We start from the raw sequence: 71234 nt of genomic DNA, 5'->3' as shown, positions 1-71234 counted from the left end.
AAAACCATTTCCAGATGAAAGATCTGGGAGAGGCACAAAGAATTCTAGGCATCCGTATCTATCGAGATAGATCACGACGGATGTTATCTCTCAGTCAGGAGTCTTACATAGACAAAGTCCTAGAGAGATTCAGCATGACTAACTCCAAGAAGGGGTTCCTTCCTATGTCTCCAGGGGTGCATTTGAGCAAGTCTCAGGCACCAAAGACACCGGAAGAGAAAGAGCGCATGACACGGATTCCTTATGCTTCGGCTATAGGATCAATCATGTATGCCATGATATGCACACGTCCAGACGTGGCATATGCATTGAGTATGACAAGTCGATTCCAACAAAGAACCAGGTGAACCACATTGGTTGGCTGTCAAGAACATTCTTAAGTACCTACAGAGGACTAAAGATTGGGCATTGACTTATGGAGGTGAACAAAAGCTATGCGAACCTGATTCTGTGAGATGCTAGCTTCCAAACGGATCGAGATGACTCGAAATCTCGGTCTGGATTCGTTTTTACTCTTAATGGCGCTATGATCACCGGAAGAGTTCGAAACAAATCATATTACAAAGCAGATTCTACGACCGAGTCCGAGTACTATGCCGCGTCTGAAGCTACAAAGGAAGCGATATGGATGCGTCAATTCTTACATGGACTATCCGTAGTGCCTAGTTCGAATGACCCGATCACCATCTATTGCGACAATAGTGGTGCCATCTTCCAAGCTAAGGAGCCAAAGTCTAGCAACAAGTCTAGACATGTACAACGGAAAGCTCATCTAATCCGGGATTACGTGGAGCAAAAGACAGTAGTGATAGAAAAGATTGCTACAGATGATAACATAGCAGATCCTCTCACTAAAGCATTACGACAAGATAAGCATGAAGGGCATGTTAATTCCATGGGAATTAAACGTGTTCCTAAGTTGTAGTACTCTTTTATGGATCAGATTCATCCTCTCTTGTACTCTATACGACATCATCGTTTTGATATTTTATATATATATTTTGTTTTTCATGTGGAATTGTACGACAATTTTGAACACCACAAAGTGAACTGAACAAACATCATATCTTTTTAGTCCTTAATTGCCCACATGAGCTGATAACTCTGGCAATTATTTTGTGACGTTGGTTGATGGTGGGTTCAACGAGCCATAAGTCAACCGGTTGACTGACCAATCACAGAGGCGATTTATACGGATATTTCGTAGGACACTATTGTGACATCGACGTGAGTCCTAAATGTTTTATAACATTCCGTGCCTTGGTCGTGGATAGGACCTCCATAGTGATCCTAAGAGTCGATTCTTTTGACTATCGACTGTCTCTTGAGACTACGGCGGATTTTGGGTGACTTTGGTTTCTTTCTCACGGTCATCCATCCGTAATGGGGGCCAAGTAGATTTTTTCTGGGTCATTTCATGCTTTGCTTAGATCGGAAGGAGTTCGAGTTGAAGGAAATATTCACCTTTATCGTGTACTCGATATTTCTCGGGGCCACTCGAGGAGTCAGAATCGAAATGCATGGCCATGCTCGGATACGGATTCGTTTTATCAGTTAAGTTACTCTCTAGTCGGGGAAACCACTCTAGATACAGATCGATTGTAAAATACGACCTTTGCGGATCCAGATCTGCAAATTGTTTTACATTGAGTGGGAGAAATTTTAAATGAATATGAGAATCGGTTATCGCACATACACTTGTACGGACAAGTGGGAGTTTGTTGGAGCTTGTGTCCTCCAGTTAGTGCGGATAACGTCATTGCACATGCACTTGTACGGACAAGTGGGAGCTTGTTGGGGTTGGTGTCCTTAACAGTTAGTGCAAGGACTTATAAACCTCTAAAAGGATCAAAGGGCATACTTTTGGTATTATTATCAGTTGATCCACGTTTATCAATAACGGTTGGCTTGCTAGATAAGTTTGACGTTATTGTCATACGGATGGCGGTGATCAATCGTCCCTAAAAGTCACACCTATAGGATACGTTCGAGAGATGTGACGGTATGAAAATACTGTCATGTAGATGCCAATTTTGACTAACCAGTTAGTCCGAGTTATTTGACTAGTAATTAGTCAAATATGTGATGTTGAGATATTATATTTAATACGGATTAAATATCATGGGCTAAGGCGAATTAACCAGTTAATTCGTAAAATTAAATATAAGCGATTTATATTTAATTAATGTATATTGAATTTAATTATACAATATTGTCTTTGTCGGACACGTATTAATAATTCAACTAATCCGTATTATTAGTTGATGCTTTAATATCCGATAACCGATGACGATTTATAATTACCGCGTCATATACATTTTAGCGAAATTTGTCAGACCACGAGTTTAATAAGGAGGAAGTGGACAAGCCCACTCCCCCTGTTAAAGCTCTCGGCCGAACAGAACAAAAGGAGAGGCTCCCTCTCCTTTTGACCTAGACAATTCATTTTACAGAAAACTAGGGTTTCGAAGAGCATTCTTCTCTGAAGAAACCGAGATCTCACATCTCGAAAAACCTCACATCAGTTCTCCCAATATTGCAAGGCAATCGGAGAACACCATCTAGCACAAGGGCATATCTCGGACAAGGTCTTGGGTGCAACAATTAGGAGGGAATCTGGTTTGATTTCTGTTCTTTACGCCGTGCATCAAAGGACCCGAGGTTGATTTCTATAAATTAATCATTTCATTATGTCTTTCGTTTTATGACTATAAATTGCATGTTTAAATTTACGTTATAGTCCTGCAATTAAAGGGTAGTATACGGATATTAACCCTCAGAGAGAAGAGAGGGCATCCATGCAAATTATGAACAAGTACGGAGAGAGGGGGTCACCTTGGCGGATGCCTCTAGAGGGTGAAAAAGAGAGAGAAGGGGAGCCATTTATGAGAACTTGGGTGGAAGTAGAAGTAACTCAATTCATGATAAGGTCAATCGTGTCATTATCAATTTGGCACTTAATGAGACACTTGTGAATAAAACTCCACTCCATAATGTCGAAGGCCTTTTCCAGATCCAGTTTAATAGAAAATCAGCCAGATTCAGATTTGGACAATTTCATGGAGTGAGGGATCTCAAAGCAATGATAAAGTTAGTGTCAGTGCCTCTTTCAGGCATGGAGCTCCCCTGAAAAGGGGAGACGATGGAATGCATAAAAGGTTTAAGTCTGTTCACAATTATCTTAGTAACAACCTTGTACGTGGTGTTGCACAAGCTTATTGGTCTAAAGTGGCGAATGCTTTGTGGGTGAGGAATTTTTGGAATGAGGGAGATGAAGTTTCTATTTGTTCCTGAACAAATAATTTTGTTCACAAAAATGTCTATGATGAAGCAGATAAGATCTCCTTTAATGATGAGGTCCCAACAACTATTAAAGAAGCCAACATGGAAGCCATCCGGTCCCGAGCTTTACGGGAGCCCAGGGAAAAAAAGGCTTCTTTAATCTCCATGGGAGTGGGCAAAGAGAATGGGAAGAGGGGATTAACAATCTTAGGGGTAGTGAGAGGGGTGATGGGCAGGTTAGTGGTGAAGAGAAGAGTGAAGTAAGTGACAATATGGTTATGAAGGTCAGAGGTGGAAGAGATAGTGGCCCATACGTCAGACTGAAGGGAGACGATCCTATTCTGACTCCGGCAATGAATGACATATTTATGAAAGAAAGAAGTGTTCATATCACCATTAGCCATCCAGTCACAACGGGATCGGTCTCTCCAAAACAGTTGTTCTTGCTCAAGGATATGGTCAAGGTCAGATGTAAGGACATTATTAAGATCAATGAGGAAGGTAGAGGACGGGTAACGACAAAGGCTCTTTTAAACTCCATTAAGGCGAGCGAGCAGCCTGGTTTGTTTCTTTAGAAGTTTCCTAGAGTGTGTTTTCCCCATTCAGATAACTCTTTGCTAAGAGTGTCAATTTTATTATTAAGGCTACCAAGAGTCGCAGTCCAAACGTGAGACGTGAGAGGGAGGAAAGTGGGTTCCATTAACCAGTATGACTCAAATTTGAAGGGTTTAGGAACTTTGTTACAAAAGAGTTGGGTTTTGAGGAGGATAGGATAATGGTCAGAGGAGAGGCGAGGGAGGTGGACGAGGTGGGAGCTAGGGTAGGTGTCGAGCCATGCTTGATTAACCTAGGCGCGGTCAAGTATTTTGAGAATAGGAAAAATTTTCCTACGATTGGTCCAAGTGTACTTGGATCCAGAAAACCCAAGGTCACATAGGGAACAACTATCCATAGTCTCTTTGTATAAATTTGTTCTATGGAGCTTAACCGGGTTCCCCCCAAAATTTTCACTATTACAAACAACTTCATTAAAATCGCCAATGCACAGCCAGGGGAGGTTAATGATTCCAGCAATATCAGTGAGGTCATTCCACAACAATTTTCGAAATTTGAACTTAGTGCTAGCACATATGGCAGAAAGAAAGTAATTAAAGTTGTTCTCTTTTACCTCGACCATCACATTAAGTGATTGAGCAGTTTTGATGATGGTAGTGACTCCCACATCCGTTGACTTCCACAGTAGAATGATTCCACCAGAGAAGCCAATAGGATCAAGTATCTCAAAGGAATCGAAAGGCAACCCTTTTACAATAGATAAAGTATTCGAATTTGCAACCCGGGTTTCCGTAAGAATAACGATACTAGGTTGATGGGTACGGACTAGTTGAAGAAAGTGCCTATTAAAAGAAGGCCTTGCAATGCCTTGACAATTCCAACATAAGATTGTCATACCTTCATGAATGAGTAAACTTTCTTCCTACTCCTTTCGAGCAACTGGGGAATCTGCTTCCGTCACTAAGTCGATCATCCACTCTTGATTTTTGCTGTACACGTATCTTTCGGCTGGTTGGATTTCCACCGTGGCTAGGCGGTGTGGGAAATAATCTGTATACTTCCCTTATTATTAAGGATTATAACGAATATAATGATGACGATCACTAGTCATAAAATTAAAATACATAAACAAAATATAGGATTCAGAAATAACCTTCGGTCCTAGCAAATACGGCCTAAGAACAATATCAAAGTAGATATTCGCCTATCAGTTGCACCAAGACGATTTGAGATATGCCCTATTGATAATGCTAGAATCGATCTAAAATTTTCTGTAAAATTTAGTTGTTTTGTGTTTTTCTTCTGATGAGAGAGGAGGCTAGGTCAAAAAGAATTAGGGTAGAATAATGATCTCCCTTTTTCTTCTTATGGTGACCGAAAAATGGGAGTGAATTAGGGAAATATAATCTTCCCTAATTCGGCCCATATAACCGAAATAAGGAGTGTAATCTCCTTATTTTTGGTCTTTCCAAAAATGTATAAAATGTGTTAAATTGTCATCTAGTGAGGATCGAACCCATGACTTCTTGGTTTGTGTACCTTCACTATTACCACTATGACACATTCATCTTGTTGATATTAAATATAACTGATTACATTTAATTACGAATTAACAGATTAATTCGTCCAAGCTAACATTACATACATTTAATTAAATATAACTTATTATATTCAATTTACTGAATCGACAGTTAATTAAATCTCTCAACTAATATTATTTAATCTTCATTAAATAATTGTCTCATCAACACATTGACTAACTGTTTAGTCATATAAGGCATCAATGCGATTATATTTCTATAACCACATTTCTCAAACACATCCTATAGGTGTGACCTTTAGGGACCAGTTGATCACCGCCATCTGTATGATAATAACGTCAAACTTTCTAGCAAGCCAACCGTTATTAGGTAAACGTTAATCAACTGATTAAATATACGAAGTATATCCTTGTGAACCTGTAAGAGATTTACAAATGTTATCACACTAATTTGTGGAGGACACAAGCTCCAACAAACTCCCACTTGTCCTCACAAGTGTATGTGCGATAACCGATTCTCATATCCTAAAATTTCTCCCACTCAATGTAAAACAATTTGCAAATCCGTATTCACAAAGGTCGTATTTTACAAGTGTTCAATATCAAGAGTGGTTTCCCCGACTAAAGAGTAACTTAACTGATAAACGAATCAACATTCGAGCATGGCCATGCATTTCGATTAAACTCCTCGAGTGGCCCCGAGAAATAACTATACCGATAAGGGTTGGATATTTTCCTCAACTCGAATCCTGCAGATGTAAGCACGAGATGAAATGACCCGAAAAAAATCTACTTAGCCTCCGATTCACGGAGACGTGAGAAAGAAACCAAAGTCACCCAAAACTGCCTTAATCTCAAGAGACAGTCGATAGTCAAAAGAATCGACTCTAGGAACACAATGGATGTCCTATCCACGACCTGGCACCGAATGTTATTAAACATTTAGGACTCCATTACGTTGTCACAAAAAGTTGTCCTACGAGGTATCGTCATAATCTCGCATCTGTGATCGATCAGTCAACCGTTTGACTTATGGCTCGTTGAACCCACCATCAATCGACTGCACAATATAATAGCCGGAGTTATCAGCTCACATTGGCGATTACGGACCAAAACAAATATAATGTAATTTAGTTCACTTTGTGGCGTTCAATGTTGTCAGTACAATCCACATGAAAAACAAAATATTATATATAAAACGATGAAGTTATAAATAGTATATGAAAAAGATAATGTATCAAATCCATAATCAAGTATTACAACTCAGGAACACGTTTAATTCCCATGGAATTAACGTGCCCTACATGCTTATCATAATTCAACGATTCAAGAGTAGAATCGCTACAACACTCTTTGGAACTCTTCCGCTTTACCGCACACCATTAAGAGTGAAGACGAACCCGGACTGAGATTTTGAATCATCTCGATCCGTTTGGAAGCTAGCATCTGCGTAACCGATTGTGCATAGCTTAGTATCGCCTCCATAAGTCAATACCCAATCCTTAGTCCTCCGTAGGTACTTGAGGATGTTTTTGACATCTATCCAGTATGTTTCACCTGGAGTATTTTGGTATCGACTCGTCATACTCAATGCATATGCCACGTCTGGACGTGTGCATATCATGGCATACATGATCGATCCTATTGCAGATGCATAATGAACACGACTCATTCGCTCAATCCCTTCAGGCGTCGTGGGTGACTGAGACTTGCTCAACTGCATCCCAGTAGTCATTGGAAGGTTCTCCTTCTTGGAGTTGGTCATGCTGAACTTCTCAAGAATCTTATCCAAATAAGACTCCTGACTAAGTGATAACGTCCGTCGTGATCTATCTCGGTAGATACGGATTCCCAAAATGCGTTGTGCCTCACCCAGATCTTTCATCTGGAAGTGGTTCTTCAACCATTCTTTAACCGAAGATAGGAGAGGAATGTCATTCCCAATCAAGAGTATGTCATCGACATACAATATCAAGAATACAATCTTGCTCCCACTCGACTTGATATATAAGCATGGTTCTTCGACCGATCGAGTGAAACCATACTCTTTTATCACCTGGTCGAAACGATGATTCCAACTCCGGGAAACTTGCTTAAGTCCATAAATGGAACGCTTAAGCTTGCATAATTTCTTAGGATGCTCAGGATCTATGAAACCTTCGGGTTGCACCATGTACAACTCTTCCTCCAAATAACCATTTAAGAAGGCGGTTTTCATATCCATTTGCCAAATCTCATAATCATGAAATGCGGCAATCGCTAAGATTATCCGAATGGAACGTAGCATGACTACAGGTGCAAAAATCTCATCATAATGCAATCCGTGCACTTGAGTGAAACCTTTTCCCACAAGTCGTGCCTTATAGGTATCTGGTTGCGTCTACAGAACGCTTTATTTTGTAAAGCCACTTGCACTGTAGAGGTTTTACCTTATTAGGTAAATCAACTAGATCCTATACGTCATTCTCATACATGGAGTCCATCTCGGATTGCATGGCTTCGAGCCATAGCTTTGAGTCGGAACAGGTCATAGCACCTTTATAGGTAACGGGTTTATTACTCTCTAGGAGTAAAACGTCATTCTCCTCGACCATACCAATGTATCTGTCCGGAGGATGAGAGACTCTACCCGACCTCCTAGGTTCCTCAGGAATATTAACCGTATCATCAGTTGGAGGAACAACTTCCTCCATCTGTTCCTCGGTTGTTGGTTCTGGAATCTCTGACAGCTCGAAGGTTCTATTACTCGTCTTGTTCTCGAGAAATTCTTTCTCTAAGAACGTCGCACTAGCCGCAAAAAAACTCGATGTTCGGTAGTCGAATAGAATTAATAACCAAATGTTCCTTTTGGATAACCTATAAAGTATGTCTTGACCGATCGCGGGCCGAGCTTATCCTCGTGTCTCCACTTGACATAAGCCTCGCAACCCCAAACCCGAATAAAGGACAAGTTAGGTACCGTTCCCTTCCACATTTCATATGGAGTCTTGTCGTGACTTTAGACGGACTTCGGTTAAGTATAAGAGCAAAACAAAGAGCAAAACCCCATAATGAATCAGGCACTACCGTGTGACTCATCATGGATCGTACCATATCAAGTAAGGTTCGATTTCTTCGTTCGGACACACCATTCAATTGAGGTGTTCCAGGTGGAGTTAACTGCAAAACGATTCCACAGTCCTTCAGGTGTTGATCAAACTCATTTGAAAGATATTCGCCACCCCGATCTGAACGGAGTGCTTTAATATTTCTACCCAGTTGGTTCTGTACCCTGTTCTGGTATTCCTTGAATTTCTCAAAGGACTCACTTTTATGCTTCATTAAGTAGACATATCCGTATCTACTTAAATCGTCCGTGAAAATGATAAAATATCTATAGCCATCTCTAGCGGTAATTGACATAGGTCCACAAACATCAGTATGTATGAGTCCTAATAGGTCACTAGCGCGCATTCCTACACCTTTGAAGGAAATTCGAGTCATCTTGCCAATGAGACATGATTCACACGTGCCATATGTAGAAAATTCGAATGCGGGAATAGTCCCATTATCGACGAGTTTCTTTACACGTTTCTCATTTATGTGTCCCATTCTACAATGCCATAGATAGGTTTGATCTTTGTCACGAACCTTTAATTTCTTATTATTCACGTGTAATACTTCCGTGGTTTGATCTAAGATGTAAATTCCATTCATGGAAACTGCTTTGCCATAAATCATTTCATAAAAAGAAAATACAGCTATTATCCTTTATTGAAAATGCAAAACCGTCTATATCAAGTACGGAAATAGAAATACAGTCCTTAGATAAACTGGGTACATAGTAACAGTTATAAAAATAACTCAAAACCACTAGGGAGTTGGATTACGTATGTTCCCTTCGAGACTGCAGCAACTCGTGCTCCATTCCCGACTCGCAGGTCCACATCACCTTTTTCGAGAGGTATGATGTTCTTTAGGCCCTGCAAATGATTACACAGATGAGAACCACAACCAGTATCAAGTACCCAAGTTCCGAAACTTGCATGGTTAATCTCAATCATATGAATATAAGATGACAAACCAACAGGAACGACGCGGCCTGCTTTGATGTCCTCACGGTAGACGGGACAGTTCCTCCTCCAATGTCCAGTCTTGTGACAATGGTGGCACTCTATGTCACCGCCCTTGCTCTTTGCCTTGCCCTGTGAGCCACTAGTCTCACCAGGCGCACTCTTACCGTTTCCTGGCTTCTTAAACTTTGGCTTACCTACAGCTAGGTCGCCATAAGCCTTGCCCTTACCTTTACCTTTGTTGTAAATCGTGAGAACATCCTGCTTCATGCTCCCACTTAATTTCATATCCTTCTCGGTCTGTAAGAGAAGGGAGTGTAGCTCATGAGGACTCTTTTTCAAGTCATTCATGTAATAGTTCACCCTGAAAAGGGCAAAACCATCGTGAAGAGAATGAAGCATTCGGTCAATGACAATGCTCTCACTGATTTTACAATTCAGTGCCTCCAGCTTCTCGACATTCTCAATCATGTGAAGAATGTGTGGGCTAACCGGTTGGCCCTTCTGGAGTTTCGCATCAAAGAAGCGACAACTATGCTCATATATAACGATTCTCGGTGCTTTTGAGAACTCGTTAGTGAGCGTAGTGAAAATCTTGTTTGCACTTTGGGCAATGAAGCGTCTCTGCAAATTGGTTTCCATTGCAAAGATGAGTAAGTTCTTTATAGCACCCGCTTCCATAACGAAATCACTATAAGCGAGTGTCTCGTTGACTCCTGCATTGGGGCCTGGGTTGACCGGTATTGGCTCAGTTAAGTACTTGAGCTTACCGTCAAAGAATGGCGCATTCCGTAGTGCCCCACCCATCCGCAAAGTTGGACCCATCATTTTTCGTGACGTGTGAACCGATTCATCCGGTCCATGAATACTTTCAACCAGGACGCGCGATCAAGTGTGGCACTAGGCATTGGGATTGCGTTATTTGCGGCCATTTCGTTGTGACAAAGATTATGAAAAATAATCGTGTTCTACATCATGAGAAGAAGAATAAAAATAATAAGCATGTGCATCGTTTATATTTTTAAGTCTAATGAACTACTGTCATAACGCGAAGACTCAAAACATTTATACAATTGACCTCCCTCAAGAATTATATAAATGATCCCAAGACTCAATTCTCTGTAAATTGATAAGCTAACCTTTTAGCTAATTCTACCGTTAGAATTCTTGGTCGATAAATTTCTGTAAATTCTATCTTTAGTCCATCATAATCACGAGAAACTCTTCGGACTATGATGTTGAGGTAAACTAAGTCAACACAACTACTTACCCAACGTAGAAGGGGTCATATTATGCCTGCCGACGAAGAAGGGATTCATAGTTGTTTGCCCTTATAAAGACTAATCTCAATTTCCATTTTAGAGGAAGATCCCATCAACTTTATTTTAATTCATTTTAAGTGAACTAATATCTAGCATGCAAGAATGAATAAACTAAGGTGATGGCTTAAAGACTGTGACATCTGTATGTCCATGAAAACTAACATACAACCTATATGAGTCAATTTTCATGCATTTTAGTAGTAGGTGGTTTGGTTTTAGGCGGAATATGATGCATAAACTATCATGTGAATGAAAAGCAATAAGAATGAAAACGTAAAAACAGTAAAAGTCCTAGTGTGGCCTATCCTATCAAAATGAACAATAAATACAAGTTTGGAATCCATCCTTGGACCCGAGAAGCTTGTCTTGATGTTCCATCTTGATCCATGTAGCGGGAGTGAGCTCCAATCTCCATCTTTAGTCTTCTTTTGAAAAATACAATAAATAAAATTTACATAATAAACCTATTTATTACATTCTAATTTCAGAACCCAAAAACTAAAGAAAAATAAAGGAGATTCGAGATCTCATAATTACATTAAAAAATTATGTTTCCTTCATTACGAAAACATAATTTGACTAAGGCCACACTAAGTATTACAACTGATTGCAAAAATACGTAAATTAAATTCATTCAATCGATTCATTCAACAAAATTAAAAGCATCAACTAAAAAAAAATTAAACATACATGACACAATTCCTTAATTATGTTGATTAATTTATCCAAACCACCTATTTAAATCAAATTAAGTGACAATTCCTCAATTAATCACATTAATTTCAATCTTAATCCATATTAAACTTGTAATATGAATTCAATCCGTCAAAATTTTAAACTGCTTTAAAATAATTCGGTATCTTTTAATTGTGAACCATTTCACAATAACTAATTGGCCAAAATCAAAACAAAAACAAAATCCTTTTTTTATTTGGTCTCGGCATAAACAAAGAAAAACAAAACAAGCATGTTTCTTATTTTATACACGGTTTTATTTGTAAAAAAACCGAAACAAATTTTTTTTTTTTTTTTTTTTTAAAATTTTGTCCTCTGTGAACAGTAGCACGTGAACAGTAACAACAAATTTTTTTTTTTTTTTCGGATGCTTTTCCAAAACGGCATAAACAAAACAACCGCAAAAAAACTTTAACCGGTTTTTCCAAAAAAAAACAGCAGTTTTTTTTTTAATACTGTTCATCCGTGAACAGTACAGAAACAGCAAAAAAAAAATTCACGGTTTTTAAATTAGGACCCTAATGCCTTTTTAATTTCAACTTAATCTGCATTAAATCAAACATGACGATTCCATTTATGTTTTAACTTAATCTGCATCAAATCAAACATCTACCAATTCTTCATATGATAATTTTAACTGATTAAAACAACATTATGAAAAATAAAAATGGAAATCTCGCATCAAAAAGAACAAACACCGGCTGCAAACATTTTTTTTTTCAATCAGCATTAACAAAAAAAAAACAGCCGTGCCCTAATTTTTTTTTTTTCCGGAAACCCTAAAAGTTTACATACAATTTTTATGAAAATCATCAAAATTAAAATTCGTGGCCTTTGCTCTGATATCACTTGTGGGAAATAATCTGTATACTTCCCTTATTATTAAGGATTATAACGAATATAATGATGACGATCACTAGTCATAAAATTAAAATACATAAACAAAATATAGGATTCAGAAATAACCTTCGGTCCTAGCAAATCCGGCCTAAGAACAATATCAAAGTAGATATTCGCCTATCAGTTGCACCCAAGACGATTTGAGATATGCCCTATTGATAATGCTAGAATCGATCTAAGATTTTCTGTAAAATTTAGTTGTTTTGTGTTTTTCTTCTGATGAGAGAGGAGGCTAGGTCAAAAAGAATTAGGGTAGAATAATGATCTCCCTTTTTCTTCTTATGGTGACCGAAAAATGGGAGTGAATTAGGGAAATATAATCTTCCCTAATTCGACTCCATTAAGGCGAGCGAGCAGCCTGGTTTGTTTCTTTAGAAGTTTCCTAGAGTGTGTTTTCCCCATTCAGATAACTCTTTGCTAAGAGTGTCAAGTTTATTATTAAGGCTACCAAGAGTCGCAGTCCAAACGTGAGACGTGAGAGGGAGGAAAGTGGGTTCCATTAACCAGTATGACTCAAATTTGAAGGGTTTAGGAACTTTGTTACAAAAGAGTTGGGTTTTGAGGAGGATAGGATAATGGTCAGAGGAGAGGCGAGGGAGGTGGACGAGGTGGGAGCTAGGGTAGGTGTCGAGCCATGCTTGATTAACCTAGGCGCGGTCAAGTATTTCGAGAATAGGAAAAATTTTCCTACGATTGGTCCAAGTGTACTTAGATCCAGAAAACCCAAGGTCACATAGGGAACAACTATCCATAGTCTCTTTGTATAAATTTGTTCTATGAAGCTTAACCGTGTTCCCCCCAAAATTTTCACTATTACAAACAACTTCATTAAAATCGCCAATGCACAGCCAGGGGAGGTTAATGCTTCCAGCAATATCAGTGAGGTCATTCCACAACAATTTTCGAAATTTGAACTTAGTGCTAGCACATATGGCAGAAAGAAAGTAATTAAAGTTGTTCTTCTTTACCTCGACCATCACATTAAGTGATTGAGCAGTTTTGATGATGGTAGTGACTCCCACATCCGTTGACTTCCACAGTAGAATGATTCCACCGGAGAAGCCAATAGGATCAAGTATCTCAAAGGAATCGAAAGGCAACCCTTTTACAATAGATAAAGTATTCGAATTTGCAACCCGGGTTTCCGTAAGAATAACGATACTAGGTTGATGGGTACGGACTAGTTGAAGAAAATGCCTATTAAAAGAAGGCCTTGTAATGCCTCGACAATTCCAACATAAGATTATCATACCTTCATGAATGAGGAAACTTTCTTCCTACTCCTTTCGAGCAACTGGGGAATCTGCTTCCGTCACTAAGTCGATCATCCACTCTTGATTTTTGCTGTACACGTATCTTTCGGCCGGTTGGATTTCCACCGTGGCTAGGCGGTAGCTGGACTAAACCATGTCTGTCCAGGTTGCCCGCAGGTCTAATTGTGGCAGTTGCTAAAACACTTTAGGAACTAACAATATAACACATAAAATTGATTACGATGTACCAATCTAATGACATAAGGTTAGCAGTAAGTAGAGATGACAGTTGTCCAGGACTCTACCCCAACCCGTTGGGTTTTACCCTAATAGACTTGGTACGGATCTTCTTATTTTAGACCCTTTTGGGTATGGGACTATGCATAAAAAATATGGTATGGGTATGGATCGGAGATCTGACCGATACCCATACCCTTGGACTCCTAAAAAAATTACACATATATATTTAGCTTAATCTTTTCAGTTAAAGAATTAATTTGTACTTAAGTTAATCTACATTATTTTTTTCTATCAATCATGTTTCCCTCCTTCAAGATCCATCTTTGTCATCATCTTGGTTGACGTTGGCATTTATAATCAGCATCATGAGTGGTTTTAAATTACGTGTATGGTGTTTTGATATATTGTGAACTAGGTTTGTGACCCGTGAGATTCACGGGTTTATCTGTTTTAGTTTTGTTTCTTTTATCGTATTGTTTATATTTGTCTGAGCAATTAGTTGATCCATTTAAAAAATATAGTCTTGAAATACATAAAAGTTAGTTGGTTAATGCCTTATTTCTTTGACAATTTTGGTTTATTTTCAAAACTATATAATGTATTTTAGTTGTTATTTTGATTTATACTAAAAACACGTGGTTTTAAAAAAAGTTCCTTTCATTGAGTTCCATTCATGACACCATGTACAAAAAATTAAATGCTTAAGGTTGCTTTTTGATTAGATTGTATAAATTTTGTACTAAATTTTCTATGTAAAAGTTTGAACGTCGCTTTGTCTTCCGGCAAATAAAGTTAGTAAGTAAAGACGAAAGTGCAAATTAATGCATAATGTTGAATTATTTCTCTTTTTTTTTCCTTCTTTTTTTGAGAATAATAAATTTCACAATGTAGGAAGCTTAAAACATATAGAATTATAAGGTTTTTTTATCTTCTCAATATTTTAATTCTCATAAATCATATAGTAGCATAGTTATGAACCTTAATAAATGCTAGTCTTACTATATCATCTATAACAATTTGTCAAAAATTCTAAATTTTATATTTTTGCATAAATGATATAATGAGTTAAATAATAGACAACTACAAATCTCATTGCAATCTCTTATGTGGTATAAGACATATGTATTAGATAATATGACATGTACGCATAAATATTAGATAATAATTTACATTTAGCCATTATCTATGTCAACAAAATTTTTTTGTCCAACTTGTTAATAAGATTGAGATCCTCGCAACTCCAAGTTCATTCTATGAGAGCTATTTTTCAAAGGAAAAATTATGAATAAAAAAAGAAACACATACCCAAATAAAAACATACATTTGAAAGTTTCAAAATACTAAATTTTATTTATGAACGAAAAACAATTAGTCATTCACATTCATGTAGTCAATTTTGTAGTTAGTTTATAACTTAGTATTGAGTGGAATGTAGGGAATATTTGTTTAAGCAATTCTAGTCTTTCTCTTCTTCAAATAGTCTTCTTTCTCCAATGAACTATCCCTAAAAAAATATCCACTGAGGGATTAATAAAAAACAAAATGGTGGAATTTCATTTATGTAATATTAACCTTATCGTTATTAATTTAAGTTTTCCCTTAAATAATGTAAGAAATAGGATATTGAATCATAAAGATGTAAGTATATTTACCTATGAATAACACAACTCCACAAATCTTGATAGCTCCCAAATGAGAACAAAACAAGATATATGTGAAGGTTTAAAATGTGAAGATTACTTCATAACCAATGGAACTTAAAAATAATAAATAAATTATTAATTTAAAATCTTAGTACACTTATCTTGATGTTGATACAATGATAAAAAAGATTATTGACACATATATATAATTCTTTTGGCGATGGGGTAAAAAAATATTCGCTTCAATTTCGGCTCACAAATGTTGCCTTCTATCAAACATTTATAGCCAAATGAGGATGCGTTTTATGACTTTTGGGTTTTTTTATTATTACTAAATTTAATATATTCAGAAATATTTATTAATGTTTTATGATTTTGAGCATTGATTTTCATTATTAGCAAATTTAATATAAACATAAATAAAGAGTAATGAGAAATGAAATATAAAAGGTTCACTTTTTTTTTTCTTTTTTTTTTTTTTTTTTTTTTTTTTTTTTTTTTACAAAATGCACATTGCATGAGAATTGTTTAGGGAGTTATCTTACGAACTAAAAAATAGTAGATATTTTGTCTTCCCTTTTATTTATAATTCATATTTATAGATTTACAAATGTATTCAATTTAATGAAATTGAGCAAGTTTATTGCAATAATATTTAAGAAGGAGTTGCACATATAAATAATATAAAATTAGAGTGATTTAAATTTTTATTTTTCGTTTAACCAATTTTAGTTTTAAAAATTAAAATGTCAATGTTTAATGTTAAGTATGTTATTATTTGCCCTTAATATTTACAAATTCTTTATTATTTCATAAACGGCGTAAAATTAGAATAAACGTTGAAAGTTAAAATTTAGTATGAATTTTGATTTTTATTTGTTTTCTAGTTTATATAGAAATTAAAAAGGTCAAAATTTAATGTTTGTTACACTAATTTATTTTTTTATGTAAATATTTTTTAATTTGTGTATCGTTTTAAGTGAATCATTATACGAACATAAATTATCATCTTAATTAAACACGTCATATTATATGGAGGATTGGTGACGTGGAATTTTGGTAATGCAAGGTGGCATTAAGTAATGCGAAGTCACATTGTCTACGTGGCTTTTAAGGTTTACCCTTTTAATAATATTTATAGATAGATGTAAACGTGAAAGATTTTATTGTTTTCCTTTCTTGTTACACTTTCAATAAACTTCATTATATTTTAAACTAAATCGTACATATTAAGTTAAATGCACGGTAAATTAAGCGAGATCAAACCCATGGGTAAACCTAGACCCTACCCAGACTCTTTAGTGTCGGGTATTGGTCTATCATGAAAATACTGGTATGGGTATGGGTCTTGTAGGACCATATTCATCGCCGTCCCTAGCAGTAAGTCTCTCTTAAGACGACACTATCTGTCTTAAATTTAAATAGACGATTGCATAGCACTTGTGTAAATAAGAATGCATAGATAAAAGCAATATATTTAAATTATATAAGTGGTGTGCATGGGTGGAACTAGGGCCTGGCTATCTACTTGGGCCTTAGCCCAAGATGATTTGGATAAATAAAATTCTATGTATAAACAATTGTAGCAAATGTGGGATGGTTTAAAGTGCAACCCCAATGTCAGCTATTTATGTTTTTTTTTTCAATTAACAGCCCATTGCTATTCATCTCTCTCCTTTTTTTTTTGTTATTTTGCTTTCGGATTTAATATGTCTTCTAAAGTCTAACTCTATTATTTATTAACTAAAATCTGAGTATTCTTATTTATTTTCTTCTCACGACCTTTATTACTGCTTATAAGGTTTTTCATAAAGACATTTTTCCGAGAGTTATATGCAAATTTTATAAATTAATTTTTTTTTACAACAATAAAATTTGGAATAATATGGAAATGATGACCTAACTCCTAAATTGGAATTGAGTGTGAATCGCTCAAATATAAGGTCTCTTTAAGTTGCATACTAAAAAGACTTTTCTTTTACGAACTTTTTGGATTAATTTTTAGTTGAAAGATCAAGGAGACAAGGACCATATGATGAACCTATTAAAAAAATTATCAAATTGTTATATCTTTAAATTTAGGCCTAGATACATTTAGTTTTTGGTTTCACCACTGGTGATGTGATATTTAATCCGTTTTAAGCTTAAGACGGATAATGTCCGTTTTAAATGAGAATATTGTAAGGGTATTTATTTAGTAAGTGGAATATGCCCCTTTAAATAGAGGGTAGATACTAAGCAAATCAGGTATTCAGAATCTACATCATTACAATTTTCTAGACTACTCATTCTATACAAAATTATGGTTTGGTTAGGAATACAACAAATTTGCGTAGCTCTGAGTGTTATTTACGTACTTTTCACATGCTACGTTAAAAGAAGAAAAATGGTTTGGATTTGGTCAGTAGCCACTGATTCAACACCATGGATTCTAATTAACATTAATCGGTTTCATGATGTTGCTATAGACCTTATGCAACGCAAAAATGGCACCTACACCAGTCCGGGTTCATGGTTCGGGTCCACCGACTATGTTGCGACAGTGAACCCGATAAACATCCACTATGTGACTACTACCAATTTCCAAAATTATCCAAAAGGGGATGAATATCGCAAGATATTTGAAGTCATGGGTTATACCCTATTCAATAGTGATGACGAGGAATGGAAGCAACATCGACGATTGGTTCACACGTCGATGAAGAGTCAAAAGTTCCAAAATTATTCAATTGAGACGGCCTATGCAAAGCTGGACCAAACGCTTGTCCGTTACTAAAGCATGCGTCCGAACACAACGACCGTGTGTTGGACATGCAAGATGTGTTTCAACGATTTGCCTTAGACGTTGTGTGCATGTCTGTGACGGGTCATGATCCAGAGTCTCTTGCTATTAATTCGCCAAACGTGCCTTTCTTGGGCGCGTTGACTGATTTCGAAGGAGGCATCGTTTACCGCATTGCCTTTCCTGAGTTGTTATGGAAGTTACAGTTGCTACTAGGAGTTGGGCCCGAGAATAAATTGAACCACGCTCGTAAGGTCATTAACAGTTATATTTCCAACATCGTGTCCAAGAAACGACACGAGGTGCTAACCATGTAAGGTGGTAACACCCTCATGGATGATGATAATGATGACAATGATCAAAGTGTTGATTTCTTGACAATACTGATGCAAGTTGTCATGAAAGACGGTTTCACACAAATTACTGATATTAACGACAAAGTTTTTTTCCATGACACAACCTTACAACAGCTTATTGCAGGTCGAGATACTAGCAGCTCAGCTTTGACTTGGTTCATTTGGCTAATGGTGACCCACCCGGAGGTCGAACAAAAAATAAGGAATGAAATTAACGTTAAAACTCCGGGTGCAAAAATCAAAGAATGGAGTGTCTTTAACCATGACGAGACCAGCAACCTGCACTACTAGGAAATATAGATAAGAAATCACTAATAAGTAACCATATAAGTTTCTAAATGGTCTCTTAGATTAAAATTACCATGCTTTACAGAAAAATGGTTTCTTAAATATGGTTGGCCCACTAAAATAAAATAACAAAGTAACCATCTTCCTCAAAAATGGTTTCTTATGTATGGTTGGCCCACTATTTTCATTTTTTACTTTTTTTTTAAAATAAAAATAAAAATAAAACTAATATTTATATCTATTCTACTACTCTGTAAAACACTAAACCCAAATACCCAATCCACCACCAATTCAACTCACCCTCTCGTTCTCTTCAAGTCCCTAGCACCTTCTACCCTAAAACCCCAATTCTTAACACCTGCGACCCGCTAAACCACTATTTCTTGTCGCCAAACTACCATTTGGCATCGCCAAACCACCACCGCCTCTCCTTTTTACCGTTCGTCCGCTCTACTTGTCAATTATTGCGGGTTTTTAATAAGGCGAGTTTCCTCTTTTTTTCGATTTATGTTCTTGTTATCCCTTAATTGATGGAATGCAGTATGATTTTACAGGAAGTGATAGTATCACACTATTACTTGTGTTACGGTTTATATTTGATTGAGAATTTTTGGTAGAATATGAATGAATTTTTGGTAGAATATGAATGAATTAGGGTTATTTGTTAGTTCGTTAATCCAGAACCAACAAGGAGAACTTTGATCCAAATATAAGCAGAATGGTAATTGTTTAATTGTTGATTGTTGTATATTTTTTGTTGGGATTTTCTGTACGGTACCCCCGTATTATTTTAGTTTCTACATAGTACCCTCTATTTTTTCAAAATCTATAAGGTACCCCCGTGTTATTTAAAGTTCTACATGATGTCCTTAATCATAATTTTCGTCAACTTTTCTGTCAATTAGTCATTTTTCCGTCAAACTTGTTTACTTAATCCACAATTAGCGCCATGTTCATCCACACACATATTTATTAACCCAATTAATGATCCGTTTATTCTTCACCCACTATATTTTTCACCACCATGCCATCATCTGCTCATGATTTTCTTTCTCCTTTTGCTACCCACTTTTCTGCAACTTTTATTTTCTTATTTTAACAATATTTTTGGTAGTTTAGAAGAGAATTGAAGGTAGTGGTATTGGTGCAAAAAAACGAGCATATCAGTGTGTGGTTATTTTGATTAAGTAAAGAATAAATATGGATATTATTGATTAAATGGTGTTAATGGTGAAAATGGTGGGAGGTAGAAGAAGGATTAAGAATATTAGTTATTAGTTATGGCGAGGTGATTGAGGAAGAAGGTGGATTAAACATTAAATAAGGCCATAAGGGTATAAGAGTCATTCATCTATCTAATTAGAAAATTTAACAAATAACTTAACGGTTTTCAAAGTTCAAGGTCACGGTTGGATTTGCTTGTTGAATTTAGGGGGTATCATGTAGAACTTTAAAAATCGAAGGGTACCATATAGAATTTGTAAAAATTGGAGGATACTATATAGAAAAACCCTTTTTTGTTTGTTTAGTTAATGATGGTTCTTTGACAAATTAGCGATTATTAATTGCCTTCGTCCCAGATAATTGATTACCTTTGCTTTCTAAGCAAATGTAACCATTTCAACTTATGTATTGTTTGTATTCCTGTTACACTAGGACTCGCCAATTTCTACAAGAACCTCTCATGGACAATCCTTTGATTCAAGTACAAGCTCATCAAATCAGCGCGCCTCCTTGGAAAAGGATGTAAGTTTTCATGTTTCTTTTATTCGGGAATGTGAAAATAGGACGGGGATAGGAATCGACCCTTCTCAGACTATATATGCTTCTATATATCTGCTCTGGCATTTATCTTATGTCTAATGCAAATTTTTTTGCAGAACAGATACAACTCCTTCAAATGCGGCTTCAGCAGGAAAAATCAATGTGAACGATGCTTGAGAAAGCAATTGTTCGAACTTCTAGTACATTATCACCTGGTCATAGGCATTTCGCTTCTCAGGTAACTCGTAATCTTTGACTGTTAGTATTCTGGATATTCTGATAGTTGTTAAAAATGTTTATTAGTTAAGGAGTAGGGCAATAGGGCAATATGGTTTATTAAAAATGTTGCAGTATGAACTTAATTGTACCTGTAGTCTAGAAAATATGCTGCATTCTTGCCTCTGCCGACTCATGCAGTAGGCTTGTGAGGGAAATCCATTCTTAGTGTGATTTGCTTATCTAGTATTTCAGCTTCATATGGTTTATTAGTTAAGGAGTAGGGCAATATGGTTTATTAAATTTTCCGCTTTTGATTTCTGAAATAGTACTTGGTTGATGCAAAATCTGACTCGGTTTTTATTTTCATCTGGAAAAACCACCATTGTGTGCTTCTCACATTTCTAAGGCTGTATATTGATTGGTAAATATGTCGTCCAAGGTTCGACTTTATTGCAGAATGAATTCCAGATAACATACTTCTTATGGATTTGGGTAATGAATTTACTTGCTTACTTCTTAAAGATAACTAATTACAGTACTTATCACGGATCATTCGAACAGAAGGATTTAACATACAAGTGTATGTGTATTTTTGCAGTTTGAATTTGGAAGTGAGTCCTGCTTCCATGATAAACCAGTGATTGCTCTTCTTAAAATTGTCATGGGGTAAGTCCTCAGCAAAATTTACTCGACGAAGGTGCTCGTCTGCTCGAGTATTTCATGTTGATAAGTCCTCGCGCGGTCATATCTAACCATTAAAACTAGTAACTGAAATATGGAATTGCAGGTTAGGTGCCATGGTTCTGTGCAGTTATAGCATTCTTCCACTATATGCTCTTGTTACCCAGGTATGAACGTTGCACCGACTGCATCTATTGATTTCTTTGCATCTTATATAAACATACGAGCACCATTTATTTCAGTCGATAAGCCCCAGTGTCAAAATCTTCTTCACATAATGGCTTATAATAAAGTGTTCAAGTGTTATACTCATGTTCGAGGGTTGAGTAACATAGACGGTAGTTCCTTGTGGAAGTTGATCATCTATATATATTCAGTGTTGCATTATGTTTCGTTAGCAGTTGATTTGAAACCGTTATTTTTGGGTAGAAGCAAATGTCAGTTTCAGTTTCTTACGTTAGATTGATTTGTGCTAAACAGCTAGGTACAATGTGAGGTCCTTTGGTATCAAGCGTAATGAAAAGATCGTCTGCTACGTGACTGTAAGGGGCGAGAAGGCTATGCAGCTCCTTGAAAGTGGTTCGAAGGTCAAGGAGTATGAGCTACTTAGAAGGAACTTTAGTGACACTGGCTGCTTTGGTTTTCGTTTCCGAAGTATGAGTTAGATTTTCTTATTATTGTAATTTTTTGGTAAATTAGTCATATTTTTTTTGTATTAATGACACAAAATATTGCTTGCTTTAAAGTGATTGTAAAAACGAATACAATTTTTATTATAATATATGTGTTTTTTTTAAATCAGCTTTGTTATGTGTGCCATGTTCAACGAAAGACGAGTATACAGCTATACGGCCAGTCAACTCATTATGGCTCCATAAATAACAATGACTATGCAAGCAGCTAAACCAAAAAAAAAGAATAAAAAAATTAAAGAAACCATACTTCTCTAATCCTTGGTTTGAGGAAAGAAACCATCTATATTTGTTGTTTGGTTTGTAATTGTGAGATAAGAAATCATTTTTTTCACTTTAATGGTCTCTTTTTCAGTGGGTAAAGAAACCATTTATCAAGAAAAGATGATCTCTAACTTTTTTTCAAAGAAACCATTTTTTTTTTGCATGGTCTCTTACCCTAAGAGACCTTTGACCTTGAGACCATCTCTATGTTGGTCTCTTAGGTCTATTTCCAATGGTCTCTTTGCCATTTATTCTAGTAGTGCTGGTTTACATCCACGAGGCCTTAATCGAGTCCATGAGGCTATACCCGCCGGTTCCATTCCAATACAAGTCATCCCGCCAACCCGATACTCTACCTAGCGGGCACCAGGTACACCCCAAGACGAAAATATTGATTCCATTATACGCGATGGCGAGAATGAAGTCGATATGGGGACAGAATTGCTCCGAGTTCAATCCGGAAAGATGGATTTCCGATCGAGGTACGATTAAGCATGAGCCATCAAGCAAGTACTTTATTTTCTATGCGGGTCCAAGAAGTTGCTTAGGGAAAGATTCGGCTATGACCCAAATGAAAATGGTTGCAGCCACATTGGTCCATAATTTCCGGTTCGAGCTTGTTAAAGGTCAGATAATTGAACCGGATGTGTCCATGATTTTGCACGTGAAGCATGGATTGAAGGTCAAAGTTCATAGTAGATGGGCATGACGCTAAGAATGTAGAGAAACGTCGAAGTTACGTTTATCAAAAATCGAGTAATAAATAACGTCACGTTATTCTTGTACGTCCGTCCGTCCGTGCACTACTTCTAAGGTTCCTTAAGACTTAAGTAGGCACTTGACTACTTGAGAGGATAATAATGAAAAGACGTTATCAACTATCCTTGAGTTTTAATTATTTTTATAGCTATTCTCCTACTTGTGTTTTGAAAATCTCATATGCATACGATCAAAATATATATAATATGGTTTGTGTTGAATTTATTACTTTTTTTATTTATTAGTTACTGCAAAATTTGAAGTTTTATGTAATGTTTCTATTACGAAGTCCAAACAAGCACACCAAGCCCACACTCTTGATCCTCTTTCAACGGACTGATTTCAAAACTATCAGTCCACTTGATATGCTTCCAACGGCACTCCACTGATCAATCACACACACAAGGCAAATATATCTCTTTGCCTATTATAGTTTATTTGTTGAATATTTATTCCATGTTTATAGTTGTCCCCTAATCATATAAATAGCATAGCTTTGTAATCATACAGTCAAGATAATCAATCAATAATATATCATTCCTGAGATTACACACTTCTAATATGGTATCAGCCAGTTTTGATTCCTTTTAATCTTCATCTTCTTCGTTTTTCCCCTGTTTTTTTCCGATCTCGAACTCGATAAATTATGACGAACTCCGAAAACACTCAAGTCATTGATCCTACCCCGAAACCCCCACCCTATACCTATGTTCCTGTCGAAAATCCCAGTACCAATATCACTCAAATTGCCTTCAATGGAGCCAATTTCGACGAATGGTCTCGTGGACTCACCCTTGCTCTTCTCGCCAAGGGAAATCCGACGGTACCATTCCAAAACCTGCTACTAATGCTGCTGATTTTGAATCATGGCGATCTCAAAATTCTCTTGTTACCGCGTGGATCTATAATTCCCTCGACTCCACCATTCGAAGAACAATTTCATATCGTTCCGAAGCAAAACTGATGTGGGTCGACATCCGCAACCGTTTCTGCCAGAATAACGATGCACGCATTTTTCGATTGCAAGCAGAATTGGTCTCGTGTCGACAGGGCCCAACGGAAACTCTTACCAATTACAATGGTCGTCTCACGAAACTATGAGACGATATTCAAGAAGCCAATCCTATTCCGCCTTGCACATGTAACCCGTGCACATGTATTCTGGTGAGTCTTCTCGACACTCGACGTGACAAGCAGCGCGTTCGTGATTTTCTTATGGGCTTAGATGACCGTTATGATAATGCTCGTTCTCAGTTACTCGGTATTTCTCCTTTACCTGCTCTTGATTTTGCTTATAATAGACTCCTTCAAGAGGAGGGAATGCGTAATTTTTCTGCTCATAAGATCGAACCCAAACCCGATACAATAGCTTTTGCTACCCGAACCACCAATAACTCTCGGCCTGCCGGAGGGGGAGGGGACCATTCTCGCCCCATCGACCCTACCAGGCCCTACTGTATTTCCTGTCGATGGTCAGGTCACCTATACCCTGTCTGTTATCGTGTTACGGACGAGTTTCCCGAGTGGTGGGGAGACTGTCCTAGAGATCGTATTTATATTAATGGAGCCGATATGAGTCGTACTGTCGTTCCTGATATTCAAGGCCGAACCAACTATGACCGTAAGAAAAAGGGTCACAGTACTACTCCCCGAGCCCATCTTGTCACAACGCAACAGCCGCAACAACCGTCTGCAAACGGGGCTGCCAGTAGCGGGAACACGGCTCAGGCGAACTTACTGACCGCACCACCGCCATCTATTCCAGACCCTGGTCAGTCTTCTCAATTTGATCGGATTGATTTTAATACCCTTACTCCGGCCCAACTCGATGAAGTTCACAAACTGTGGCAAGCTCGCCAGCCCGGACCATCTTCAACGACTCGTCTAAGCGGTAAACCCTTATCTTTCTCTTGGATCATTAACACAGGAGCATCCTGTCACATGTCGGGTTGTCTATCTCATTTTAAAAATATTCGATCAATAAGTCCATTATCCGTTGGACTTCCGAATGGCGAACTAAGCCATGCCACGCAATGTGGCGACGTACATTTATCGGCCAAATTAGTTTTACGCAATGTTTTATATTTGGAAAAATTAGATTGCAATCTCATTTCCGCCTCCTCTATTTTACCTAACTCATCATTAACCATCCAATTTTCTCATCTTTCGTGTTTTATTCAGGACCGTTTTTCGAAGATGATGATTGGTGCGGGTGAACAAGTCGAGGGGCTATATTATTTGACGGAAGTTCCTGACCCCAAAGCTCATGTGTTTACTACTGCTGTCCCTGACACAAACGAACTCTGGCATCGGAGGTTGGGGCATCCCTCCTCAACTATTTCTCGTTTTTTACCTTTTTCAAAAACATTAAATCCTCTTTCCATAGAAAAAACTGTGATATTTGCTTCCGAGCTAAGCAAACTCGGGAACCGTTTCCTTTAAGTTTGAATAATGCTGACACTATTTTTGATTTAATTCATGTTGATTTATGGGATCCATACTCCGAACACGCATCATGTGGGTCACAATATTTTTTAACTATTGTCGACGATTTTTCACGCTCCACATGGGTCTATTTACTTCGTCGGAGAAGTGACACATGAACGACTATTAATTTTTTTTGCTCGACGACAATTTAATAAGAAAATAAAAACATTACGAAGCGACAACGGGAACGAATTTACTAGCTTTCATAATTTTTTTCTCGAAAATGGCATACTTTTTCAACACTCTAATATCGATACTCCTCAACAAAACGCCCGAGTCGAAAGAAAACACCGTCATATTTTAAATGTCGCTCGCGCTCTTTTATTTCAAGCTAATTTACCAATAAATTTTTTGGGGGACAACATTCTTACCGCCGTTTACCTAATTAATCGTACCCCAAGCACTATTCATCACGGGAAAACTCCGTATGAAATCGTTTTTAACAAACCTCCTCTGATGGGCCATATTCGCACATTTGGCTCTGCTACGCGAAACAAGTTAATTGTTCACGAGACAAATTTGCCTCACGAAGCAGCAAATGCATTTTTATTGGGTATCCTCTTGGAAAGAAGGGGTGGCGGGTTTACGACCTTGAAACAGGCACACCTTTTGCTCCAGAGATGTTAAATTTATCGAGCATGACTTCCCTTACAAATCACAAACCAATCACAACATACCACACACAACCCCACCGTTCTTTGACGAAGACACCCCTCTGATCTCCATACCTATTCACCACGACATGAACCCCTCATCTTCGGCTTCTGTCGACACTCCATCCACCGAAACACCAACGACCTCCACCATAAACACCACACCCGCCGGCACACCCAATGAGCCAACCGAACCCCCTCTCCCCTCAGATTCCCCTAACCCAAGCCCACCTAGCCCACCACCCATGGGTAAAGGGCAGCGTATAAAAATTCCGAATTCCCGTCATAAGGATTTCGTTAAAACAACGAAACGCCCCTCGACACAAGTTCTCACCACCTCGACATCATCTTCAGGTACACAATACCCAATTTCCCACTTTATTGCTTACGATAAATTTTCTCCTAACTATAAATGTTTTCTGTCGGACGTGACTAAAACCCACAAGCCTAGTACGTTTAATGAAGCAATGCAGGCACAACAGTGGTGGGATGCAGTGAAGAGCGAAATTGACGCCCTCGAAAGAAATGCCACTTGGACCCTCGAAGACCTGCCACCTAACAAAAAGGCTATCGAGTCCAAATGGGTATATAAGATTAAATACCACGCAGATGGTACAATTGAGCGCTACAAGGCTCGATTGGTGGTCATGGGAAATCGTCAAGTCGAAGGAGTTGATTATAATGAGACCTTTGCTCCGACTGTTAAAATGGTGACAGTTCGCTCCCTCCTTGCAATCGCAGCTGCCAAACGTTGGGACATCCATCAAATGGATGTCCACAACGCCTTTCTCCATGGCGACCTTCATGAAGAAGTATACATGAAACCTCCACCTAGGTTCTCCTCCACGACAAATGGTAAGGTTTGCAGGTTAAGAAAATCTCTATATGGTCTTCGTTAGGCCCCGCGCTATTGGTATGCCAAACTCGCTTCCGCTCTTAAATCCTATGGCTTCCAACAATGCCCCTACGACCATTCTCTTTTTTCATTTACTTAAGACACAACCGAGATTCATGTTTTAGTATATGTCGACGACCTAGTCATTTGTGGAAACACCGCATCCAAAATTGAACATTATAAAACATATTTAAGCCATTGTTTTCACATGAAAGACCTTGGCCCACTAAAATACTTTCTGAGGCTCGAAATAGCCCGAAACACCACCGACCTCTTTATTTTACAAACGAAATACACTCTTAACATTTTGAACGAAACCGGGCTTCTAAGCTCCAAGCCCACGACCATTCCGATGGAACCCAATCACCGTCTTGGAGTATCCACCTCACCCGTCATAACGGACCCCCAGCCATACCGTCGCTTAGTCGGTCGACTTGTCTACCTCACAATTACTCGACCCGAACTAATTTACTCCATTCATACTCTTGCTCAATTTATGAATGCTCCACGGCTTGACCATTGGCAAGCCGCTTTACAAGTTGTTCGATATCTTAAAAATAGCCCAGGTCAAGGCTTACTCTTCAAGACAACGGATGCCCTATGCTTACACGCGTATTGTGACGCGGACTACGCCAGCTGCCCTACAACACGCCGTTCGCTCTCCGCTTACATCGTTTTCCTAGGTGGCTCACCAATTTCATGGAAAACCAAGAACCAAAACACGGTTTCCAAATCGTCCGTCGAATCCGAGTACAAAGCTATTGTCTACACGGTTTGCGAATTAAAGTGGCTCAAAGGCCTACTACACTTTCTCGAGATCAAACATGATAAGCCGATTGAGCTCTAATGCGAGAGTCAATCCGCACTCCATATTGACCGCAACCCGGTCTTTCATGAACGAACTAAACATATTGAGGTTGATTGTCACTTTATCCGGGACGAGATTACAAATGGGACCATTCGACCAAGCTACGTTCACACTAAAAGTCAATTAGCTGACATCTTTACCAAGGCACTTGGTCGGATACCCTTTGATGACCTTCTCTCCAAGCAGGGCGTTTCGACCCTGCACGCACCAGCTTGAGGAGGGGTATTACGAAGCCCAACTAAGCACACCAAGCCCACACTCTTGATCCTCTTCCAACGGACTGATTTCCAAAATATCAGTCCACTTGATATGCTTCCAACGGCACTCCACTGATCAATCACACACACAAGGCAAATATATCTCTTTGCCTATTATAGTTTATTTGTTGAATATTTATTCCATGTTTATAGTTGTCCCCTAATCATATAAATAGCATAGCATTATAATTATACAGTCAAGATAATCAATAATATATCATTCCTGAGATTACACACTTCTAATAGTTTCATTTATGTCATTAGAATTTTTATACAAGAGTAACTATCGATTGCACCCCCGCTTAATCCACTTTTTTAAAATTACTCCCACGTTAATTTTAATTTTAATTTTTTTAAATTACACCCAAATTAATAGCTCAGGCTATATTTTCCACCCAAAGCTATTTTCAGGTGAAAAATGACCAGTTTGCCCCTGCGTGTATAAGTCTCAGTTTTACTTTGACTCTTCATTTACTTGCCCTATTTACTTGCACAATTTCACTGTTTAACCTAATTTCTCCCATAAAAATTCCCCCAAATACTGCCCCTAAAAATTCACCCAAATTTTGTCTTAATGTAAAATAAAAATATTCCCCCTTACATATATTTTACAAATGGTATAATTTTAATGAATGGGAGGGAGTTATGTTTATGCTCGTTGATGATTGATGGTTTCATAGGATATTAGAATTGATAAACATGATCGTATAATGAATACTATGGCATCAGTTGAGCCACACGAGTTACTAAAATGGAAGGGGTGAGGTCGCTAAGTATGGGTGTGGTGATTGCCCGACACTGGCCGAGAAGTATGACGGGACGGGTGAACCGACTCAGCTATTGGAGTGGTTAAGGGAGTTGAAAAGCTGTTTCAAAAAAAAATAAACTGCCCTGATAGGATGAAGGTAGCTTAAGCTGCAAATTGTTTAGGAGGATGAGCTAATCAATGGTGGTATAATAAGTAGCAAAAATAATTGTGTTACCTTGAGGATGAGGAACACAATGAAGAAAATTAAATTGGGGAATGAATGAGAAAGAAGGATAAAGAAGGGAATGAATGAGGGAGAAGGATGAACACATATATATGCTTTGTAAAGGAAAGAAGGGTAAAATCGTCATAATAAACAAAAAAATTTGAAATTTGACGGAAATTTGGTCTGAATCTGGTACTGGGGGCAAAATATAGCCTAAGCTATTAATTTGGGTGTAATTTTAAAAAAAAAAAATTGACGTGGGAGTAATTTTAAAAAAGTTGATTAATTGATAATTTACTCTTTATAAAAGGCTTTTGAAGATTGAATAAATTAATGTGAATTGAAGAAATTTGGGTGGATGATGGAGTTTGATTTTTTTTTTCTTTTTTTTTTTTTTACTTTTATCCGTTATATGAAAGTACTATATATATAAAGAAGCGGCTTTTCTGAGAAGGAATTCGGGTGGATGATGGGTTACTATATATTAAACAAATTTTCACTTTAGATGGAAACTATCCGTGTAAAGCTGTAGACGGATAGGGTCCCTCTCGCAAAATGAGAGTCGATAGTGCAAGTGGATGGGAAATGAATACCCCCACTTGCCCTCCCACTTTGCATTTTATGAGAGGGACACTATCTGTCAACAGCTTTAGACGGATAGCGTCTGTCTACAATGAGACGGATTATTTGTATTATTGTATTTCCATATTATAGGCTCCTTGTAAACTATAAATACGTTGTAATTCTTTGCTAATGAAATTAAGCTTTCTATAGTTATTCTTCTTCTCTTATATGGTATCGAGCCAAAACGATCTCAAAATCCTCTCAATGGCCGGCCAAAGCTCTTCAATTCCCAACCCTCGTGAACCTAATTAATGTTCCCTTTCTCATCCTTAATCTCACATAATGCACACAACTCACACCCATGGCTTTTCCGGTTATTGAGGAAAAAGCAATATACTTACAATGTCGAATTCGAATCAACTAAGACGGAAATAAAGTATTGGGTCGAACTCTTCTTTGGTGTCAAGGTAATAGTTATAAATAGTCATCGACTCCTCCGAAAGGGTAGAAGAATGGGACCTATTATGGAACATACAATGCATTACACACGTATGATCATTACGCTTCAATTGGGTTATTCTATTCCACCTCTTAGAAAGAAAATAACTTCAATAAAAATACTTATTAACATGGCGATACATTTATACAAAACTTATACCCCGAGCACACGCAATGGAACCGTAGACAATCAAGTGAAATCCAATTCACGAAATAATTTGATCTATGGACAACGTCGTTGTAGTAAAGGTCGTAATGCTAGAGGAATCAGTACCGCAACGCGGGGGGGGGGGGGGGGGGGGGGGGGGGTCATAAGCGTCTATACCGTTGATAGGGTCCGTTTCGTGTTCACAATTAAAGATGTGGTCGTTGGGTCACGGTCGAATCAAAACACAATTTATAACTTCACAAACAACTCTACAATTAGTAAAGAGGCAAGTAAAGGTCGGATCCCAAGGGACGGGAGTTGAAAAGAGATTTCTATTGCAACTAGTGGTGTCTAAGGGGTGTCACAAATTGGGTTGATGTAGAAGGTCACTAAACTAAAATAGCAATGAAAATAAACAAGCAAGATGAATTAAAGGGGTGTAAACAATTGATTAAAAGCACTAGGGTGTCATGGGATCATAGGGGAATCATGGGATATGATCATATAAACATGTTCTCAAATTATAAGCAAGCAATTATTGTTGTGATGGATTGAGTTGGGTTATATCTTACAATCCTATGAAAGTTTAGGTCCCGGAGCCGAATCGATTAGATTGTACAACACCTACAAGTCGACTTAATCTTCCCTACTCAACAACATGCATGGTCTAATGAGACTCGAGTTGGGTTATGTCTTACAAGTCTCATAGAAAAGATAGGTTATGGTGGTAAATGCAAGGATTCATAGGCTTAGCATTTCATTAAACATAACATGTGTAAGAGTTGAGATCAAAACAAGCAAGCAAATAAAACATGAAAGCATATTAATTTAAGCATGAATCATTCCCCATGTTGGTTTCCCCTAATCACCCATTTAACCCTAGCTAAGAGACTACTCACTCATTATCATGTTGATCATGCTAGCAAGGTTGTCAATCATACCAACAATATGAAACATGATGAATAAATGAAAGTAATTAACAATAACTAAAAAGGGATTAAGAGATTATACCTACTAATGATTCCAATAATAAAGCAAAGATAAAAGAAGTACTTGAATGCTTGATTGAGAGGTTGTCAATCTCCCAATAATAACCCAAATAATCTTCAATTACCAAAAATAAAGGATGAACAAAAGAGAAATTAAGGAAATAAAACTTGTATTAGAACTTGATTAATTGTTGATTACAAAACTAAAGAGAGATTTGATTGATATTAACTACTCTAATTATTGATAAGAAGAACATGCTCCTCTAATTAGACTAATGGGGTATTTATAGTGGAAATTAGGGAGGATGCATTAGGGTTAACTAAGGGCTAAACTAGTAATTACACTTTTTAGATTGAGCAAGGAGGAGCCGGTATTTTTCGAAGGAAGGGCTTCTTTCTTCGTAGCTTGGAGAAGAGGAAATCATGCTGTGCTGGAATCCGGGCGGAATAAGGTCGGGACGGGCGGATTCTGGTGATGGGGTCCGAGCGGATTCGAAAGAATCCGGGCGGATTGTGGAGGTGGAATCCGAGCGGATTAGAGCAAAGCCGCACGGATTGTGCAGATGTCCCCGTGCGAATTGGGAAGTTTTTCATCCCGGTGGACTTTGTCATTGTTGATATGGAGGAAGATTCCAACATTCCAATCATTCTAGGAAGACCTTTCCTACACACCGCGGGTGCGGTGATTGATGTGAAACATGGTGAGCTCACTCTAGAAGTGGGAGACGAAAGCATAACTTTTAATCTTGACAAGACTATGAGAGCTCCTCGTTTGCATGAACCATGTTTCATGATTGATCATTATAGCCGAAAGGATGAGAGGAAGAAATCGGAACTCCAATGGAAGAAGAAAATTGAAGATGCTCCATTCAAAGAGCAAGTGAATTGTGACAAGGAGAGCTTGCAAAGCTCATCAAAATCAATCAAGGAAGAAGAGAATGGCCTCATTGGCCTAGAGAAGAAATTGGGAGAGTTGTCTCCATCTAAGCAAGAGATTTTCAATGATCAACTTAATGAAGTTTGTGGTCTTTGGGACAACGAATTTGAAGGGATTTTTAATCCCTACATTGGTAATGCCATCGATCAAGACCGACAACAAGGGCCAAGGTCTATTGAAGACCTCTACCATGATAATGAACAAGCGTTCGATTACTTTTTCAAGCTGTTGAGCAACATCAACAACACCTTGAACATGCCCCCTTGACATCTCATCATGAATGAGAGTTTGGTGGAGTCCTCCCTAAACCACCACTTGTAAATATTTCTAACTCCCTAACTTACATTTCAATTCTTGTATTGCATTTTTGTCATCTTTGGATTCTTATTTACTTTGATCAAGATAATTGTCATGTTTGAGAGAAGTGAGGGAGGGACTAACAATTTCAATTGATGTGTAGTGCTTTTAGCTTAGTGTGGGGATGACAATTGCCTAGGCTATCCATGCCTAGTAGTGCCCCCACAATGACGAACACAAGACTTGAAGAAAGAATAGAAGAATGGTAAGGGAAATGCATTGTGCACGGATGGAACTGAATCCGGGTACAAGGGGAAGAATCCGAGCGGATTCAGGAGAATCCGCCCGTCTTCAGTAATCCGAGCGTACTGCAGAAAAGACGCCCGTCCTAAACTGAGCTGAATTTTGAAAATTTCTTGACAGTGACTGAATCCGGGCGTCCTGAGCAGCAATCCGCCCGTCTTGAAGAATCCGCCCGTCTTAGAAGAAAGACGTCCGTCTTTGCACCTAAGGAAAACAAGAAAAATTTCCTGGACTGAAATCCGTCCGTCTTCAGGCAAATCCGCCCGTCCCGCATCAAAAAAATCCGAGCGTCTTCTTCTGAATCCGCCCGTCTTTAGGCGAGTTTTATACAGCCCAGAAAGAGCAGAATCCGCACGAATTGGGCAGAATCCGCACGGATTGACCCTGCAGTTCAAAAATTTCGGTCTTTATAAAATCCCCCCCCACCTTCCTTCCTTCATTCATTCATTCATAAACACTACCCACAACACCAAAACCCTCACCCTCTCCATCACAAAAACAAAATCCCTCAACAACATTCACCAAAAACAAATCAAATCATCCTTCTAACAACAAAACAATCACTCCTTCTTCAATAAAAATCAAAACCAAGCACAAAATCTTCAACCTTTGAGTCGATTTTTGATTTCATAAAGGCAAAGCCTTTCACCATTAAATCGATTTGGGTACACTACAAATTGAAGATTTTTCATTCTTTTCTTGGTTAGTTCATCAATGACAAGGACTAAGGGTGCAACAAAAGCAACAAAGGCACCAAAGGCTAAGGCACTCTCACAAAGGCAAAAGGCTCTTCAAACAAAGAAAGCATTGGCTATGGTGGTAGCAACACCAAACTTGGAAGTGCAACAACAACAACCTTCTATGGGAGCAACAACACCTTCTACTCCGGAAATCGATCAAATTTTGCATTATCCGGAGGTAACTTTTATTTCCGATACCCATAGAAATACCTTTGCCAAGTTTGCTAGAAAGTCATTACAATCCACCAAATTTATATGTGAAGATACCTTAGAAAAATTGGGTGTTCTTGAGCAAACTAGAGCCTTTTTCAAAGCCATGGGGTTGAAGAAATTGTTTGAAACAAAGGAATTGACATACCCCTCCCTTACCTTGGAATTTTTGAGTTCTTTGAAAGTCACCAAAGTTGAGAATAGGGAGAATCTCGAGTTTCGTCTAGCTAATGTTAGTAGACGTATTTCCTTTAGGGAATTGAGTGAAATTTTGGGTCTTAGTGATGAACCGCGTTATTTTAAGAATTATGGAAAGTATGACCCCGAACCTCTTTGGGAGGCAATTTCCGGGAGGAAATTTGAGGACTTTCATGCGAGTCGTGCTCTTTTGGTCCACCATCCGGGCATAAGAGTATGGCACAAGGTCATGGGAAACACCATAATTGCAAGGAAAGATACCAACCATTTCACCAAACTTGATTTTATTCTCCTTGAATCGGCTTTGAACATTGGAAGAGTACACACCAAGCCTTACAATTCTTTGAGGCTCTTGGTAGATAGATGGCTCAACATTGATTGTGGGAAGAAGGGCACTACCGTTATTGTCAATGGCGGCCTAGTCACTATCCTAGCTAAGCACTTTGATCCTAACTTCAATAAGGATAACAAGTACAAAGCAAAGGAAGGTGGTCATCTTGTTTATTTGCATACTATGATACACAAATACAAGTGGGTTGCCCATAACCCCCTTGACACTAAGTATGGATGGCTCACTAGTGAAGCTAGATCGTTCACCTTGCCTTCAAAGATTTGTCGTCTAAGCGTCCACCGGACCAATTATCTACTTCCCCTTTCTAAAGAGGCCGAGTATATTATTCAACAACAAAAGGGTGATCTTGAAACTCCCTCCTCTTCCATTGTCATACCACCTTACCCCTTTGAGTATGAAGAGTTCAAGCCGGAAGGAGTTGAAGCTAGGAATGATTATGTGACTCTTCTCATGCAAGCAATGCACAAGCAAGCCTTTGAAGATCGGAAAAATGCTTACTTGGCTCAATATCCACCCCTCCTACACTTAGCTAGGCAAGGACTACTTGATCCATCTTATCCTTTGCCTAGTTGGGCGGATAGAGAAGTCCTATTTCCGGGTGCATCTAGGGTCGTTTTGGGTGACAATGAGGTTGTTGGTAATGATGAAGAAGTTGATGATAACATTGATGAAGAAGCAAGTGAAGAAGGAGAAAAGGATGGTGAAGATGATGATGAGCAAGATGAGGAAGAAAGTGAAGAAGCAAATGACAAGGGAAGTGGCAATGTGACCACTTCTAATGAGGAAAGTGATGGTGATAGCATGATGGAATATTAGCAAGCCTTGGAGACTCCTACCCTCTCATGGTTTGTCTATTTCTCTCTTTGTTTTAATTTTAATTTTGATCATTGTTGGAGTAGTCCTAGCACCATAGAGGACTCACACCTCGTTACCATTGAGGTGTTCTCATTTTATCTTTCCCATTTTCAAAATCCAAAATGACAAATTAGTTTCATGCATTGCATAGTGTGTGCATGAACTACACCCATCCTTGGACATTAGCAATAATTTCCATCATTTTGGCCATTGAGGACAATGCCCATATTAGTGTGGGGATGGGAATTCTAACATTTAACTCTTATTCAAAAATCCAAAAAAATTGAAAAATTTCAAAAATCATAAAAATTTGAAAATTGAAAACCCAAAAACATGTTTACTTCCTTTTATAGTCTTGTATATATTGTCTTGTATATATTGTGTTTGTTCTATCTTTGTTCACATTGATTGACTACGCCACATCCGAGACATGAAGATAATGAATTCCGCATGGTATGATCTTTCCAATCTCCTTTTTCCTCTTTATGTTAATGACTATGTGGCTTTATTTTGATTGATGCGGTATAACAATGTGAACTTAGGACCTGCATTTAGTTTATATGTCATATTAGTTGATAGAATCACTTGCATTAGGATGTTTATATTAGTTGCATCATGGCATGTAGTTGCATGTTAGAAATGTTTTGAAAAATGCCAATTTAGGAACTTTGACAAGAGCAACTAAGCCATTACAAATACTTGTTCAACTTAAGACTTTGCCTACTAGAATGGTTGTAAAACACCCTAGATAGTGTCATAGTGTCTTTTGACCCATGACCCAAAGCCTAGTCAAGGGTTTGCATGTGAGTCACCTATCCAACCCCGTGATGCGATGTGGACTTGGTTAACATGTCTAGGTGACCTTGATTGACCTTGTGGTAAGGCAATCCAAAAATATTTTCTATCAATAAGCTTGAAGTGCTCATTTCAAAGAAATTTTGTCATGTGGAAGTAATCTAATGCCAAGGAACCTCAAATGTTATGAATTGTTGAAAGTTGAGAAATTTAAGTTGTTTTGATGGAGGCGTACCACTTTGATGTGCTTTGGTGCGGGATCCATTGAATTGGGCCCCCATACGGTTGTGAATTCGGCCGCCCAGAGACAGAGTGGCTATCACCCCGAAAAGCTATTGTCTAGAGGTTAACCGATTGCCTAATAAGCAATTGGCGAAAGCAAAGGACACTAGCCCGGAAGGGACAAACCCCATCTTAAATTTTTGAAATGTGAAAGTGAAATGAGGACAATTTTGAATACTAGTCATATCCACCCGTTGTGAATAAAGATTTGAGCATTTCATTCCCAAAAAGCCTTTTGTCAAGCCACTTGGTCGAGCTTGGGACGATCCATGACCTTTACTTTTGTAGAGAATTCGAGACTTGTCATGTCATATGCTACTAGCATCATAGGGATCATCATTCCACCACCATTCGATCGCTCTTGACGAAAGCATTTGGAAATTGAGGACGAAAGTAGTCTAGTTTAACACCATTTGGAGGTGATTTGGTGCCATCCTCTTAGCCTTAGTAATTTGTTGAACTAGTATTTGTGAAGGATTACATGCTCTTAAATTTGTTCCTCTTTAGTGCCTCCGCCACTTGATGAGGAAGTGGCTATTCTTTTTGTAGATGCATCCATTATGTGATTTTGTGTGCTTAATGTTTGGATGTGTCGCCATTTTGGCAAGACCCACCTTGCCTTGCAAGAAGGCATCCTACCTCATGGTTGTCTTGTTGTGAGTTGAAGGGGCGGAGTGAGACCCGCTAATTGTCTCATATCGGCTATTATTAGGATAGGTTAGTATTGGTCCTAGTCTTTGTCACCTCTTTACTCGGGACGAGCAAAGGTTCGGTTTGGGGATATTTGATGTGACCATAATTAGCGCATATTTAGCCCCCGAATTAGCCTTGTTCCCATGCTTTTTAGTGCATATTTGGGTCATTTATTATCTTTAGTTCTTTGTTTTGCATATTCTTTGAGATTTTGATCCCTTGGTAGGAAAGGAGTAAGAATCTTAAAGAATATGCAAAACAAAGAACTAAAGATAATAAATGACCCAAATATGCACTAAAAAGCATGGGAACAAGGCTAATTCGGGGGCTAAATATGCGCTAATTATGGTCACATCAACCGTAAAATAGATTTTCGATGGAATGAAAAAGTCACATGTGGTAGAATCGTAACCATAGAATATGACCCTAATCGAAATGCATACATTTGTCTCATACACTGTGGGGATGGTGAAAAACGATACTCCCTCCGTCCCGGTCATTTGTTGTCCTTTGATTTTGGCACAAAAACGATACTAAATGACAAGTGGAATAAATTGACCGTGAATGATCAAATTACTCATCAAATTCATTCTTGAAATAGAAAGGACAACAAATGAATGAGACACCCAAAAATGAAAAATGACAACAAATGATCGGGACAGAGGCAGTATATTTTGCATCCCAGAGGGGCTATAATTGGAGATACCATTGTTTCTAGTACAGAAGTTCCTATAAAAATGGGAAATGCCCTACCTTTGACCGATATGCCCTTAGGCAAGACCATACATACCATAGAAATCACACTTGGAAAGAGTGGACAATTAGCTAGAGAAGTGGGTGATGTAGCGAAACTGATTGCAAAGGAGGGGATATTCTTCAGTCATTGATAAACAATTTGTTGGACAATACTCAACACAATTTCCACAAAATATACAGATTCCGAAATCAATGCTGTAATTAAGCAATAGTTTTTTTTTAATATCTTTTTCTAATTTCCAATCAACAACAGGTAAATCTATCGGACATACATTAACACATATTTCACAAGCAATACATTTATCAAACTCAAAGTGCATTCGACCACGAAACCGCTCTAAGGTTATCAATTTTTCATAAGGATATTGAATAGTTACCGGTAAACGATTGGCATGAGATAAGGTAATCATAAAACCTTGACCTATACTCGTACTGTTTGTTGATCATAATTGATGAACCCAGTTACCATAGGGAACATATAGTAAATATCAAAATAAAAAATAAGATTTTTTTTCTTTCTCTTGTTTTAGAAAAATAATAATTCTCGTGAGTATCAAATATTATCGTTTTTCTATAATGAAAGAAGTTGGGAAGTGGTTGTTAATAATAGATTACCTAAAGAAATAGGTAAAAGAAATTTCCATCCAAGATTTAATAATTGGTCTGTTCTCAGTTTAGGTAAAGTCCATCTTGTTGCGATATGAATGAACAAGAACAAAAACGTTTTCATTAATGTAATAAAAATATTAAATGTCGTTACAAAGACTCCTTCCGTTTTATGTATTTCAAAAAACGCTGGAATGAATATATTTGGAATAGAAAAATCCCAACCACCCAAGTAAAGAACTGTTACAAATAATGAGGAGATTAGTAGATTTAGATATGAAGCGACATAAAATAAACCAAATTTAATACCTGAATATTTGGTTTGATAACCTGCTACTAATTCTTCTTCGCCTTCTGGTAAATCAAAAGGTATTCTCTCGCATTCTGCTAGAGAAGAAATTATAAAAACAATAAATCTTATAGGTTGCCGCCACAAATTTCATCCTAAAATACAATATTTTGAGTGCGCCTCAATTACGTCAACTGTACTTAATGGATATAAAATTAACATCAAAACAATCAGGTTTCCACATTATCCAAATTCTACCTCCTTTATGCCAACTGCAGTTGCTGGAAATGGCAACCATCACAAATAGAGGTATCTTTTTTCAATAAATTCCCAGGTTTCAGCTTAGTTTCTAATAAGCCAAAAAGACCCACCCTATTATTCACTACTACAAATCCAGGCAACCACAACGGCCCTTTAACAACGCTTATTCACGAAAATCACCAAAAGACGTTGTAGAATTGATTGCGCAAAATTTTACAAACTTAATAACATCGGTTATGTGTTGTTAACCCTTGTTATTGGTTATAACAACAGGTCAAACTAGCACAACCGTTGTTAATAGAAAAACTAATAACAACAGTTTACTCTGTAATACATTATACCGTTGTTAATAATTTGGCACAAAATTAGTGAAACGTAATTACAACGGTTATATTAGTACCCGTTGTTATTAGGTTTTAACAACGGTTGCAGACGCAATAATCGTTATTATTGAAGTTATGAAGAAAGAACAAACACCACGTAAAGATCGCTTTATTCTGCTATACGCTACAAAACACAAACACTAGCTAATACTGCTACACAAATATCATCCTCCATTCCTCCCTCATCGTCTCTCTCTCTGTCTTCATCTCCGTCATCCTTGTCACCGTCTTCTCTCCCTCATCGTGTTTATCAATCAGGTATATATGTTTCTTATTAACTATTTCTTATTAAGATTTTCAAGCTATATATATATATATATATATATATATATATATATATATATATATATATATATATATATATATATATATATATATATATATATATATATATATAGGATTGTTCAATTTCCTGGCCTATGAATGTCGATTATTTTTGAATTTGTGAATTTGTTGGGTTATTATCTAATTTGTTGATAATTTAGCTTAATTGATTTCCAAAATTTCGTTTATTTGTTTGCCTATTATTTTTGGATTTTCTGAATTAGTTGCCTATATATTACGAATGTAGAAAAATGACTCGAACTTGGATGATTGCTGCAAATATGAGTGACCCCAACTATAAGGATGCTTTAGCTGAATTTTATGAAGTCGTCGCGAACAATTTGAAAGGTTCTTCTAGTATTCCATGTCCTTGTGAAATATGTGGTAATATTAGGTATATGGCTTTTCCGGACGTTAAAATACACCTAGAAAAGTGGAGATTTAGTCGATCCTATACACGTTGGATTTTTCATGGGGAACCATTAGAGGACGAGAATAGCTTGGAAGAAGATGATGTTGAGGTATATGAAAGGCTAACTGATGATCCTGAGTTTGCCGAGTTTTTTGAGTTGGAAGAGTTGGAATCAGACAAGTTCAATGTTGGGTCTATAGATAATGAAGAGAATGATGATGAGTCGAATGCTTTTCAAGATGTAGGTGATGACACTATTAATTGGGATGACCTTAACATGTATGAGAAGTTGTGTGAGTCTGAAGCACCTCTGTATCCTGGTTGTAAGTTCACAAAAATGTCGGTTGTGGTGAAGTTGTATAATATCAAAGGGGCAAATGGGGTGAGTGACACGTGTTTCACTAGTTTTTTAGCCTTGATAAAGGAGTTGGTTCCAGATGGTAATGTTCTACCTGTTAAGACATATGAGGCTACAAAACTAATAAGAGGAGTGGGTATGAAATATGAGAAAATACATGCATGTCCAAATGATTGCATATTGAATCGGAAATTATATCAAAACTTAACCAATTGCCCTAAATGTTTTGAGTGGCGTTATAAGGATAAGGAAGGGATCTCGGCTAAGGTGTTGTGGTATTTTCCAGTGATACCAAGATTCATAAGGATTTATACGAATAGTGATGATTCAAAAATGTTAATTTGGCATGAAACTGGAAGAATAAATGATGGAAAGCTAAGACACCCGGCAGATGGTATGCAATGGAAATCGTTCGACGCTAATTATTCCGAGTTCGGCAATGAACCTAGAAACTTACGTCTAGCGCTGTCCACTGATGGAATGAACCCACACGGAAGCATGAGTAGCCAACATAGTACTTGGCCAGTAGTGTTGGCTATTTATAACTTACCTCCATATGTGTGCATGAAAAGAAAGTATTTGATGTTGTCGTTGTTAATTTCCGGCCCTAAACAACTTGGAAATGATATAGATGTCTATTTGGAACCTCTTCTAGATGATTTGCGAATGTTGTGGGATAGTGGGATAGAATTATTTGATGCATATAAGAACGAAAATTTCAATTTGAGAGAGATGTTATTGTGTACAATATCTGACTATCCGGCCTATGGCGACTTTCTGGGCACACAGTTCATGGGAAAGAGGCTTGTCCATTGTGTGGGGAGGATATCGAGTCTGAATACTTGAAGTCTTCTCGTAAGTATGTGTATATGGGAAACAGGAGGTTCTTGTATCATGACCATTGTTATCGCAAGATGCAAAAAGCATTCAATTGAAGGCAAGAACTTCGTCAACCTCCTAGAATTTTGAGTGGGCATGAAGTTTATCAGAAAGTAAAGCATATTGAGATAGAATATGGGAAGAAGAGCGGCTCTAAATTGTCTACTCGTGGGTATAAGAAAATATCCATATTTTTTTTATAAGCTTTTATATTGGCTGTGGACAATGGGCCCACGGGGGCGCTTGGGAGGTCACAAATTGTTCCGCTTACCAAACATGCGGCCCAATCAGCACCGGGTGGTTTGCGGGAGGTGCAGAAATGAGGTATCTACATTGGCCTGACCTGGAGGTCAGGCATTGCCTCGATTTCATGCACATTGAGAAAAATGTCTGTGATAATATTATCAATACCCTTCTGAATATTCCCGGTAAAACAAAGGATAACGCCGCAGCTAGGGAAGATATAAAAATGATGGGTATTAGGCTAGAGTTGGCACCACAGAAGAGAGGTAATCGTACATTTTTACCGCCAGCAGCTTATACCCTTTCAAGGAAGGAGAAAAAAGAGTTCCGTGCATGCTTGAATGGAATTAAAGTGACACATGGTTATTCGTCGAACATCAAAAGCCTAGTGTCGATACATGACCTAAAACTCACCGGGTTAAAGTCACATGATTGTCACACTTTGATGCAACAATTACTACCTGTGGCTATTCGATCCATTTTACCTGAAAAGGTAAGATATGCTATAACTAGATTCTGTCTCTTCTTCCAGTCCATATACGAGAAAGTCATCGATCCCGATGACGCGGATTCATTGCAGGACCTCGCTGTAACCTCTCTTTGTCAGTTGGAAATGTATTTTCCACCCTCTTTTTTCACTATCATGATTCATATGACCATTCACTTGCTTAGGGAGATTTTGTACCTTGGACCCGTGTACTTGAGATACCAGTATCCTTTCGAAATATTGATGAAAGTCTACAAGGACTATACATCTAATCGGTATCGTCCGGAATGTTGTATTGTTGAACGCGCTATTTTAGACGAAGCTCTTTCATATTGTTACGCTCATCTCTCCCCTGAGGAGTTGATTGGCGTTCCTAAGAATCGCCATAGTGACTGGATGACCAGAAAAGGTATTAGGGGTCGGGTTGAAAAAATTGTGACACGTATGTGCTAAACAACGAAGATGAGGTGAAACCTTATATTCAACAACACAAAGATGAGCTCAAATACGATCACCCAAACAAGACCGAGAAGTGGATTGCAAACGAGCATACGAAGACGTTTGGAGAGTGGTTTAGGAATATTGTCTTAGAGTAGAATCAAACTGGTGATGACATCTCTCCTAGGTTACTACGTCTTGGTTTAGGTCCAAATGCCAGGGTCACCTTTTACAGCAGTTTTGCCATTAATGATATACTTTTTAGACCCGCGAGCAAGATGAGTTGAGCACAATGCAAAATAGTGGTGTGAGTTCTGAATTTGAGGTAATGCACTTTGCTACTTCAAAAGATAAAAAGCCTATTTGGGGAAAATGCCTTTATTATTGTGTTATTCAAGAAATATTGGTATTAGATTACATTGATTTCACAATGCCTTGGTTTCGATGTAATTGGGTTGATAACAACATCCATTATGTCCGAAAGGATAAGATGAGATTTACGTTGGTCAATCTGGGTAAGGTTGGCAATAATAAGGATGATCCTTTCATAATGGCATCCCAAGCTAAACAAGTGTTCTATGTCACCGATCCTATAGATAAGAAGTGGTCTGTTGTACTATCTATAAGGAGTAGAAGGAGTAGTGCATCCGATAATGGTGATGATGATCAGGATGTCGTTTTTGAGGGAATGGATCACTCTACCACTGTATCTTATTTCGACAATGTTGACACTGATTATGAGGACACTGAAAGCATCTATATGCGTGATGACCATGGTGAAGGTATTTGGGTTAACGAAGAAATTATGACATCCAAGAAACGTCCCCGATCCTGAGATGGTCTACAATGTAAGTTATTAGCTTTTATTTTTTAAATATATATATATATATATATATATATATATATATATATATATATATATCTTCCTTTTAGTTTTCTCTTTTAAATAACTATTTCCACTGAACAGGTTTGTATTTAGGAACTGCATATTTAATACAAACGTAAAGCCCTGATACTCTCAACGTTACTTATACAACAGTACTGGAAATCTTACAAGACCACAGGGTTACACATTACCTTTATTTAAGTTGCCTTTTCATACAGGCCCACGACACTGCTTATGATAGGCGGATACAGACACACACATTTTGACACTCAATAAATAACATACGACGTTGCTTGGAAGTTTCAGCCACAGACACAGACACATTTTGTAGGGGTTTAGGGGTACATTTCTTAGAAAACAGCCACAACCTGGTTGTAGGCATCGACGCTTTCTGAACTGGCCGACTGCTGCCCATCAAAGATGGTCGCATACGGCACTTGGACATAGTCCACGGTATTCTTCAGAAGCTCGGCATCCTCGTCTGTGGCTACCCAGAGGTATGGTTCGAGTGTTGATCTATTCGGAGCATTCCAGTCCTTCCTGCCATGGCCTGTGAGTTGAAACATCATGTCAAGCTTAAAAGCTGATTCTGCATGTGAAGGTGATGTTCCAAACTGAATGAGTAAACTCCCTTTGAATCCCCATGGCCCCCATTGTGGCTTAATTCTGCTGACCGAGTATCCCATCTCAATAAGCTTATTCCTCAAAGGATTAAAGCTTTTGGCAGCAAATTTTCCATTACCTATATCTATGTGGCCTGGGGCATTCATCAGGACACAGTGATATGGACGACCAACATTTTGAGTCATTTTCGGACTAGTAATTTGATGGTTTATTTGTGAGTTGTGTGGAGCTATTGGATACTGAGCTAATGGGATGCCTCTTTTCTGAATTTATAGCAAGTTTGAGATGTGTTGTTGGAGTGTATGTATGTTGTCTTTAGCTTTTGGTAGCTTTAAAAAGCCAATAGAAGCAATGGTCATTGTTAAAGATTCCCAAATTTGCATGGCTTGGTAAATCCTGTAGATATGCAGTATGCATGCTGTTATTGTTGTCGTATTTTCTTGATCTTATTATTAGATGTTGATGTTGTTGTTGAAATTGATGATTAATGTTATAGTATATAGTGCTTCTGCTGTTTCTGTTTATGCTGTTACAGTTTTGATGCTGCTATATTGTTACAGGTTTGGACTGTAATGCAATTACAGTAATTTAAAAAAAAAAGAGTTAAACAATAGCAACGGTTATATTGACATTACCCGTTGTTATTACTTTCAACAACAGTTGTAGTACTTCTGCCCGTTGTCATTGCTTTTTTTTAGACATATTTCATTTTGGCGCAAATTGGGTGAAAATATATTACAACGGGTATATTTTAACCGCTGTAATAAAGTTATGACAACGGTTGGCTTTTATTGACCCCTTATTATTAACATATCACAACGGTTTTGTTTTAAGGACCCGTTGTTAATAGTTTGTCTTAATAAAAAACTAATTTACAAACACATACAGGTATACAGCATACCACACAAATACACACAACAGTTCAACCGTTGGTATCCTGAGTTTATTTTCTCTCCCCCGCTTTCTACATTCTCGTTGCCGGCCGTCGCCCAGTTTCCGACGCCCAGATTCCGTCGCCTTCCCTTATCATTCTTCTCGTTCTCTTTATCATCATCATTATCATCATCAGGTATGTTCACTTTTATGTTTCGTCATTAGGGTTTTAAGATCATCTTTTTTGTTTTTCATCTGTTTGTTTTTCGTCTTCTTTGTTATCTTTATCATCCTGCATCATCTACTTCATTCCTCTTATAAGGGTTTTAGGATTTTAGAAGCTCAAACTGTTGTTTTAAATTTTCATTCCTCTTTAGGGTTTTAGATACTCTGCATGTCTTTGTTCATTTCCTATTTCATTCATATTTAGGGTTTTAGGATTATCATGGGTGAAAAACGGAAAAGAAGTCAAAAGGATAATAAGCCTGGTGAGAGGGGTGCTACGAAGTGCCCTGCAGCCCTTGCAGCTATAGCGGCTAAACAGCCGCTTAGTATAACATGGAACGCGAAGGGTTTGCCTACTGGTCCAAATGCGAAGGATTTATCCACTTGGATTGGATGTTGCACAAGACAGTTTGTGCCTATCCATTTAGATGAAATCAGGAACTTGAATCCTGTATTGGAGAAGTTATTCTTGGATCGTATAAAGGTATGATAACTTATGTAGCGAAACAACATTTTATTTTGGAGGTAAATTGAATGCTATGTAAATTGAATGATGATATGATGATGCAGGAAGCCTTTGATATTGCCGAATGCTATGGTAAGTATTTAATACAGAAGGCAGGAGGCGTCTTAAGGCAGTGGAAGTGTGACGTTGGTAAGTATTGGTTGTATGTGGACAAGGAGACGAGGGATATGCGTAAGAGCCCACCGTCAAACAAGTGTCCCACCATCACTCGGGAACAATGGGATCTTTTCAAAGCGATTCGAGCTAGTGAGAAGTTTGAGGTTAAGTATCCCCGCCTTTTAATGATTTACCTACGATTTTTTTAATTAATGAGTTATCTATAATTTTATTATTATCTCATCTACTTGCGCTTTTATATAATTTGAAGGCCGTTAGCAAAAGAAATCGTGCTAAAATTTCATGCGAGATGGGAAAATGGTATGGTTCTCGAGGCGGTTACAGATTGATAGAAGACCAACTCGTAAGTAGCATCCCCCTGTTTATTTGATTTTTTTAATCACACTTGGACTTGATACACATTTATATATATAACTGTTACCATGTTAATGTGTAGGTGGCAAAGGGAGTGACCGACTTGAATCGGCACATAACTTATAAAGAAGGGCACAAGCCTAAAGGATCCTGGCCGTGTGACAAATATGATCAGGAAGTGTTGGCCAACATAGTAAGCATTATCTTATTAAGACGAGTTCATTACTAACTTTATTATTTTAGTCACAAATATAATTTGAAGTTTATTTAATATATTATAGGAGAAGGTATTGAAGGAGGTACAAGAAGGGAAATTCACTCCCAATGGTCGTGATGACGTTCTTGCTAGAGCGATCGGCCGACCCGAACATCCAGGTCGATTGAGGGGCGTCCCGTTACATGTTGGAGTCACGAAATATTATGGTACAAATGCCCAGAAAAAGAAGAAAAGGAAGGCTAAGGCTGAGAAGGCTGACATGGTACCATTTATTCTATTATTTTCATTTAAGTTCACATGTTATTGTTTTAAACAAATTGCTTAAACATTACGTTTTTGGCACGCAGGTTCAGTTATTGGCATCCGTGATACTAAAGATGAATTCTTGAGGCAAGCCTTCCGAAGAAGAATTGAAGATGATGGAGGATGTCATTAAAGGGGGTAAGGTACAACAGATTGGTTAAGAGGCCGAGAACACTACTACCTTGGCAATACATGAGGAGGAAGTATCGGTTAACGAGATTCAGAAAGATCGGTACCTCTTTGTTCAAGTTTTAACAACTAAAGCCGATAAGGTAAATATATGACTTCCTTATTTTTTTTTTTTTGGGTAAGATCAGGGGGCGTGTTCCCTGCCAGCTCTAATGCTATAACTTTTGACATCGTTCCATTGGTTAATTTTATTAGGTAAATGAGTCTGAAAAGGGGACGCAACTTGAGTTATCCGCCACAGCTGACAATAATCAGGGGATGCAACTTGAGAAGACGGCTGATGAAAACCAGCAGCATACATCCCCATCAAATCAGTTCCCAGTTTTCGGCAAGGTATGCATGAAGTCTTTATTAGTGAAATTTATATGAATTCTATTAAATTTTGGGATATAATATATAATGTATGTGTATTCTTCAGGCCATAAACAAGAAGGTAGTTATTCTTACTGACCCTAATTCCGCGAAACCTATGCGTGTTGGCCGGGGTCTCGTAGACTTGCCCACCAAATCAGCAGAAACTTTATTGGTTCATGGCGAATCACTTTTGCCGAATCATAGAAAAGTGGAGATAACTCAAGTCTTTGAAGGCCATAAAAAATTTCAACTGCTCGTCCCAGTTCATGACGACATTACCATTCTGGCAAATGCGGTTGGAAGTTTCATCCAATGGCCTAATTCTCACATCTTCCTGGCTCGTTCGTCTCCGTCTCAACCGAAAGCAGTTGGGGTTAGAAAAATACCTTTATATGTTAAATTTTTATATGTTAAATGTTTTTATATGTTAAATTTATATGTTATTTGTTTTTGTAGAGAACAAAAAACACGGATAAACCGGATAAGCCTAAGTCCCCAGACATGCCAACTACCTCGTCGAAACAACAACTTGATGAGGTATTTAATTAACTTCTCCACTTTTTTAAAAACCTCTCTTTATTTATATTTTTTCTGTATTTCTAAAAGGCATGGAAATTTTGTGTAGGGGACAAAAAAGACGGATAAGCCTAAGTCCCCAGACATGCCAACTACCTCGTCGAAACAACAACTTGATGAGGTATTTAATTAACTTCTCCATTTTTTTAAAAACCTCTCTTTATTTATATTTTTTATGTATTTCTAAAAAGCATGGAAATTTTGTGTAGGGGACAAAAAAGACGGATAAGCCTATGTCCCCAGACATGCCAACTATCTCGTCGAAACAACAACTTGATGAAGTATTTAATTAACTTCTCCATTTTTTTAAAAACCTCCCTTTATTTATATTTTTTCTGTATTTCTAAAAAGCATGGAAATTTTGTGTAGGGGATAAAAAAGACGGATAAACCTAAGTCCCCAGACATGCCTACTACTGCCTCATCATTGAAAGAGCAGGTTGATGAGATATTTAGTTAAGTACTCTTTTATTTTTATTACTCCAACTATGATATATTACCTTTGGTTTTTTTATTATCTTATTTATCTACATGTATAGGCTGGTAGTAGCACAAAAAGAGAAAAGCATTATTTCCCCGAACTGAAAGATGTTAGGAGTATAACCTCCACTAATTTTTGTGGGAGCGAATACATGCAAAAAGTAAGAATGCTGACGATAGGACAACTGTATTTGGAGGCTAGCCGTTGCATAGCAAACGAGCAATTGATAATTATTTCGCTCGATGAGGATATTTTAGGGATTGAGCGCGAAGCAATTCTGTCATGGGAGCTGCTAGCCATTTGGTCTGGCCTTCTCGAGATTGAGGTCCAACACCTATTTGTTTGGATGAAGTAAGTTTCTTAATAAATCATTTCATATTCTAATATTCTGACTAGATAGTGTTTTAAATACCGGAATTAATACCGTAATAATGTAGGTTCTTGAAATCGAGAGTGATCCCCGAGAACAAGATTCCATGTGATCAATACGGATTCATGTGCCCCTATATTTTATCTATGCATATCACATTGATTTCGTACGAAGATCGGGTAGATTATATTGCTCGGGAAATGGCGACAAAAAAAAAGGTCATTTTTGCTCCTGATAATGAAATCGGGTAATAAACAAATTAATATTACGATTCCACCTACAATTGTATTTTCATAACTAATATATGTACTTGTTAATAATGATGATGTCTCTTGATGTAGGAGTCATTGGGTGCTAGCAGCCATCATGCTGACAAAGAAGAAAGTTTTTTGGTTGGACTCTTTGCATAGAGAACCAAACGAGACCTTTAAGGGCTTGATTATTAAGTAAGTTTATAATACTTATTTATTTATAATAACATTAAATTTCAATTTTTATTTATAGCAAAAAGATCATTTTTGCCCCAAAAATATGAGTTTCTGCCTCCTTTTTTTTTTTTTTTTTTTTTTTTATAAAAAAAGGGCTTTTGAGAAGAAAAGAGCTAACGAGGATCAACCCACGAAAGATTCTGATGATGGCCCTACTTTTATTACGATAACAGGGGTACGTGCTCAAATACAATACCTTAAGTGCAAAAATCTGTCTTTAATAATAATACGTGCGCAAATACAATACCTAAAGTGCAAGATTCTGATGTGGGCCTTCTCGTCTCTTCGTTGTTTATGTAATAACAGGTCCCTCGCCAGCCGGATAGCATACAATGTGGATACTACATTTGTCGGTTCATGTTGGAGGTCATTATGCGAAGATATATCCTTATTCCAGAAAAGGTTAGTAATTTAATAATGTGTTTATTACTTTTTTTAAATTAGAGCTAATGTTGTCTTGCTTGCTGCTATACCATGATGTTGCTATGCTGAATGATGTATGTTGTTATACTAATGAACAACACTAATGCTGCTGTTAATCAATAATGTCTTGTCTTTGTTTTTTCCGCAGTATGAAATCAACGCGCCACAAGTACCTGAGTACAAAAAGCACCAAATAGACGAGGTAAGGGACTTATTGGGCAAATACGTCTTTGAACATTGAAATGAGGACTAAATGCATGATACTTAGAGCTTAGATCAGCTTAGTAAATTTTTTGTTGAAGTTAGGGAATGATCTTTGTAGATAGAGCTAGGGGGATGCACAGTTTTAGGAATCTTAGTTTATGTAAAGTGATCCAATTGTTAGTATGAATTAATCTGAAAGTGAAACAAATTGTAAGTATGATGCTGCTGTTATGGTTGAATTGTATCTATTGAGTTCTGATGAACCCAGCTGTGATTTATGCAGGATTTTGAATGACATGAAACAAATTTAATTTTTAAAAAAATTACGAAAAAGTAATAAAAACGGTTACTAAAAAAAACCGTTGTAAATTCCTTTCACAAATACCCGCGCATAATATTCAAAAACAGGTTTTAAAAGAAGAACCGTTGTAAATACCTTTCACAAATACCTGTGCATAATATTCAACAACAGGTTTTAAAAGAAGAACCGTTGTTAATAACAATTTCAACAACGGTTATGTTCCGTATACCCGTTGTTAAAAGTCTTCACAATTTTGGTGGGAAAGATACAACAACGGTTTTTTATATTATAACTGTTGTTATATCTTTCCCACCAAAATTTTGTCTAACTTTCCACAACGACTTACTCGCAACAACAATGGTTTTTAACCGTTGTGAATAATTTCCACAACGGTTTTAGTAAATAACCTAACCGTTGTAAATACCTTTTACAACGGCCGCTTTAATAACGTCCGCTTTTTGTTTTAACAACGGTTTTTACCCTTTGTTATAGCCTGTATCTGTAGTAGTGATTGTGCATAAACCATTTAACCACCTTCTTCTTATTCAGTTCATTGAGACCCCTAACATTCCAGAACTCTATGCTATGCATTGAGTGTATCTCCAGGAGGGTCCTTACCACTCTCTACTACCCCCCTGAGGAGTATTAGAGTTATTTAGAGCATCCATAAAAGAGTATTTGCTGAATTTCGCAAAAAGTCTCATCCCCACCATACTCTTCTGTCTATTCAACCTCATGATTTGCTTAGCTGGAGTAGATCTTATTGGCACAGATCTAACACTATGTAGAGGAGGAAAGTTTGTTGGAGTGAGTAAGGGGGAGGAGAGAGCACAGCCTCTACCATAACATCAGTTACAACAGGTTTCTGAACTGGCCTCCATACTTGCTTCTGTTGGGTTTTAGGCTTGTGAGGCTTCTTCACCGGTTTTCTGCACTGTGTGGAGTTATGCCCTATCCCATTACAGCTTATACAAGATATACGCTTCCTTTAATACTCAACAGGTACATAAACCACATGCCCAGACTCATCCAAAATTTTTACTTTTTCAGGCAATTTTTTATCCATAGATAGTTCCACAATTACCCTTACAAAACTTAAAATCTAATTTTATCACGGGTCTCCTGATCTTTTTGAACAAACTTACCCACCAGACCTGCAATTGCTGGTAAACAACTCCCCCAGAATTTCAGAGGAATGTCATAGAGTTTAACCCACACAGGAACCATATCAACTTTTGCTTTTACAAGTTCCATATCCATAACCCAAGGCTTAACGACAACATGTTTATTATCAAACAGATAATACCCAGATTGTATCAACGCCTCCCTATCCTCGTATTTGGTAAATCTAACAATGAAAACTCCATTATCTAGAAAAGAAACTCTGTCTATCCCAAACCTATCCCAGACACGATAAATATAATCCTCCACCGTAGCCCAAGGAGGGTTCCACCCAGAATATAACAAATAACAGAATTGTTCCAGAACTCTACCTCTATTTTGATATCATCATGTGTAAACTGTAGAAGTTCCTCAAACTCTACCTCCTCATTAATTGTTGGCATTACTGGGACGTTCTTTCCTCCATGGCGAAGTAAACATCCTTCTTGCAGTTCACCATCATCTTCAGGGAGTTTCAGTACATGGATACCTTGAATATCATGCATTGACCGAGTTCTCCTTGTATCTGACGATGATGGAGCAGTAAAGATAGTATCTTTCAGACCATTGTTTGTTTTTCCATTTAAAACGACCTGTTTTTGTGATTTTTGAGTACTTTTCGATGAAGAAGATGAAGTTATTACAGGGGAAAATCGATTTTATGTATCTTTCATGCCCGTCATTGCTAACTTCTAGGTTAAGATTTTAGAGCTGACCTCTCTTTAGCTTTCTCTCTCAATTTTTTCGCTTTTTGTCCATGTTTCAAATGCTGAGTGAGTAAGTTTTTAATCATTGTATAGCTTATTTATTCTCTAAGTTTATAAACTTTTGTATTCTCCATATCTTTGTATTTTGTATTATTGTATTTCCATATTATAGGCTCCTTGTAAACTATAAATATGTTGTATTTCTTTGCTAATGAAATTAAGCTTTTCAGAATTATTCTTCTTCTCTTATACCCGGTACCCGTTTGCTATGTCTACTTTAGCATGTCCATGCATTTTGGTAATGTGATATAGTAAAACACATTGTAACAAAAATATAAAATAAAATTAACGTAAATAATTACTTAGACATTCATCAATAAAAACATAAAGAATTCACTATAATTTAAGTAATAATAGGAAACTGTCTCATATAATGGTAACTATTTAGTGCTCGTAACATAATCCCTCTTTATCTCCGCTCTAAACAAAATCCCAGCCTTCAATTATCAATTTCGGGGCTACTATACAGACATTTTCTAGGGTAAATGTTTTCTTGATTTCTTCATTATGGCACGTAATGTTTCTAGCAAAACAAAGAGCAAGCATTCTAGTAAGCTGTCTATGGTGAAATATGGTGAGAAAGGAAGTGCAAAACGTAAGAAGGTACGAAAGGCAGGACCAATAGAAGATGACATTTTTCGAACAACACCCATGCATGAAGTGAATGACATTTCTGGACTATCGTTTGATGATGATAAGGAGGAGGATATAGATGAGAATAATCTTTAGATTACTAAAAGGGGTAGAAACACTATACTAATAGAGGAAAAAGATGATACAACAGATGATCTTACTCATTTTACAAAGGAGGATATTAAGGAGGAAATAGACCACTGGAACAATGTTGTTTATTGCTTTGTTTGGGGAGCAAATCCTCCGTGAGATGTTTTCAATGGTTTTATCCATCATATTTGGCAAAAAGCATAATATTGATAAGATTTCATTCATGTCAAATGGAATCTTCCTTGTACGTTATAAGGAGAGCAAGGATAGGGAGGCTATACTTCAAGCAGGGTATTTCATGTTCTATAATAAGCCATTAATTGTAAGACCGTGGGATGCTGAAGTAGAATTAATAAAGGAAAATGTTAAGAATGTCCTTGTATGTGTTAGAATACATGAACTATCTTTGAAGTTTTGGGGCAAGTGTCTTCCATAATTGCAAGACTCCTTGGCAAATTTCAAAAAGCTGATCAGGCTACTATTTAGAAAAACAAGATTGGGATTTGTTAGGGTAATGATTGAAGTAGCAGTTTGCCAAAAATTCCCTAATAAAGTGAGATTTTTGGATGAAACTAGTAAAATGGTCTTATTGGCTGTTGAATATGACTAGACGCCATCTATTTTCTTCAAATGCATAGGGATTGGTTATGAGCGTACAAACTGCAGAAATGGTGCTCAGCCTGTCAAGAGACCAGCTCATATACAGAAGGTATGGATGCCTATTGCAGCTAAAACACTAGTGCAGCTTGCCAGAGTGCTTGTAATAAGGACCCGGTGATAACTACTAAGAAGGATGGGCATCATACACCTGTCTCTTCTCCAATGAAACATGTTATTACTAGTTGCTGTTCTTCCCCTGTCATAGATAAATCTTATAAGGTTGCTGTTATTGAAAATGTGACCCCAAGGGCTGGTATATGTCAAAATGATAACCCCAATTCTCCTTTTTTAAATGAATAATTTTGGAGTGTTCCAGGGTTGAATAGTGTAAATAAATATAATAATGTTAAGTGGTTTATTCATAATAAAGATGTTGGATTATTTGGTCTTACTGAAACCAAAACAAATGGAGCAAATGTGAGTAATATTTCTAATAGTATATATGTTGGAGGGTTGGAGTGTCACAACTAATTTTAGATACCATAAAGGAGGCAGGGTTTTGATTCTATGGAAACCAAAGTTGTTTGATGTTATAGTTCTTCAGTATGATGCTCAATTCATCGACATTAGTGTCATATCCAGAATGACACAACAACAATTCTATGTTACTATGATATATGCTTTCAATGAGGGTGCTGATAGAAGCGATTTATTGAGTAAACTTGAGATGCTTGGTAACCAATGTAAGGGTTCTTGGGCTCTTGATGGTGATTTCAACACTGTGATAAATCCTGATGAGAAACTTGGGGGCAATACTAAATAAGCTGACATGGATGAATTTACTGATTGTATTGCTATGTGTGGGGTGACTGATATCCCCGTCACTGGAGCTTATTACACTTGAAACAATAAACAGAAACCTCAAACTAGGGTTTATAGTAGGCTTTACAGATTCCTTGTTAACCAGGATTGGCTCAATCAATTCCTTGATATGACGACTCATTTTCACCATGCTGGATTGTTTGACCATAGTCCTTGTACTGTTAGTAATAATTGGGGACTACAAGAATAGCTAGTTTCAAATTCTTTAATATGTGGGACAAGACCCCTTCTTTTCTCACAAGGGTGCAGGAGGAATGTCAAAAGATATACCCTGGGCACACAATGTTCTATGTAATTAAGAAGTTAAAAGCTTTGAAACCAAGGTTAAAAGAAATCAATAAGGAATGCTTTAATTTTCTGATATTGAGAACGCTACCAGTATTACTGAGAAGGAATTGCATGCCATTCAGCTAAAAATAGAACGGGGTCCTTAAAATGTTGATCTCAATAGGAAAGAATTAGAAATTTCAGAATCTCTTAAAGGACTAATTGTGGCCAGAAATAGCTTCTTGAAACAAAAAGCTAAAATCCAATGGTCAGAACATGGGGATAATAATACTGCATATTTTCACGGAGCCATTAAGAAAAGATGCAATGTGAATAAAGTTATACAAATTGATGATCAATATGTAAATACTTGTATTAACAGTCAAAGTATTCAAGAGGCTTTTTTGGATTATTATCAACACCTCTTGGGTAGGAGGAAGACAACTGAAAAAGTGAGAAATTAGGTCATTAGTACATGGAAATGTTGAGTTCTCCTGTTATTAATGAAGAGATTAAAAAAAACTTCAATTGATAAATCTCCAGGACCTGGTGGTTATACAAGTGCCTTCTTCAAAGACAGTTGGGATATATTTGGTGATGAGATCTGTAAGGCAATTAAGGATTTCTTTTATACATGTCAGCTACTCAATCAACTGAATGCTACTAACATCACTTTGATCCCTAAATGTGAGTGGCCAACCTCAATTAAACAATTTAGGACAATTGCCTCTTTAAAATTGATCTATATAAGGCATGTGGTACTGTGGAATGGACAAGCAGTGTCACCCAGATGCCTCTTTAACATTGATATACATAAGGCCTATGATACAATGAAATGAGATTTTGTAGAACAATTATTTAACTCTCTTGGGTTTCCTGAAAGTTTCTCTCAGAAAGTCATGACCTGTGTGAAGTCCACCTCCTTCTCCTTATGCCTAAATTACAGCTTTGATTATTTCAAAGGGAAGAGAGGTCTAAGACATAGAGATCTCATTTCCCCTCTAATATTCACTATGTGTATGGACTATCTCACTAGGATAATCAACTATGCTACAACAAGATGGCCTTTTTCAGTACCATCCTCTTCGTAAGGGAAAAAAACTCAACCACCTTATGTTTGCTGATGATTTGTTGATGTTTTGTAAAGGAAATGCACAATCAATAATGCTTCTGATTAAAGCCTTCTCCTCTTTCTCTAAAGCTTCTGGTATGTCCATGAACAATACTAAATCAGAAGTGTATTACAATGGTGTATCATCATCTCTAAGAGAAGATATCCGATAGGCAACAAGATTTGTCGAAGGGTCTATGCCATTCAATTATCTTGGAGTTCATATACAAGTAGGCTTAACTAAAAAAGAATGTAATGTCCTAGTTGAGAGGATGGTGAACAGAATTAGGAGCCTTGGTGATAAAAAAAAAATTATCCTATGCAGAGAGATTGGTGCTAGTTAATTCGGTGCTGAATACTTTGTACTCATACTGGGCTAGTATATTCCTTATTCCCAAGAGTGTAATCAAAATAATTGAGGCCACATGTAGAAATTATCTATAGGAAAAAATTCAGACTATCACAGAGTGTCCCTTGTTGCCTCAGACAAGGTTACTCTCCTAAAGGAAGAAGGGGGACTGGGAATAAAGAAAGCTGAAATTTGGAACACTGCTCATGTGGCAAAACTGGTTGATTGAATTTATGGTAAGGCTGACAGACTATAGATCAGGTGGATTAATCAAGTCTACCTCAAACATGAAGACTGGCATAATTACTCTCTTCCAGCTGATGCTGCTTCGTCTTGGAAGAACATTTGCAAGATCAAAGAAATCATTAAACATGGCTATACTAACAACCAATGGACTGCTAATGCTATGGGTTATACCATTAACAACGGATATGAATGGCCGAGACCTAAAGAACCAAGCAAGAGTGGTATCAGGTTGTCTAGAATAATTGGAATACCCCTAAGCATGCAATGATTACATGGATTATTCTAAATAATGGGTTGAATGTTGATAAATTATTCCAATTTGGAAGTTGCCCTGATATTAGATGTTGTATATGTGATAGGGAACCTGACATTCTAGAGCATCTGTTCTTTGAGTACATGTATAACAAGTAGGTTATGGCTCTGATTCAGCTCTGGTATGGCTTTAGAGTTGCTGTTAGTACCTTTGTTTTAGGAAATGTCAGAGGTGTAGGGGCAGAATGGAAAAAACATGTTCATATTCTCATATGGACAGCTTGTAATTACAATATTTGGTGCGAGAGAAACAATGCAAGGATGAATTCCATCCTGTTAAGCCTGACATTCCCAGAATGAATACAGGGTATGATTGTACCCTGGCCTGAAAATCATTACCAAGCCTAAGGATTATTGAGGCTAGGCACCTAGCAGGAGAGGACGACGGTTAAGCATGAAGACATCAATTGACCAAGTCAACGAGGAATATATTGAATAATTATCATATAATTATGGTAATTATATTCTCATTAAAGGAGAATAATTAATCATATTCATGGAGCATTTATCCGGCAATTCATACGTATTCAAGACAGCAATCCAGGGGTCATTTATAGAAAATATTCTGTCATTAAGGAGAAGATCTTGCGGTTACATGAAGATTGCTATATAAGAGAAGCTCAAGACCATTTCGAAGACACATTCCAATACGCACTATCATACAAGACAAGATTACTAGCATTACTATTACAACACTTAGATTAGAAATATAATTATTTAAGCTCAACGTATAATTATTCTCCAAATATTATAGTAAAACCTCTCCTGGCTTGGTGCCCGTGGTTTTTTCCCATTTAAGGGTTCTCCACGTACAAAAATTGTTATCTTATTTGTTTTCTTTATTTTCTTTCATTTGGCACTTTATTAAGCCTGCCCTGCAGCCACATCCAAGATAAATGAGCTAGTTAACCCTGCTAACTCTCTACCTTGACCTGATTTAGCCCTGCGTAGAATCTCGATAAAACAAGTGGCGCCCACCGTGAGGCATCTAGCTCATTAAAATCTTTTTCCCCTTTTCTCACAAAGAAAATCCCAAAATAAAACCAAAAATGACCACTCCAACCATAGAAGAGCAATTGGCTGCCGCATTACAGAAAGTGGCCCAATCCGAGGTTGAAATCCAACAACTGAAAGATTCTGAATCAGCATTGAAACAGAAACTGGAGAAATCTAAAGGATTAAATTCCAAAATCTAGCCAGGAACCCCATTCTCATCAATTATCAAGCACTTCGATTTCTCAAACTATGGGAGTCCAAGTGGTGCTAAGAAAGCAATCAATATTGAAGATGATAATATCCCAAAAGATGACAGTGAGAAGCCTGACAAAACAGGAGCAGCCGTCATGATGGGAATAGTCCAGGAGATCAAGAAACTCAATGAAAAATTCGAAAAAATACCTGGAGTCCCTGCCAGCATGGAAGACGCTGCCCCGGAAAGTTATGCTGACTCACCCTGTGGACAAGGCCCTCGGGAACTGCGTCCGCGGGATCCACACTAGGCATAATCTACTCGAGGTTCTTTCGAATCGAATTAAGACAAATTAGAGTCGCCACCAAGTTTTTTGGGAACTTGGAACCGTTCAAGTCAACTTTACACCTTTCATCGAAAAGCATAAAGCCAATCGACTACGAGTGATTAAAGATAAAGACTTGTACCCTATATCACTCGATTTGAATGACTCTCGTAATCCAATGGTATTTAGACGGATCCACAAACCATAGATCTTGAGTAAGGGGTGAGGGTACGTGTTGGGAAGCCCATAAGGACACCCAACCCCGCCCGTCAATAACGGCCTCTACTAAGTCAAGTATGGATTTCAAACAAGGTCATAACTACTACGATATATGATATGCAAACATCGTTTTAAACCTAACATGTGAAGTTTCTATGTCGATTTAGACGCAACTAAACTAACTTTGTCAAAGTTGTAATTTAGCATGTGGGTGGATTGATCTAACAACATATAAACGAAACAAACAAGGCTTGATGGGAATGAGGGAGCCGTTGGGATCTACCCTATTACAACCCAGGCATTTCATGCCGACACAACGAGAAATAAATTACAACTCAATCTAATTACAACAACTATCGTAATTACTTTGACTCAGATTACAATACAAACTAACAAAATACAACTTAAACTATTAAGTCTTAATAAACGAAACAAATGTAAACAAAAAAGCTAAAGCTAAGTTAGACTAATTAAAGATGTTAGCCGAATTATTAGTTAATAAACAAATTAGATTAGAATTAAACTAATTAAATTAAAATAAATAAGTACAAAGGCTTGAAATAAATTAGGTACAACTTATTAATTAAATTGAACCCAACTTATTAAAATTATTCACCAATCCATATTTATTAAAATAGGATTAGTAAACAATTAAAGAAATAAAAGAAGAAAAGAAACTAAAAGTGGCAGACCCGTGCAGTGCACGGATCAGAAGTCAGACAGACCCGTGCAAGGCACGGTTTTTGTAGAAAAGCAAAGTTAATTATGTTTTAATTACGAAATCAGTAAAATAAATTACGAAAAAATTCATTAAATTAAATTTAGAGATTTTGAACCATAAAAGATAATTAAAACGACTTTTAAAAAATTAGAAATAAATAAAACAAATTAAAGGTTAATTAATTACAAATTGAATTAAATAAATACGAACTAGGTTAGGTACAATTCTAAATCGTCAACGAGTGCAAATGGAAAGGTGTTAAGCACGCACTTCCATGCTAGCGAGAAAATTAGTGAAAGGGAAGATGAATTCAATTAAGTTCTGAAATTGTTAATCGGTTTTTAAAGCTATGTCGATGTACCCTAATGTGTCTAATTAGGTTATCAAATCGATCTAATGTCATCTAAACGAGTTATATGTTAACAATCAGAGGTCAAACTAACATGTGAATGGTCCTAAGGTGGGTCGAATCACACGAAACAAAAGAGGGGTCAAAAGCGAAGGGCGAAGTTAGAACTCGTTTTATTAATGCCCTACCTTGAACACGAGGATATGTAAATGAGACGGGGGTGTACGACCGACTGATGTAGCGGTTTCTATCCCATCTCAAGTCAACGCGGGTGTTCATGGTGGTACTTTAACTCATACTCGGACTAAACTAGTTTCATAGTTAATTTAAACGATAAATAAAAACGATAAACGAAATAAAACAAACTATAAAAAAAACAAACATAAAAAAACGAAATAAAAGGGAGAAAGAGGAGGATTTGATGCACCCTCAACCTACATGTATCGTTGACACCGTCTTGGGTCGTAATCGATGGTAGATTTTATCTCGAGAGGCCGTCGTCGACGAAGAAACAAAGCAAACACGCGTTTTTTATCGAATCTGGACAGCAACTTTCAAACAGCGATTTCTCCCTCGTTTCACGATGAAAATTCGATTTAAAAGATGTTTTGAAAACTAGAAAGAGAGGAGAACAGAGATCTTAAATCAACCCCTGCTCGTTTTGAGTTATTTGGCACGAAAAACGAGCACAAACAGAACTGGACAGACAGGAACAAACCGCGAAAACAGAGTGTATAACACTCTGTTTTTCGAGGGATTTCGTGTACTCTCAAGGGCAATTTGGCTCGTAAATCTTTGTCTAATGTGTAGATGGATGTTATATGGTTAATTAGGAACAAGAAACTCGAGTTTTGATGGAGGTTTGAAGGAGGAACGAATTGTTTTTCGAAGGGGACACACAAACTGTTTCAGTTTGGATGTCGGTTTTGTGGAGGGTTTTTGAGAGGCAATTAGGGTTCGTTTCTGAGGTTTAAAGCTTGTGAGTGAAGGTAGGATGTATGGAGAACTTAGAGGCATGAATGTATGGTGAAGGGGTGGTATTTATAAGGAGTTAAAGTAGGGTAAAAGAGAGGGAGAGGCAGTCGGGCTTCATCACGCATGGCTGCTGTCCAGCAGCTTTTGTGAGGGTTTGAGAGGGGTTTTCTTGGTGATTAAGCTAGGATAATATGGGTAGGATACTAGGGTATGGGTTAGGGTTAATGGGTACGGGTGTTGGTAGTGTTTGGAGCGGGTTTTGGGCTCGGGATTGAGCTGCCAAAATAGGGGGGCTGCTCGGTTTAGTGCGGGCTGTTGGGGACGATTTGGGGATGGAATTTGGGCCGTGGGTAGGGGGTTCGAACAAGGGTGGATGGGTAGAAGCTTGGGTTGGTTAATGTACTCGAGATTCGTGCCAATTCGCAAAGAAAACGGGCCCAAAAACCGAGCTAAAATCGAGCTCAAAACATGCTTTTAAAACGAGCTTTCTTCGCTTTTTAAAATCGATTTTTCAAATCAATTAACACATTAAAATAAATGATTTTTCAAATCAAATATACTCATAAAATGATTTTTCAAATCAATTACTTATTTTATTTTCAATAAAATAAACTTGGGAAAATAAATTCAAAATAAGATAAAATAAATTGAATTTACCTCAAAGACCATAATTTAAATATCATTTAAATTAATAAAATGAACTCACTAAAAAAACATTAATTTAAATATCATTTAAAATAATAAAATACTTCATCGACGACGCCCATTTTACATCGTAAAACGAACCCAAATAATGACAATGACAACTAAAGAATACATGTGTCCTATCATCATCGGGTGTTTGTCGGGTTCTCTATAAATTCCAATATCGACGGATACGGGTATCTACAGAGCCCCCACTTTGACTGAGGCTTGGACAAGGCGAAAGTCAAAGTATACCCCAGGTCCCTCTCGACCTGAGGATTCTTCGGGTCGTTTATAGTCCATTGGACTTGCGTATATAAGCTCGCCAGCCATAAGAGGAGATCATACCTGAAACTTCGTTGGGGATTGATTCTTGCTTCTGTTGTGTCAAATTATCGTCGTTGGTCGTCGACCCATAAAGTTGCATATATGGTGGATTGAGCCTTATCCTTAGGCGCCTACGTATCCGTTTCTGACGGAATCAAACCCGCGTCGTAGTTCGGCAACTGCTGACACATGCCCAAAGTTTATCATCTGCTGGCATTCGTCCGAATTCATCATCTGTTGACATTTGCCCAAAATTTATCATCTGCTGGCACTTGTCCGAAATTCATCTATTGACACTTGCCCAAAGCTTATCATCTGCTGGCAGGTGTCTAAATGGGACGGGACTTTCCGAGGAGGTTGCCGCCGCTTTCATCATTTGCTTTCAGCTAAGGAATTCTTCCATTTCATACTCTTGTATTGAATTGAATTCTTGGTGGATGTCATCCTTTACATCTTGATAATGGTCTCTCGAAGCCAACGCCAGAGCCCCGATTTGCAATGGCTCTAAAGTCGAAGACTTTAGAGCCCCCAGTTGAAGCATATCCTGCTAAAATTGGAACACAAAAACGTACTAGCAATAATCATTACATAAGCACATTTGGATCATCGATCTTGAAATTGGATCATTTGAAATACTGGGTCATCGACCCGAAAATTGAATTTGAAAATTTTGAAAAAATTGGGTCATCGACCTGAATTTTGAATTTGACATTACTTGGTATGTTGGGCCATCGACCCTTCAAAAATTGAATTTGAAATTTTGAATTTCGAAAGATTGGGGTCATCGACCCGAAAAGATTCCACTACTTGGATCATCTATCCACAATTCGCAAAAAGTTTTTGGAATTTTGAAATTTTGAAATTTTTTGAAATCGAACCTTGATGGGTGAGCATGAAATACGACTCAGACACTCCGTATGACTTGCAAACCACGTGAGCGTAGCCCGCTACCGTAAAACAAAAAAGGAAAATAAAACCGTAAGTGTGCGCGGGTTTTAATGCAAATATTGACTCGCTGGAGGTAGAAATGTAAATTGGCCATTCTGGCGCCAAAAGATGGCAAATTGGAATCACAAGACCATCAGACTTGAGACAGAGATACCGTATGGTATGGGCGTGCTCCCAAGGGCACATGGGAATCAAGATCACTTGGCATTGACAAGGTGGATTAAACTCACGGAGCAACGATGTTAGCTTCGCCTAGACACTAAACACGGACTGATTTTATGAGAACAGTTTGACATCACACATAACTCTTGTTGGGAACATTCTGCCACTCTTCTCCTCGCCTCCTTTCTTTTCAGCGAGTATTCATCATTTCTTGCCACCGCCTTCTTTCTTTTCAGCGGGCTTTTACTATTTTTCTTCCACGCCTTCTTTCTTTTCAGCGGGTTTTTCATATTTTCTGTTCCCAACAAAAACCCACATCTATGTGACTCAGCATCTTTGCCTAAACCATTAGATAAAGCTCATTCTGAGACTCGATACTATTAATCCGAACCTCTATCCTCATCCTAGCCTACATCGAGTACTAAGACCAACTCAAACAAAGGTGGCTTCATTTGGACTTGGTTAAGACCCGTAATAAACCGACAAGATGACAACTTGGTTGATGAGTGGATTGAATCCTTTAATCTAAAGGACTGCCTACGTATTCGCGTGAAGCGAAATCAAATCCGACGTAGTTCGATCCAGGTGCATTAAATTGGCATTTTGATTGTGTGTACACACTCGAAGGTTTCACCTATGGTATCATGTCGTATCCTGTTCTAGCCTGTAAGGTACAGTTGTATCCCGTGTCTAGGGTTGGTACAAAAGGTTTTGATTCTTTGGGATGTGGAGCTTGGTAATAACAAGTTGGAATGGTTAACCATCATTCTGAAGGTTTGTTTTGTGGTGCTAAGGCCAAGGGCTATGGTCACGATGTGGTTGGAATGGGTGTCTCGGGTTTGATGAACCACGAGTGCAAATGGGTTGAAAAATGATGTGGGTTCAAATTTCCATGTCAGGACCCTAAAGACTGGGTGTAACAACACAAGCGGAATAATTCTCAAAATTCCCGACTATCCCTTTGTAACTGTCTCAGGAAGGACTTAGACGGTAAAGAGGTTACTACTTAAGCTTTTGGGCTTCGCCCATTGAACCTCAACTATGGGTACTTGACTTGAATTCTGGCTTCCGTAACTTCGACATTCAACCACAAAGCATTCCGCAATAACTTCAACATCTTTTTTCCTTTTTTCTTCTTCTTTCATCTTTTTTCATTTTTCTTTTCATTTTTTTTCATTTTTCCAATTTTTCTCTTATTCTCATTTTTCATTCTTTTTCATCTTTTTGCTCTCTTTGAAAATGATCTTCTATTCATTTTCTTAGTCATAAATGGATACACCTTGAAAACTGGGCTTCGCCAACTAATTTGGGTGGGAACTAACAATTCCTTGTTAGAACGGGTTGATATCTTCTCTCTTCGAGATGGGATGATTTTGTTAGGGAAAAGGCTTGCCTTCCGTCATCGATGGGGGAAACAAGGAGCTAGTCCGGGTTCGTCATAGAATCATCTAGAAGCTTGTCAAAAACATTGGTTCTGATGGAGGTTTTCTACCGCCAGACATGGAATAGGTAAAGGAATCAAACACGGAATCCTATTGTACCTTACGTTTTGAAACGGGACATATTTCTACCCCAGGGATGCCTTTGAGTGTGTTTTGCATTTTATCATGTTTCGGAATGATTGAGGATTAGAAACAAGACATATTTGGAAACGAAACTGCAACTTTTTTATTGGAATGACAAATGCTTAAAAGACTCGAAGGAACGATTCCTAGGACACACCCTAGGTCATCGCGGAACAAACGACTCAACTTCAGGAAAAGAAAGTCCTAGACTCGACTCGACTACGAAAAGAAAACAGATCCCGACTCATAATTTTCAAATCTGGTCTTGAGCTTTGCCTTGTTCAGTTGTCAACTAAGATGCTCGGCCCTTGTCCTTGATCCCTTTGATGGTCTTCCTCCATCCCGAGGTAGTCCTCTGAGGATCTACGCCAATGATGAAGTTTGGTGAATCGAATTGTCCTTTATTAACTTCGTTAACGAGAGGAGTACATTCTAGAGCAAGACTCCCGACTTGAATTTCATTCTTCGGGTTTGGCAACAATTCAAAGCAATCCACAAATATTTTCCCGATAAACACCCCTTTCAAGTGACATGGGCGGATAAGATAGGAATAATCGACATTGTCTTCGACAGAAATAAAGTTGGAGTGATCGCCAAATGGATTGGTGATGTTATTAGGTTTAACAGCTGGGATCGGGAGCGTTCCGTTCTCAATCATGTCTTGAATTTCGTGCTTTAGTCTAAAGCACCTTTCAGTATCGTGTCCCTTCCCTTGATGGAAAGCACAGTAGGCATTTGGTTTGTACCATCTACCTTGTTGATCAGCGGGAGGGTCCGGAGTTGGACCAATAGGCTTCAGCTTTCCTTGGGCTATGAGCCTTTGGAGACCATATGTATAAGTGCATCCGATATCGGTGAATGCCCTAGGTGTTTGGCGCTGCGACTTCTTCGATTGCCCTTCTAAGAGATTGATGGCTTCATCCAAATGGGTCGTTGCTGGGGCCTTGCCCTTAGACGATGAGACCCCTTGGTACCCTTTCGGCTTTTCAGCCTCTGCCATTTTGACGTCATCTTCTACCTTTATCCCGATTCTTATCAATTCTTTGAATGAGCCAAAATTCTGGTATTTTAGAGCATTGCAGTAAATAGGTCAAAGATTCTTTACAAACTTATCTACCATTTCAACTTCGTCAGGCTTCTTGGCTAGTTTCACGCTTTCAGCGCGCCATCTTGCGAGGAATTCAGTAAAGCCCTCTTTTTCCTTTTGTGTCATAACCTCCAAAGTTCTTATGTTGGTTTGAATCTCAACATTGTCAGCATAGTGCTTACAGAACTCCACCGTAATATCTTCGAAAGTGGGGAAGTTATTGAGGTCAAGATTATAGAACCACGCCTTTGGGTGTTCACCCGAGATTGGGCGAAAATTTCGAGAGCATATCGGCAGTACTCCCTTCATTGCTAAGTACCCTTTATAGGCCTTAACATGGTGGACCGGATCTTCGGTGCCCTTGAACTTTGGGATGTCGGTGAGTACCATGTTCGTGGGCAACTTATCCCGAATCGGGGCATAGGCCCTAGCATTCTCATAGTGAATGTTCTTCCCCTAGGAGAGCTTCAAACGGTCTTCGATGAACTTGAACCGTTTTCCGGATCGATCGGTGGTGGAGGGGAATCTTCACCCGGCTTGATTCGATTGCATCCATTCGGGTCATCATGAGGTTCACGGCGTCGGTAAGCTTGTTAACACATCTTCCATTGCTTGACGTCGGGTTTTTGGCGGCCTTTCTACAAGAAAACCCCGTACTGAGTCAATATTTAAAGTAAGAGCCCCTGCACACTTAAGGACTCGACCTCAACTTGACTCAAACAAAGACTCGACTTGAGATTGATTAAACAAGGGTTCGACTCATGGTTTGATTTGGACATCGGTTCATTTTAGACTCAACAAAACGACATGACTCAAACTGTCACAACTCGATTCTAAACTGGGCTTGGTGTGACTAAACCCGTGATTGGGCTAACATAGCCCATGGGTTCATGTGAAATGTCCTAAAGAGCCTAGCTTGGACGTTTTTTGTGGACTATCCTAGACCAAAAGGTCGACCAACATGACTCAAAGCCCAAGAGGTGAGCTTGGGTGACCCAACAAGGTCGTGTTCTAGACTCTTAGAACGAAACACACCCGGCCTAACACGGCCATGACCCGGACACAACTTGTCGCATTTCATGCTTGGTTGAGGTTCGAGAGGCATTTTGGATTGATTTTGAAAAACGAAGGATTGATTTGAAAAAATGAGATTTGAAATGGGCAGCATGCCGGCTATAAAAGCTTGTTTTGGCCGAAATTTCTAGTCCTATTTGGGCAGCATTCCGCGTTTTTAAAACCATGCTATTTTGAAAGTAAGTTGTTCAAAAGTTCGGTTTTGAAAAGGACATGGGAAATTTCGAAAAAAAAGACTCGGGAAAACAAATTGCACATTGTCATTCTCATGTTATAAGGATGTATGCTCCTAGACATCTCTAAGTCTCGGCAAGTCTTCTACAAGAAGGTCTATGCCCTCCATCCTTTTGCGGTCTTATAGAGCAAGGTGTCTTAAGGTAAAGTACCTAGAAGATCGTCCCCACCATCAAGAACCACGCGAGGCGAAGTGGAAGCGAGCAATGTGCAGCTTCCTAGCATAGTGGGACGTCGCCCCCCACGCATCACGAAGAAACGCTGGGACGGCCCGGGCAAGTCCTTAAGGGTTTATGCATGAATCGTAGCACTATGAGTAATGTTTTACTTTCCAACACTTTCTTTTCAAGTTTCACCTCGGAGGAAAAGACCCTAGAAACAAAGTGTAACCAGTCCTCCTTTCCCCAGCGGAGTCGCCAAACTGTGGACAAGGCCCTCGGGAACTGCGTCCGCGGGATCCACACTAGGCATAATCTACTCGAGGTTCTTTCGAATCGAATTAAGACAAATTAGAGTCGCCACCAAGTTTTTTGGGAACTTGGAACCGTTCAAGTCAACTTTACACCTTTCATCGAAAAGCATAAAGCCAATCGACTACGAGTGATTAAAGATAAAGACTTGTACCCTATATCACTCGATTTGAATGACTCTCGTAATCCAATGGTATTTAGACGGATCCACAAACCATAGATCTTGAGTAAGGGGTGAGGGTACGTGTTGGGAAGCCCATAAGGACACCCAACCCCGCCCGTCAATAACGGCCTCTACTAAGTCAAGTATGGATTTCAAACAAGGTCATAACTACTACGATATATGATATGCAAACATCGTTTTAAACCTAACATGTGAAGTTTCTATGTCGATTTAGATGCAACTAAACTAACTTTGTCAAAGTTGTAATTTAGCATGTGGGTGGATTGATCTAACAACATATAAACGAAACAAACAAGGCTTGATGGGAATGAGGGAGCCGTTGGGATCTACCCTATTACAACCCAGGCATTTCATGCCGACACAACGAGAAATAAATTACAACTCAATCTAATTACAAAAACTATCGTAATTACTTTGACTCAGATTACAATACAAACTAACAAAATACAACTTAAACTATTAAGTCTTAATAAACGAAACAAATGTAAACAAAAAAGCTAAAGCTAAGTTAGACTAATTAAAGATGTTAGCCGAATTATTAGTTAATAAACAAATTAGATTAGAATTAAACTAATTAAATTAAAATAAATAAGTACAAAGGCTTGAAATAAATTAGGTACAACTTATTAATTAAATTGAACCCAACTTATTAAAATTATTCACCAATCCATATTTATTAAAATAGGATTAGTAAACAATTAAAGAAATAAAAGAAGAAAAGAAACTAAAAGTGGCAGACCCGTGCAGTGCACGGATCAGAAGTCAGACAGACCCGTGCAAGGCACGGTTTTTGTAGAAAAGCAAAGTTAATTATGTTTTAATTACGAAATCAGTAAAATAAATTACGAAAAAATTCATTAAATTAAATTTAGAGATTTTGAACCATAAAAGATAATTAAAACGACTTTTAAAAAATTAGAAATAAATAAAACAAATTAAAGGTTAATTAATTACAAATTGAATTAAATAAATACGAACTAGGTTAGGTACAATTCTAAATCGTCAACGAGTGCAAATGGAAAGGTGTTAAGCACGCACTTCCATGCTAGCGAGAAAATTAGTGAAAGGGAAGATGAATTCAATTAAGTTACAGAATTGTTAATCGGTTTTTAAAGCTATGTCGATGTACCCTAATGTGTCTAATTAGGTTATCAAATCGATCTAATGTCATCTAAACGAGTTATATGTTAACAATCAGAGGTCAAACTAACATGTGAATGGTCCTAAGGTGGGTCGAATCACACGAAACAAAAGAGGGGTCAAAAGCGAAGGGCGAAGTTAGAACTCGTTTTATTAATGCCCTACCTTGAACACGAGGATATGTAAATGAGACGGGGGTGTACGACCGACTGATGTAGCGGTTTCTATCCCATCTCAAGTCAACGCGGGTGTTCATGGTGGTACTTTAACTCATACTCGGAGTAAACTAGTTTCATAGTTAATTTAAACGATAAATAAAAACGATAAACGAAATAAAACAAACTATAAAAAAAACAAACATAAAAAAACGAAATAAAAGGGAGAAAGAGGAGGATTTGATGCACCCTCAACCTACATGTATCGTTGACACCGTCTTGGGTCGTAATCGATGGTAGATTTTATCTCGAGAGGCCGTCGTCGACGAAGAAACAAAGCAAACACGCGTTTTTTATCGAATCTGGACAGCAACTTTCAAACAGCGATTTCTCCCTCGTTTCACGATGAAAATTCGATTTAAAAGATGTTTTGAAAACTAGAAAGAGAGGAGAACAAAGATCTTAAATCAACCCCTGCTCGTTTTGAGTTATTTGGCACGAAAAACGAGCACAAACAGAACTGACAGACAGAACAAACCGCGAAAACAGAGTGTATAACACTGTTTTTCGAGGGATTTCGTGTACTCTCAAGGGCAATTTGGCTCGTAAATCTTTGTCTAATGTGTAGATGGATGTTATATGGTTAATTAGGAACAAGAAACTCGAGTTTTGATGGAGGTTTGAAGGAGGAACGAATTGTTTTTCGAAGGGGACACACAAACTGTTTCAGTTTGGATGTCGGTTTTGTGGAGGGTTTTTGAGAGGCAATTAGGGTTCGTTTCTGAGGTTTAAAGCTTGTGAGTGAAGGTAGGATGTATGGAGAACTTAGAGGCATGAATGTATGGTGAAGGGGTGGTATTTATAAGGAGTTAAAGTAGGGTAAAAGAGAGGGAGAGGCAGTCGGGCTTCATCACGCATGGCTGCTGTCCAGCAGCTTTTGTGAGGGTTTGAGAGGGGTTTTCTTGGTGATTAAGCTAGGATAATATGGGTAGGATACTAGGGTATGGGTTAGGGTTAATGGGTACGGGTGTTGGTAGTGTTTGGAGCGGGTTTTGGGCTCGGGATTGAGCCGCCAAAACAGGGGGGGCTCGGTTTAGTGCGGGTCTTGGGGACGATTTGGGGATGGAATTTGGGCCGTGGGTAGGGGGTTCGAACAAGGGTGGATGGGTAGAAGCTTGGGTTGGTTAATGTACTCGAGATTCGTGCCAATTCGCAAAGAAAACGGGCCCAAAAACCGAGCTAAAATCGAGCTCAAAACATGCTTTTAAAACGAGCTTTCTTCGCTTTTTAAAATCGATTTTTCAAATCAATTAACACATTAAAATAAATGATTTTTCAAATCAAATATACTCATAAAATGATTTTTCAAATCAATTACTTATTTTATTTTCAATAAAATAAACTTGGGAAAATAAATTCAAAATAAGATAAAATAAATTGAATTTACCTCAAAGACCATAATTTAAATATCATTTAAATTAATAAAATGAACTCACTAAAAAAACATTAATTTAAATATCATTTAAAATAATAAAATACTTCATCGACGACGCCCATTTTACATCGTAAAACGAACCCAAATAATGACAATGACAACTAAAGAATACATGTGTCCTATCATCATCGGGTGTTTGTCGGGTTCTCTATAAATTCCAATATCGACGGATACGGGTATCTACACACCCTTCATATATGAGATGGCCAGAGTAGATCTTCCCAAGAAATTCTTAATTCCATCTATAAGAACCTATGATGGAACCTCAGATCCACATAACCATGTAGCCTTCTACAAACAAAAAATGTTGGTTGCGTCTATCCCCAGTGAGTTTAGGCAAGTATGCATGTGCAAAGGATTCGGAACTACCCTGACTTGTCCTACACTACAATGGTACGTTAACCTGCCAAATGGAAGAATCAAGTCCTTCGCTGACTTGGTCAATACATTCAATCAACAGTTTGCTAGCAGCATGGAACTGTAGAAACATTCCAGTGATCTATACAGGGTTACCCAGATCAAAGATGAGAGCCTCAGGAGCTTCCTTGCTAGGTTCAACAAGGAAAAAGTTTCCATACCCAGATGAGACATCGCTACAGCAGTGGAAGAATTCAGGCAGGGATTGCTACCCAAGAGCGATCTATATGTAGAATTAACCAAGTATCCATGTCACTCCTTTGAAGATGTCCAGGCAAAGACGCTTGCCTATATTAGGCTAGAAGAAGACAAGAGTTACAAGTTTGGAGGGTCTTGCAATCCAAAAGACTATGACAAGCCAAATAGAAAAAGTAGCGGCAAAAGCAACAACTACAGTAGTGGTCCATATACCAGACCTGATCAATCCAAGTCAACCTGACGCAAGAACAGCAAGGTAAGACTAAAATTCATCCACCTATATCTGAACATAACTTCTGTGTTGATATTGCAGGATTGATCAAACGATTGGACAACATAGGACCAGTAGTCAGATGGCCCAGGAAGTTAGACAACCCGAATCCAAGGAAGGACCATACCAAATGGTGTGAGTTTCACATATATATGAGACACACAACAGAATATTGCTTTACCCTCGGGAAACAAGTAGCCTATTTATTGAAAACTGGACACCTAAAAGACCTGATCAAAGCCAGGGCAGGATTGAAGAAACCAGCAAAAACAACCAAGAGCAGAAGCAGGAACGCAATATCCCTCCACCACCTCCACTTTATGAAGTGAAATTTATAAATGGAGGATCAGAGATTTGTG

The 71234-nt window shown here is 37.9% G+C and overlaps 1 protein-coding gene and 1 long non-coding RNA gene across 4 annotated transcripts; both read left to right on the top strand.

The window, feature by feature from the left end:
- The first annotated feature begins 17908 nt into the window (after positions 1 to 17908).
- LOC141617348 (alkane hydroxylase MAH1-like) lies at positions 17909 to 23277 on the top strand. The gene is made up of 4 exons (XM_074434535.1): positions 17909 to 18208; positions 18301 to 18553; positions 18698 to 18889; positions 22790 to 23277. Exons 1-4 carry the CDS (start codon positions 17909 to 17911, stop codon positions 23275 to 23277), a joined length of 1233 nt encoding a protein of 410 aa, XP_074290636.1.
- Positions 19218 to 22406, top strand: LOC141623301 (uncharacterized). Of its 3 annotated transcripts, XR_012533289.1 has the most exons (7): positions 19218 to 19430; positions 20605 to 20694; positions 20829 to 20950; positions 21338 to 21423; positions 21530 to 21597; positions 21719 to 21779; positions 22093 to 22406. It is a non-coding gene; the product is annotated as an uncharacterized LOC141623301 (long non-coding RNA). The 3 variants fall into 3 exon arrangements; XR_012533290.1 differs by having other exon boundaries at positions 19218 to 20694; positions 20834 to 20950; XR_012533291.1 differs by lacking the exon at positions 21338 to 21423 and having other exon boundaries at positions 19218 to 20694.
- Positions 23278 to 71234: the final 47957 nt, after the last annotated feature.

Source organism: Silene latifolia, chromosome X, assembly GCF_048544455.1.
Source record: "Silene latifolia isolate original U9 population chromosome X, ASM4854445v1, whole genome shotgun sequence".
In the NCBI taxonomy this organism is placed as follows: domain Eukaryota; kingdom Viridiplantae; phylum Streptophyta; class Magnoliopsida; order Caryophyllales; family Caryophyllaceae; genus Silene; species Silene latifolia.
Note: the sequence above shows the minus strand (reverse complement) of the source record. Positions and strands in the feature narration are given on the sequence as shown.

Excerpts from the sequence above, each read along its gene's own strand:
- LOC141617348 (XM_074434535.1), top strand. The coding sequence starts at position 17,909 with ATGGTTTGGATTTGGTCAGTAGCCACTGATTCAACACCATGGATTCTA. Across the intron at positions 18,209-18,300 it reads GGAAGCAACATCGACGATTG|CATGCGTCCGAACACAACGA; the intron begins GTTCACACGTCG and ends CCGTTACTAAAG. Across the intron at positions 18,890-22,789 it reads AATTAACGTTAAAACTCCGG|GTCTATTTCCAATGGTCTCT; the intron begins GTGCAAAAATCA and ends TTGGTCTCTTAG.